Source organism: Heptranchias perlo, chromosome 23, assembly GCF_035084215.1.
Source record: "Heptranchias perlo isolate sHepPer1 chromosome 23, sHepPer1.hap1, whole genome shotgun sequence".
Classification (NCBI taxonomy): Eukaryota; Metazoa; Chordata; class Chondrichthyes; order Hexanchiformes; family Hexanchidae; genus Heptranchias; species Heptranchias perlo.
The window spans coordinates 47,329,496-47,390,443 of record NC_090347.1 but is presented as its reverse complement, the minus strand read 5'-3'; the positions used below and the strand labels follow the sequence as shown (position 1 = coordinate 47,390,443).

General features: G+C 48.5%; 2 protein-coding genes across 2 annotated transcripts; one reads left to right on the top strand and one right to left on the bottom strand.

Annotated features, from left to right (window-relative positions):
• Positions 1 to 1,552: 1,552 nt before the first annotated feature.
• On the bottom strand, positions 1,553 to 22,646 carry LOC137341336 (E3 ubiquitin/ISG15 ligase TRIM25-like). The gene is made up of 4 exons (XM_068004461.1): positions 22,198 to 22,646; positions 20,835 to 21,027; positions 14,924 to 15,157; positions 1,553 to 1,687 (listed from the first exon to the last, which is right to left on the bottom strand). The coding sequence occupies exons 1-4, from the start codon at positions 22,644 to 22,646 to the stop codon at positions 1,553 to 1,555; spliced, it is 1,011 nt and encodes a 336-aa protein (XP_067860562.1).
• A 1,061-nt stretch (positions 22,647 to 23,707) lies between these two features.
• LOC137341335 (tripartite motif-containing protein 16-like) lies at positions 23,708 to 49,656 on the top strand. Its single transcript, XM_068004460.1, has 6 exons — positions 23,708 to 24,292; positions 28,022 to 28,117; positions 28,210 to 28,443; positions 36,496 to 36,664; positions 41,379 to 41,468; positions 49,082 to 49,656. Exons 1-6 carry the CDS (start codon positions 23,708 to 23,710, stop codon positions 49,654 to 49,656), a joined length of 1,749 nt encoding a protein of 582 aa, XP_067860561.1.
• The last annotated feature ends 11,292 nt before the right edge of the window (positions 49,657 to 60,948 follow it).

Below are 60,948 nucleotides of genomic sequence, written 5' to 3'. Positions count from 1 at the left end.
AATGGGGTAATAGCACAACATGCTACCTGCGCCCAAAAACGGCCCCATCCAATTCTTTCCCCCCGTGTATTTAGAAAGGATAGGGAAGGCGGGGGGTAACTGTACTAATTAGAGACAACATAATGGCAATAGAAAAAAGGGACATAAATAACATTAAGATAGAAACAGAATCCATATGGATTGAGACAAAGGGTAAGAAGGGATCGATCACATTAATAGGGATATTCTACAGACCACCTAATAATGGGAGGGGAATGGAGGATGAAATATGGAGGGAAATGTATGAAATGAGTAAAAGACATAGAATAATAATCATGGGAGAATTCAACTACCCCCAAATAAACTGGCAAGAGGGAGGGAAAGGAGGAAAGGGAATGGAGTTTTTACAGTGTGAACAGGACTCCTTTCTTACCCAGTCTGTAATAAGCCCAATGAGAGGACTCACTGCTGGCAATATCAATATCAATCAAAAACAACCACAACAACTTGCATTTAACCTAGTAAAATATCCCAAGGTGCTTCACAGGAGCGATTACCAAACAAAATTTGACACCGAGTCACTTAAGGAGATTTTAGGACAGGTGACCAAAAGCTTGGTCAAAGAGGTAGGTTTTAAGGAGCGTCGTAAAGGAGGAGAGCGAGGTAGAGAGACGAAGAGGCTTAGAGAGGGAATTCCAGAGCTTGGGGTCAAGGCAGCTGAAGACACGGCCGCCAATGGTAGAACGTTGAAAATTGGTGCAAGAGGCCAGAATTGGAGGAGGGCAGAGATCTCGGAGGGTTGAAGAGCTGGAGGAGGTTGCAGAGATAGGGAGGGGGTGAGGCCATGGAGGGATTTGAAAACAAGGACGACAATTTTAAAATCGAGGTTTGCCAGACTGGGAGCCAATGTAGGTCAGTGAGCACAGGGGTGATGGGTAAACAGGACTTGGTGCGAGTTAGGAGACAGGCAGCAGAGTTTAGGATAAGCTCAAGTTTACGGAGGGTGGAAGATGGGAGGCCAAGAGGAGAGCATTGGAATAGTCAAGTCTGGAGGTAACAAAGGCATGGATGAGGGTTTCAGCAGCAGATGAGCTGAGGCAGGGGCGGAGATGGACGATGTTACGGAGGTGGAAGTAGGCGGTCATGGTGATGGAGAGGATATGAGATTGGAAGTTCATCTCAATTTAATAACATTTAAAATAATGATTGAGAAAGAAATAAGTAAGACTAAGATCAAGGTAAATGATGGCAAAAAAGCTAATTTTGAGGGGCTGACAATGGAACTCGGGAAGGTAAAGTGGAAAAGAAATATTGATGGGCAAAGAGATAGAAGAGCAGTGGGAAATATTTCAAACGGTGATCAATTGAGTTCAGGAGAAATATATTCTGTTAAAAGCAAGAACAATCTATCCAATAATGAAACACCATGGATGAATAAAGTGATAAGGGTAAAATTGAAATGTTTCATTGTCAATGGCCCGATTCTGTGCTGTCAATTCGCTGGAATTCTATGTAATAACTGAATGTGGCATTCATCCAACGGTTTATTTGCCTGTTACCTTTTGCTTGAAGATTACTTGCAGATGCTCTGTATTTGTGCGAACAGTTTTGCTGTAACTTTATTGGTGTATAGGAGCTTGGCATCAACTTCCAACCGGAAGGGCGGGATATCGCGAACCTGCAACGGTGCATTCAAAGAAAAAGATTCCTAACAGGAAATAAAACAGAAGAGAGCATTCAAAATACAGCAGAGTGTCTGAGACACACTGCCCATTCCTGGTGTCTGAGACACACTGCCCATTCCTGGTGTCTGAGACACACTGCCCATTCCTGGTGTCTGAGACACACTGCCCATTCCTGGTGTCTGAGACACACTGCCCATTCCTGGTGTCTGAGACACACTGCCCATTCCTGGTGTCTGAGACACACTGCCCATTCCTGGTGTCTGAGACACACTGCCCATTCTTGGTGTCTGAGACACACTGCCCATTCCTGGTGTCTGAGACACACTGCCCATTCTTGGTGTCTGAGACACACTGCCCATTCCTGGTGTCTGAGACACACTGCCCATTCCTGGTGTCTGGGACACACTGCCCATTCCTGGTGTCTGAGACACACTGCCCATTCCTGGTGTCTGAGACACACCGCCCATTCCTGGTGTCTGAGACACACTGCCCATTCCTGGTGTCTGAGACACACTGCCCATTCTCAGGGTCTGAGACACACTGCCCATTCCTGGTGTCTGAGACACACTGCCCATTCTCAGTGTCTGAGACACACTGCCCATTCTCAGGGTCTGAGACACACTGCCCATTCCTGGTGTCTGAGACACACTGCCCATTCCTGGTGTCTGAGATACACTGCCCATTCCTGGTGTCTGAGACACACTGCCCATTCCTGGTTACTGAGACACACTGCCCATTCCTGGTGTCTGAGACACACTGCCCATTCCGGGTGTCTGAGACACACCGCCCATTCCTGGTGTCTGAGACACACTGCCCATTCCTGGTGTCTGAGACACACTGCCCATTCCTGGTGTCTGAGATACACTGCCCATTCCTGGTGTCTGAGACACACTGCCCATTCCTGGTTACTGAGACACACTGCCCATTCCTGGTGTCTGAGACACACTGCCCATTCCGGGTGTCTGAGACACACCGCCCATTCCTGGTGTCTGAGACACACTGCCCATTCCTGGTGTCTGAGACACACTGCCCATTCCTGGTGTCTGAGATACAATGCCCATTCCTGGTGTCTGAGACACACTGCCCATTCCTGGTGTCTGAGACACACTGCCCATTCCTGGTGTCTGAGACACACTGCCCATTCCAGGTGTCTGAGACACACTGCCCATTCCTGGTGTCTGAGACACACTGCCCATTCCTGGTGTCTGAGATACAATGCCCATTCCTGGTGTCTGAGACACACTGCCCATTCCTGGTGTCTGAGACACACCGCCCATTCCTGGTGTCTGAGACACACTGCCCATTCCTGGTGTCTGAGACACACCGCCCATTCCTGGTGTCTGAGACACACCGCCCATTCCTGGTGTCTGAGATACACTGCCCATTCCTGGTGTCTGAGATACACTGCCCATTCCTGGTGTCTGAGATACACTGCCCATTCCTGGTGTCTGAGACACACCGCCCATTCCTGGTGTCTGAGACACACTGCCCATTCCTGGTGTCTGAGACACACTGCCCATTCCTGGTGTCTGGGACACACTGCCCATTCCTGGTGTCTGAGACACACCGCCCATTCCTGGTGTCTGAGATACACTGCCCATTCCTGGTGTCTGAGACACACTGCCCATTCCTGGTGTCTGGGACACACTGCCCATTCCTGGTGTCTGAGACACACCGCCCATTCCTGGTGTCTGAGATACACTGCCCATTCCTGGTGTCTGAGACACACTGCCCATTCCTGGTGTCTGGGACACACTGCCCATTCCTGGTGTCTGAGACACACTGCCCATTCCTGGTGTCTGAGACACACTGCCCATTCCTGGTGTCTGGGACACACTGCCCATTCCTGGTGTCTGGGACATCTTCACTCTCTATACTGGAGTCATGTTGAGAGAACACAGAGGGGGGAGTCCCAGCTCTTGAGTGATTTTAGTTTAACTGAGGCTGGGCAGGTGGAAGGAGTATCAGTGGGAGAGCATTTTGGTGGTAATGATCATAATTCAGTTAGTTTTAGCGTAGTTATGGAAAAGGACAAAGATAGAACAGGAATAAAAGTTCTAAATTGGGAAAAGGCCAATTTTACTAAGCTGAGAAGTGATTTAGCAAAAGTGGACTGGAAACAGCTACTTGAAGGTAAATCAGTGTCAGAGCAGTGGGAGACATTCAAGGGGGAGATTCAAGGGGTGCAGAGTAAACATGTTCCCACAAAGAGAAAGGGTGGGATTGCCAAATCTAGAGCCCCCTGGATGACAAGGAACATACAGGGTAAGATAAGGCAATAAGGGAAAGCTTATGTCAGACACCGAGAACTCAATACTACAGAAAGCCTAGAGGAGTATAGAAAGTGCAGGGGTGAAATTAAAAAGGAAATTAGGAAAGCCGAGAGAGCATGAAACAATATTGGCAAATAAAATCAAGGAAAACACAAAGACATTTTATAAATACACGAAGAGCAAGAGGATAACTAAGGAAAGAGTAGGGCCTATTAGAGACCAAAAAGGTAACCTGTGTGTGGAGGTGGAAGATGTGGGTGTGGTTCTTAATGAATACTTTGCGTCTGTCTTCACAAAAGAGAGGGACGATGCAGAGATTGTAGTTAAGTTGGAGGAGTGTGAAATATTGGATGGGATAAACATAGTGAGAGAGGAAGTATTAAGGGGATTAGCATCTTTGAAAGTAGATAAATCACCAGGCTTGGATGAGGAGAGATTGGATTGGCTGGGGTTCTTCTCCTTGGAACAGAGGAGGCTGAGGGGAGATTTAATTGAGGTGTATAAATTATGAGGGGCCGAGATAGAGTGAATAGGAAGGACCTATTTCCCACAGCAGAGAGGTCAATACCAGGGGGCATAGATTTAAAATGATTGGTAGAAGGATTAGAGGGGAGCTGAGGAATTTTTTTTTTCACCCAGAGGACAGTGGGGGTCTGGAACTCACTGCCTGAGAGGGTGGTAGAGGCAGAAACCCTCAACTCATTTAAAAAGTACCTGGATGTGCACCTGAAATGCCGTGATCTGCAGGGCTACGGACCAAGTGCTGGAAAGTGGGATTAGGCTGGGTGGCTCATTTTCAGAGGGCACGGACATGATGGGCCGAATGGCCTCCTTTTGTGTTATAAATTTCCTATGATTCGATGATTGGTGATGGGTGATGGGTGATGGGTGATTGGTGATGGGTGATGGGTGATGGGTGATTGGTGATGGGTGATGGGTGATGGGTGATTGGTGATTGGTGATGGGTGATGGGTGATGGGTGATGGATGATGGGTGATTGGTGATTGGTGATGGGTGATGGGTGATGGGTGATTGGTGATGGGTGATGGGTGATGGGTGATTGGTGATGGGTGATGGGTGATGGGTGATGGGTGATGGGTGATTGGTGATGGGTGATGGGTGATGGGTGATGGGTGATGGGTGATTGGTGATGGGTGATGGGTGATGGGTGATGGGTGATGGGTGATGGGTGATTGGGTGATGGGTGATGGGTGATGGGTGATTGGTGATGGGTGATTCGTGATGGGTGATTGGGTGATGGGTGATTGGTGATTGGGTGATGGGTGATGGGTGATGGGTGATTGGTGATGGGTGATGGGTGATTGGGTGATGGGTGATGGGTGATTGGTGATGGGTGATTGGGTGATGGGTGATGGGTGATGGGTGATTGGGTGATGGGTGATGGGTGATGGGTGATGGGTGATTGGTGATGGGTGATGGGTGATTGGTGATGGGTGATGGGTGATTGGTGATTGGTGATGGGTGATTGGGTGATTGGTGATTGGTGATGGGTGATGGGTGATTGGTGATGGGTGATGGGTGATTGGTGATGGGTGATGGGTGATGGGTGATGGGTGATTGGTGATGGGTGATGGGTGATGGGTGATTGGTGATGGGTGATGGGTGATGGGTGATGGGTGATGGGTGATTGGTGATGGGTGATGGGTGATTGGTGATGGGTGATGGGTGATGGGTGATGGGTGATTGGTGATGGGTGATGGGTGATGGGTGATTGGTGATGGGTGATTGGTGATGGGTGATGGGTGATGGGTGATTGGTGATGGGTGATTGGGTGATTGGTGATTGGTGATGGGTGATGGGTGATTGGTGATGGGTGATGGGTGATGGGTGATGGGTGATGGGTGATGGGTGATTGGTGATGGGTGATGGGTGATGGGTGATTGGTGATGGGTGATGGGTGATTGGTGATGGGTGATGGGTGATTGGGTGATGGGTGATGGGTGATTGGTGATTGGGTGATGGGTGATGGGTGATGGGTGATTGGTGATGGGTGATGGGTGATGGGTGATTGGTGATGGGTGATTGGGTGATGGGTGATGGGTGATGGGTGATGGGTGATTGGGTGATGGGTGATGGGTGATGGGTGATTGGTGATTGGTGATGGGTGATGGGTGATTGGTGATTGGTGATGGGTGATGGGTGATGGGTGATGGGTGATGGGTGATTGGTGATGGGTGATGGGTGATTGGTGATGGGTGATGGGTGATGGGTGATGGGTGATTGGTGATGGGTGATGGGTGATGGGTGATTGGTGATGGGTGATTGGTGATGGGTGATGGGTGATGGGTGATTGGTGATGGGTGATTGGGTGATTGGTGATTGGTGATGGGTGATGGGTGATTGGTGATGGGTGATGGGTGATTGGTGATGGGTGATGGGTGATGGGTGATTGGTGATGGGTGATGGGTGATGGGTGATGGGTGATTGGTGATGGGTGATGGGTGATTGGTGATGGGTGATGGGTGATGGGTGATTGGTGATGGGTGATGGGTGATGGGTGATTGGTGATGGGTGATTGGTGATGGGTGATGGGTGATGGGTGATTGGTGATGGGTGATGGGTGATGGGTGATGGGTGATTGGTGATGGGTGATGGGTGATGGGTGATGGATGATGGGTGATGGGTGATGGGTGATGGGTGATTGGTGATGGGTGATGGGTGATGGGTGATGGGTGATTGGTGATGGGTGATGGGTGATGGGTGATTGGTGATGGGTGATGGGTGATTGGTGATGGGTGATGGGTGATGGATGATGGGTGATGGGTGATGGGTGATGGATGATGGGTGATGGGTGATGGGTGATTGGGTGATGGGTGATTGGTGATGGGTGATGGGTGATTGGTGATGGGTGATTGGTGATGGGTGATTGGGTGATGGGTGATGGGTGATTGGTGATGGGTGATTCGTGATGGGTGATGGGTGATTGGGTGATGGGTGATGGGTGATTGGTGATTGGGTGATGGGTGATGGGTGATGGGTGATTGGTGATGGGTGATTGGTGATGGGTGATTGGTGATGGGTGATGGGTGATTGGGTGATGGGTGATGGGTGATTGGTGATGGGTGATTGGGTGATGGGTGATGGGTGATGGGTGATTGGGTGATGGGTGATGGGTGATGGGTGATTGGTGATGGGTGATGGGTGATGGGTGATGGGTGATTGGTGATGGGTGATTGGTGATGGGTGATTGGTGATGGGTGATTGGTGATTGGTGATGGGTGATGGATGATTGGTGATTGGTGATGGGTGATTTGGTGATTGGTGATGGGTGATGGGTGATGGGTGATTGGTGATGGGTGATGGGTGATGGGTGATTGGTGATTGGTGATGGGTGATGGGTGATTGGTGATTGGTGATGGGTGATGGGTGATGGGTGATTGGGTGATTGGTGATTGGTGATGGGTGATGGGTGATGGGTGATTGGTGATGGGTGATGGGTGATGGGTGATTGGTGATGGGTGATGGGTGATGGGTGATGGGTGATTGGTGATGGGTGATGGGCGATGGACGATGGACGATGGGTGATGGGTGATGGGTGATGGGTGATTGGTGATGGGTGATGGGTGATGGGTGATTGGGTGATGGGTGATGGGTGATGGGTGATTGGTGATGGGTGATTGGTGATGGGTGATTGGGTGATGGGTGATGGGTGATTGGTGATGGGTGATTGGTGATGGGTGATGGGTGATTGGGTGATGGGTGATGGGTGATTGGTGATTGGGTGATGGGTGATGGGTGATGGGTGATGGGTGATTGGTGATGGGTGATGGGTGATTGGTGATGGGTGATTGGTGATGGGTGATGGGTGATTGGGTGATGGGTGATGGGTGATGGGTGATTGGGTGATGGGTGATGGGTGATTGGTGATGGGTGATTGGGTGATGGGTGATGGGTGATGGGTGATGGGTGATTGGGTCATTGGTGATGGGTGATGGGTGATGGGTGATGGGTGATTGGTGATGGGTGATTGGTGATGGGTGATTGGTGACGGGTGATTGGTGATTGGTGATGGGTGATGGATGATTGGTGATTGGTGATGGGTGATTGGGTGATTGGTGATTGGTGATGGGTGATGGGTGATGGGTGATTGGTGATGGGTGATGGGTGATGGGTGATTGGTGATTGGTGATGGGTGATGGGTGATTGGTGATTGGTGATGGGTGATGGGTGATGGGTGATTGGGTGATTGGTGATTGGTGATGGGTGATGGGTGATGGGTGATTGGTGATGGGTGATGGGTGATGGGTGATTGGTGATGGGTGATGGGTGATTGGTGATGGGTGATGGGTGATGGGTGATTGGTGATGGGTGATTGGTGATGGGTGATGGGTGATGGGTGATTGGTGATGGGTGATGGGTGATGGGTGATTGGTGATGGGTGATGGGTGATGGGTGATGGGTGATTGGTGATGGGTGATGGGTGATGGGTGATTGGTGATGGGTGATTGGTGATGGGTGATGGGTGATGGGTGATTGGTGATGGGTGATTGGTGATGGGTGATTGGTGATGGGTGATTGGTGATTGGTGATTGGTGATGGGTGATGGGTGATGGGTGATTGGTGATGGGTGATTGGTGATGGGTGATGGGTGATTGGTGATTGGTGATGGGTGATGGGTGATGGGTGATTGGTGATGGGTGATTGGTGATGGGTGATGGGTGATGGGTGATGGGTGATTGGTGATGGGTGATGGGTGATGGGTGATGGGTGATTGGTGATGGGTGATGGGTGATTGGTGATGGGTGATTGGTGATGGGTGATGGGTGATGGGTGATTGGTGATGGGTGATTGGTGATTGGTGATGGGTGATTTGTGATGGGTGATTGGTGATGGGTGATTGGTGATGGGTGATGGGTGATTGGTGATGGGTGATTGGTGATGGGTGATGGGTGATGGGTGATTGGTGATGGGTGATGGGTGATGGGTGATTGGTGATGGGTGATGGGTGATGGGTGATGGGTGATTGGTGATTGGTGATGGGTGATGGGTGATTGGTGATTGGTGATGGGTGATGGGTGATTGGTGATGGGTGATTGGTGATGGGTGATGGGTGATGGGTGATTGGTGATTGGTGATGGGTGATGGGTGATTGGTGATTGGTGATGGGTGATGGGTGATGGGTGATTGGTGATGGGTGATGGGTGATTGGTGATGGGTGATGGGTGATTGGTGATGGGTGATGGGTGATGGGTGATTGGTGATTGGTGATGGGTGATTGGTGATGGGTGATTGGTGATTGGTGATTGGTGATGGGTGATGGGTGATGGGTGATTGGTGATGGGTGATGGGTGATTGGTGATGGGTGATGGGTGATGGGTGATTGGTGATGGGTGATTGGTGATGGGTGATTGGTGATGGGTGATGGGTGATTGGTGATGGGTGATTGGTGATGGGTGATGGGTGATTGGTGATTGGTGATGGGTGATGGGTGATGGGTGATTGGTGATGGGTGATGGGTGATGGGTGATTGGTGATGGGTGATGGGTGATGGGTGATTGGTGATGGGTGATGGGTGATGGGTGATTGGTGATGGGTGATGGGTGATTGGTGATGGGTGATTGGTGATGGGTGATGGGTGATGGGTGATTGGTGATTGGTGATGGGTGATGGGTGATGGGTGATTGGTGATGGGTGATGGGTGATTGGTGATGGGTGATGGGTGATGGGTGATTGGTGATGGGTGATTGGTGATGGGTGATGGGTGATGGGTGATGGGTGATTGGTGATTGGTGATGGGTGATGGGTGATTGGTGATTGGTGATGGGTGATGGGTGATGGGTGATTGGTGATGGGTGATGGGTGATTGGTGATGGGTGATGGGTGATTGGTGATGGGTGATGGGTGATTGGTGATTGGTGATGGGTGATTGGTGATGGGTGATTGGTGATTGGTGATTGGTGATGGGTGATGGGTGATGGGTGATGGGTGATGGGTGATTGGTGATGGGTGATGGGTGATGGGTGATGGGTGATTGGTGATGGGTGATGGGTGATTGGTGATTGGTGATGGGTGATGGGTGATGGGTGATTGGTGATGGGTGATGGGTGATTGGTGATGGGTGATGGGTGATGGGTGATTGGTGATGGGTGATGGGTGATTGGTGATGGGTGATGGGTGATTGGTGATGGGTGATGGGTGATGGGCGGAACTTCCTCCGAGTTACTGAAACTCATGGCCATAAGTTACCTTTAGTTTTTTGCTGCTTTCCAATGGCAGTTCAGGACTCAGTACTTAACAACCTCTCACCTTATTGGCGTTCGTGTGTGGTGAGCTAATAATTTCTGATGGGTAATTTTGGCATCTGGTCCCATTGTGGTTTGGTGGAGGTCACTGATGGTGGATCCAGGGATGGTGTTTGCACTAGGAGAAAGGAGATTGAGAGGAGACATCATCCAAGTCTTTCATTGTCGTTGGGTCAGAATCCTGGAACTCCCTTCCTAACAGCACTGTGGGAGAACCTTCACCACACGGACTGCAGCGGTTCAAGAAGGCGGCTCACCACCACCTTCTCAAGGGCAATTAGGGATGGGCAATAAATGCCGGCCTCGCCAGCGACACCCACATCCCATGAATGAATAATTTTTTTAAAGTATTTTAAGTGCTGAGTAATGCCGTTGAATGTCAAGGGGAGGTGGTTAGACTCTCTCTTGTTGGAGATGGTCATTGCCTGGCACTTGTCTGGCGCGAATGTTACTTGCCACTTATCAGCCCAAGCCTGGATGTTGTCCAGGTCTTGCTGCATGCAGGCTCGGACTGCTTCATTATCTGAGGGGTTACGAATGGAACTGAACACTGTGCAGTCATCAGCGAACATCCCTATTTCTGACCTTATGATGGAGGGAAGGTCATTGATGAAGCAGCTGAAGATGGTTGGGCCTAGGACACTGCCCTGAGGAACTCCTGCAGCAATGTCCTGGGGCTGAGATGATTGGCCTCCAACAACCACTACCATCTTCCTTTGTACTAGGTATGACTCCAGCCACTGGAGAGTTTTCCTTGGATTTTAACTTTGATTTATATAGCACCTTTTACAACCTCTGGACGTCCTAAAGCGCTTCATAGCCAATGAAGTACTTTTGAAGTATAGTCATTGTTGTTATGTAGGGAAAGGTGGCATCCAATTTCCGCACAGCAAGATCCCACAAACAGCAATGAGACAATCAATAAATAAGCTGTCTTTTTTGGTGCTGTTGGTTGAGGGATAAATGTTGACCAGGAGAACTCCCCTATTTCAAAAAGGGCCGGGGACCTTTTATATTCACCTAAACAGGAAGTTAGTGCTTTGGTTTAATGTCTCTCCCTCGTACTGCACTCAAATATCAGCCTAGATTATGTGTTAAATTCTGGAGTGGGGCTTGAACTCAGAGGCTGACTCAGAGGCTAGAGTGCCACCAACTGGACCAATGGATGGCCATTAAAATACTGCTAGCTGTTTCATCCAACATTGCTCCAACAGAATGAACTGTCAGGGCTCTAAATTGGGCCGTGTAGCGCCCGTTGTTTCACGGCCTCTCCAACATCCAAGATGGCGTCTTAGATGCGCACACACGTTTCCAGCGTGACGTGCTCCTGACGCCATCTTGGTATAGGAGTTAGCGCAGGCGCAGATAATGAACGCTGGAATCATATAAAGTTGGGAGAAAATGGCTTCAATCAGTGTGTAATGCTGATTTAAAGTGATAGACACCATTTTGGGACTTAACGCTCAACTCAACGCACAGTCTTAACCCTGACCATCTGAATATGTCTTAGAGTGCCTGGAGGACCCCCCACCGGTGCTATTTAAAGGGACCATGCAGGATTTACAGGTTAGTGGCTGGATTATTGCCTCTGGCTGTGCAGACATTCGTAACAGTTTTTGGAGGTCTCCTATACTTGAATACTAGGACGCGGGGACATTTAGAGCCGGGACGTGCAGGAGTGAAGTTACGAAATGCTTCTGCATGCAAAGGGTGGGAGACATTTTGGAACGCTAGTCTACAGACAGCAGTTGATGATAGCTCACTTGTGAATGTTAAATCTGAGATGGATAGATTTCTGTGAACCAAGGGTGTTAAGGGATATGGGGCTAAGGCGGGTATATGGAGTTAGGTCACAGGTCCACCATGATCTCACTGAATGGTGGAACAGGCTCGAGGGGATAAATGCCACGGCCACTTGTTGCCTCTTGATATGCGCCACCTTCTCCTGCAAGAAAGCGGGACGTGAGTCTGGGTTGTGTGCCTGTCATGGTTGAATAGCTGCCAGTGTGTGTGGCCTGTGAGTTGTGGGTGGGAGGCTTGAAACAGTGGTAATGTGTAAGGGTGAGAGGAAGCATCTGATTGGAAGAGTTTGTTGGTATGTGGGTGATGGGGGTGTAGTGCATGGTGCAGTTGGTCGGAGACACCACTTGACAGTTGACCTCACTCACCTTGACCACTCATGTCAAAGCATTGAACTTCTTCCTGCACTGCATCCATGTTCATGATGCTGTGCGCCTGGCATTAACTTCGTCCCCCGGGGCCTCCCACTGCCTTTTGGATATATATCTGGAGGGCCTCATGCCCCTCCCTCCGTGGATGTAGGATGTCCCTCCTTCTGTCCACCTCTTGCACCAAAGTCTCTAGTGCATCTGCAGAGAACCTTGGTGCTCGCACCCTCGCAGGCCTGGTACCAACTCAGATCGGCAGATTGGTGAGGTCTGGTGTGCAGATTGGAGGATGTGGGATTTAGTAGTGCGCAACCTTTATTCAATGTTTTAACATAACTCATCAGTGTGTAAACATAGGGGTGGGATCTGCATCTGTGTTTTACGTGTGCGATGTCTGATCTCTGTTCAGACTCGGTGCAGACAGTAGACTGTTATTTTCAGCAAATAACAGGTACCAGCTACCTTTAAGAGAGTTCTAAGAAACATCCTCCCTTTAAGAGATTGAGCTCCCCCTGGTGGTAGAAAGTGTGAATTGCATTGATTCCAGGTGCAAGGCCTGGGATGGAACACTGATTGCAGGTCAGTGCTCCCTGGGGACCAAACCTGCGTCCTGCCTGCCCAGGGTCCATCGGGCGCGGGGTGTTTACTAACATCGCCCAGAACGGATCCTTATCCAATTTCCCCCCCTCAGTCTCCTATCTAATTCTGAGCTGGATTTCAATACCAAGTCTGATCTTATTAAAATGATCAATTTATACTCAGGGTGAGAGGGTTAAAATGTTAAACTTTGGGTTAAAATGTTAAACTGAGGCCTCATCTCTCTGCTCAGGTGGATGTTCAAGATTCCATGGCATTATCCAAGGATGAGAAGAGAGTTCTCCTGGTGTCCTGGTCACAAGGAGTAGTTGAGGCAAATATCATGGATACATTTAAGGAGAAGCTAGAGATACACATGAGGGAGATAGGAATAGAAGGTTATGGTGATTGGGTTAGATGAAGAGGGGAGGGAGGAGGCTCTTGAGGAGTGTAAACACCAGCATAGACCTGTTGGGCCGAATGGCCTGTTTCTGTGCTGTACATTCTATATGATTCTATGTAACATTCTTCCCCCAACCAACAACAGTCATTTATCCCATTACTGTTTGTGGAATCTTGCTATGTAAATTGACTGTTGTGTTTGCCTATGAAACAACAGCGACTGAGCTTCAAAGGAATCCATTAAATGTGGAGTGCTCGGACATGTTTCTGAGATATGATAAACCACTACATGAATAAAAGTCTTCCTAATTTTTCTGTGATGGAGAGGATATGGGGTTGGAAGCTCAGCTCAGCTCAAATAGAATCATAGAATAGTTATAGCATGGAAGGGGCCATTCGGCCCATCGACCCATACTGGCTCTTTGTAAGAGCTATCCAATTTGTCCCATTCCCCCACTCTTTCCCCGTAGCCCTGCAAATTTTTTCCCTTCAATTAATTATCCAATTCCTTTTTGAAAGCCATGATTGAATCTGCCTCCACCACCCTTTCATGCAGCACATTCCAGATCATAACCACTCGCTGCAGAAAAAAGTTTTTCCTCAAGTCGCCTCTGGTTCTTTTGCCAATCACCTTAAATCTGTGCCCTCTGGTTCTCAACCCTTCCGCCAATGGGAACAGTTTCTCTTTATTTACTTTATCTAAACCCTAAATAGGACACTGAGATTGTGAACAGTCTGGAACACCCTGAGACAGTGGCCAGGGAGGGGGATAGAACTTGTGTCTGGGGAACGGAGTTAGTGATTGGGGCCAAAGACAATGGCTTCATTCTTCCAAATATTAAATTGGAGGAAATTGCGGCTCATCCAAGACGGGAAATTGGACAAACAGCCTGACAAATCAGGGGCAGTGGAGGGGTCAAGAGTGGTAGTGGTGAGGTAGAGCTGGGTGTCAACAGGACACCTGTGGAAGCTCTGCAGGTGACGTTGTCAAGAGGCAGCATGTAGATGAGGAAGAGGAGGGGGTCAAGGACAGATCCTTCGGGGACTCCGGAGGTAACGGTGCAGGGGCAGGAAGAGAATCCATTGATGCAGATTCTCTGGCTACGATTGGATAGGTAAGAGTGGAACCAGGCGAGGGCAGTCCCAATGAGATGGACAAATGAGGAGAGGCGTTGGAGGAGGATGGTGAGGTCGACTGTGTGAAACACAGACACCTGTAGAAGGGATGAGGTGCAGGAGCCCTGACTGGGGTGGCCCTCCCTCTGGAGCATCCTGGACTATTGAAGCCCCGAACAGCTGCCCAGCTGAGGTTAGCCAACTCAGCACTGACAGGGGAGCAGAGTCTGTGTGTCCTGGTCAGTATGACTCAGGTTCCCTCTGATAAACTCACTGAACCAACAGGGAGTTTACTCACTCAGTGTGTTTATCTCTTGTTATTGGGCACGTACACAATGGGCTTCATCACGATGCTCTGTTACCATGTTTAACCTGTGAGATATGAATCAAGACATTTGATTGTTGGATGGATGAATGAATCGGAATGGATCCAGTATTTATCACTCAGGTGTATTCATTACCTGCACCAACGTCACATGATCACTGCTCTTTGACAGGGTTTTCAGTCGCTGCTCTTTCTCTCTCAGTTCACCACATTTCTGTTCCAGTCGGCTCCGGATGCCGTCGGCCTGGCTCAGTGCTGTTCGCCCCGCACTCTCTATCAATCCAATCACTTCTCTCTCAGCTTCCCCAACAGCTTCAGTCATTTCAACAAATGTGCCGGTGATTTCAGATCGTACTTTGAGTGAAGAGCTCTAACAGGGAATGGGAAACAGGGCCAATGACTTTCTAACCACATGTCTCCAGGACAAGTCTTGAATCTCTGGTGATGGCCCATCCTGTGAAGCCAGTGAGTAGCTGAGCCATCGAGACCAGGACAGACTTGTGAACGTTCCTAACTCTGTGCTGAGATAGATGATCTCAGCCAGGCTGGCAGTTGGAACCCTCCAACTCTGGGTTAGAGAGAGGGAACCTCCTGATCATTATCCAGTGACCCTCGCTGCAAGTGTGTGCACCAGGGTCGCCAACTCTGTTTGGATGTTTTCCTGGCGGTTTCATCACATGATCTCCTGCCTCTCACCGCCCTGCCCCCACAGTCCTGCCCAACATGGCCTTCCCACGGCCAATCAGAAAACAATCAGGATCTTAATTACCTGATTGGATGATGCTTGACTATCAGTCAAACTGCCTTTTTATCCCCTCTCCAACATTTTTATAACTAATGAAAAAAATCACACACAATTTTTTTGAATGTCCTCCATGATTTGTCTCCTGAGTTTGCTCGCAGCAGTGTCCTGGAGACATATCTTTAATTCCTGGAGACTCCAGGACAGTCCTGGAGAGTTGGTAATCCTCGTGTGCACATCAAATGATGACAGGGCTGACCTCGCCCATGGTGTGTCCTTTGCTGCCACTCACTGCCAAGGCTCAGGCAGGAAGGATACACATTGGGCTGATGTACTGGAGGAAGACCGATCTGTGGAGATATCCCCAGCACGGAGCAGAGGAGTGAGGGTAGGGATTGGGAGGAAAAAAAGGAGCAAGAGATGACCTCCGGGCACACAAGCAAACAAGGACCCACTCACTTCCCATCACCGAGTCAACAGTTTGCTGTGGCAGTCTGATCTCGGTCAGCGTTCTCTAAGTCTGTGTTTCCACTTCAGATTCCTCCTTGACAAGCTTTTTCTTGAAATTAGAAAAACGCATTCAGTCTAGAACGAGGAGAGGCAATATAAAGTAAAGAATACAATTCTAAAGGGGATGCAGGAAGAGGGAGATCTGGGGGTATATGTGCACAAATCGTTGAAGGTGGCAGGGCAGGTTGAGAAAGTGGTTAAAAAGCATACGGGATCCTGGGCTTTATAAATAGAGGCACAGAGTACAAAAGCAAGGTGGTTATGATGAACCTTTATAAAACACTGGTTCGGCCCCAACTGGAAGATTGTTTCCAGTTCTGGGCACTGCACTTCAGGAAGGATGTGAAGGCCTTAGAGAGGGTGCAGAAAAGATTTATTAGAATGGTTCCAGGGATGAGGGACTTCAGTTATGCAGATAGACTGGAGAAGCTGGGGTTGTTCTCCTTAGAGCAGAGAAGGTTGAGAGGAGATTTGATAGAAGTGTTCAAAATCATGAAGAGTTTAGACAAAGTAGATAGAGAGAAACTGTTCCCATTGGCAGAAGGGTCAAGAACCAGAGGACAGATGTTGTCATTTAAGTTAATTGGACCCATCATTCCCTCTCCATCCGGAGTGACTGGACCCATCATTCCCTCTCCATCCGGAGTGACTGGACCCATCATTCCCTCTCCATCCGGAGTGACTGGACCCATCATTCCCTCTCCATCCGGAGTGACTGGACCCATCATTCCCTCTCCATCCAGAGTGACTGGACCCATCATTCCCTCTCCATCCGGAGTGACTGGACCCATCATTCCCTCTCCATCCGGAGTGACTGGACCCATCATTCCCTCTCCATCCGGAGTGACTGGACCCATCATTCCCTCCCCATCCGGAGTGACTGGACCCATCATTCCCTCTCCATCCGGAGTGACTGGACCCATCATTCCCTCTCCATCCGGAGTGACTGGACCCATCATTCCCTCTCCATCCGGAGTGACTGGACCCATCTGTCCCTCTCCATCCGGAGTTGTTGTCAGATTACCCCCTCCCACCCCACCCCCGTTGATCCCCTATTCTCGGGACAGTAACCTCCTCCCCTGATAAAACTCAAGCAGCGCAATAATTGACTTTGAGTAAACTCCCTCCTTTGGGGGGATGGTCTTCTCCACATACCCTATTTTGTAGGGGAAGAGGAGAGTTGCTAACCTCTGACCTTGCTCGGGGTTGTGAACTTTGCCCTCATGCCCTCCAGTCTAGGGCTCTCTGAGCAGGTTAAACAGCTGGGTTACTCCCACCTCATCGACACCTTTCATTATTTTCAGGCTCTGGACCACCTCTCCTCTCAATCTTTATTCCAACAAAAGTAAGTTTAGTCGCTCGAGTCTTTCTTCATAACTCAGTGCTCGAACGCCTGGACCCACCCTGGTCACTCCTCCCTTCGCCCTGTCTCCCAGATTGGCCAAATATTGCCACATTTTCAACTCAATGACAATGACAAGGATTTGCTTCCTCTTTTCTGGCCCATTCATCCCGACATTCCCAAATGGCGCTTTGCTTTTGCTTGCTGAGAGTTTTCGCTGCACTGTGTACAGCGGGTATTGGACACTGGGCCCGATATTAGCACCCGCTATCGGGTGCGTTCCTGGCGGGGGGCCTCCGAAAATCAGGGAATCCCGGGGTGGGTCGGGAGCCCGGCTCCAACCCGCCCACTTCCGGGTTCTCCACAGACGCGCTGACGTGCGAGCACAGCCCCCGCTGGTGGGACTCCCAGTGGGGTGCCACTTGACAGTATTAATGTAGGTGTTTCAGGTCGTTAACTGACCTGATTAAGGAGATATTTCAGGAGGGGTGGGATTTTACAAACAACTGGGACTGTTTCCTGTACTGGGGGAAACACTCCCAGTTCAAATGGACGTGTTGCAGCCGTCAGCCTGTGGCAGCTGCAAAGGTCCATTTGACAGGTGGCGGGGGGAGACCCTCACTCATTGCAGGAGGCCACTCTGTCACTTTGGACAAAGTTTGGTCTCCACCACCCTCCTCCTAACAATCAAATTCACCAACTTGCACACTTACCCCGGGGTCCGGAGACATGTACCTACCTTGCGGACCCCCTCAGATGGACATCTTCCGGATGGGGGCCGCCGTAGCTGCAGTCATGACCTCATCGGAGGGCGAACAGCATCACCAGCCTCGCCAGCCTCGCCGTCCACCTCTGACAAGTGGAGCCCCACAACACAGTGCTGTGACACATCCACCTGTACAGCAGGAGGGAGGGCAACTGCAGAGAGAGATGCGTCGCAGAGGGCACTACCCTCGCCACAGGGTCTACAGACCGAGGCGCAGCTTCCTGGACCTCTCTGAGCAGCAGTGCACACGGAGGCTCAGAGTCACTCGACATGTAGTCGTGGACATCTGCAGCCTCCTTCATGCCGAGCTGCTCCTGGCTGGCCCGAGCACCATCTTCTTACCTGTCGCTCTCAAAGTCACCACTGCCCTCAACAACTTCTCCTCCGCATCCTTCCAGGGTGCAACCGGGGACATCGCCGACGTCTCTCAGTCGTCAGCGCAAAACAGCCCTGCAAATACACCTACACCCACTCTGCAGTGACACAATGGGTGGCATCAGGTGTGGGTCCTCATTGTGATCCTCAGGAAAGGGCATTATTGCACAAACCAGACAAGATTCGCAAAGACATGGCAGTAGTGGTGCCAATATAATATGTAATGTGAGTTGGTCAGAAATTAAATATAAGTAAAAACCATGAGCATGAAGGGGATGCACCGTGAAAGAGATGCACGAGAGGGTGAGTATGGGATAGAGCCATGAGATTGTATGAGGATTGGGTTGAGTGGTAGTGGCGGGATGAGTACTGGCGAGGTGAGTGAGTGCAGGTAAGGTGAGGATGAGGTTTGAGTGGGTGTGAGGGGTAATGTGACAGAGTAGTGTTGGCGGTGCAGAAGGAGATGTGGGGTGGGGGCGGTGATGTGGCAGATGGAGTGTAGGGGAATGAGTAAGTGTACTCACTTTGGCTGACCTACTGAGGTCATTGCAGCGCCTCCTGCACTGTATGCAGGTGGGCGATATGTTGGTGGTGCTGGTGACCTCCTCTGCCACCTCGAGCCAGGCCTTCTTGGTGGCAGAGGCAGGCTGCTTCCTCCCGCCCGCCGGGGGGAGATCTCTGTCCTCCCCCTCCTCCTCACCCCATCTAATGATACCTGGAGTGAGGCATCATTAAACTGGGAGCAGCCTTCCCCCTGGGCTGCTCCAGCCTGTAATTTTTGCTGTTTGTGGCAGCATCTGTCAGTGGAGGACTGCCCCTTTAAATAGAGCTCCTCCAGCTGACAGACCTTACTGCGCATGCCCAGCCCGCCCGACGCGCAGATCAGCTGCGGGGAACCCGGAAGACCAGGTAAGTGGATCCAATTAGGCTGCGATCGCGCGGGGGACAGACTGATTTCACCGGGCGCGTTCCGCACGCGCCCAATAGCCCCCCTGCCGCGAACCCGCAGCCCTGGTAATATCGGGCCCAATAACCCAAATCTTACTGAAACTATAACAGTGTGTTAACGACGCACACCGTTATTAATGTGCAAATCGGCCAGCAAGTTCAGGGGATTAAGAGATACGCTGTGAGTTGCTAATCACCAGAACTTGCTGGTCCATTCACGCCACTCCTCCGTTTGCCTCGTACAAACACCATCTTAGCTTCCCTGTTATTATTAAGAACTTGCTGGATTTGCACATTAATTGCACATTGCAGAATGTTAGGGCTTGTGGTTAATACTGTAAGTATCCTTTTAACAACATGATCATTGTTAATGACTGACAATCAACCTCCCCGGTCCAGAAAGGGAACAGTTTAAACTGGGAATCTCATTCCTTCAGATAGTGAATTGTTCGAGATTTTAAAATGTCAAATTTCAATTTTTTAATTTTGTTCTTATTTTTCCTTTCTGCCCCTTTTTCTTTCTCTCTCAATCCAATCTTTCTTTCCCTCTCTTTATTTCTGTACCTGATTTGACTCTTGATCGGGTGGATGCAGTAAGGATGTTCCCAAAGATGGGTGAAACTAGAACTAGGGGGCATAATCTTAGAATAAGGGGCTGCTCTTTCAAAACTGAGATGAGGAGAAACTTCTTCACTCAGAGGGTGGTCGGTCTGTGGAATTTGCTGCCCCAGGAAGCTGTGGAAGCTACATCATTAAATAAATTTAAAACCGAAATAGACAGTTTCCTAGAAGTAAAGGGAATTAGGGGTTATGGGGAGCGGGCAGGAAATTGGACATGAAGCTGAGTTCGGATCGGTCAATGCCCTGTGGGTGGCGGAGAGGGCCCAGGGGCTATGTGGCCGGGTCCTGCTCCGACTTCTTGTGTTCTTTAGATTTGTGGTTGGGATCAGATCAGCCATGATCTTATTGAATGGCGGAGCAGGCTCGAGGGGCCGATTGGCCTACTCCTGCTCCAATTTCTTATGTTCTTATGTTCTTATGTTCTTACCCTATTTCCTTCTCCACCTTCCCCGGATTATTTCTCAATCGTTAAATCTTATTGTTTATGGAGATAGACAGTTGGTCCTGTTGTTCACTAAGGTTCCAGAAGCCCCATTGCCGTTATCAGCTCGCTGTTCCTGCAAGTTACAGGACAAAAAAATTTGAGCTGAAGTGTGCATGAAAAAAGTCTAACTAACGCCGCACGCCCCAAAATGTCCCGTTCCTCCAAGATTTCGGCCATCACACGCAACGAGATCTTTTTGCCACTCAAGCACACATTGAGTCACTGCACTGAGGGATTCGCTGAGATATAAAACCCTTACCTGTCTGTCTGCCCCCTCCTCCTCCACCGTGACTGTCTCATGGTCCCTGTGTTCCTTGGTCGTACACACCGAGCAGATAAAGGCCTGGTTTGTTCTGCAGAACAAGTCGAGAGGTTTCCCAATGGACCGTGTCCGCAGGAACCCGATGTACAAATCTCTGGAGAAAGGGGGGAAAGGCGTGCCCAACGTGGCCCTCATCCTGATGGCCATCTTTGTGTGCGGCTGCATCAAGCTGTGCATAGACCCTCAGTACGCAAACACAAAGTGTCACTACGTGCTGAGGTTCTACCTGTCCCCGGTGTTGAGAAGGATGGGCCTGGCCACGCTGCCACGGAACGCTCCGTCCAGTTGGACCGTTCCGCCCCACCTGTCCTTCGTTGAAAAGTTTATGAAAGAAAACACTTTCGACCACAAGGCGATCAGCAAGTGGTCCGCACGAAACGTCCTCGAGACCCTGCGGGAAAAGGAGATGGTGGATCCTGTCGGTTGGTTCCCCGAGCAGACTGTCAATGTCATTTGGCAGAACGCCTCATCGCCAGAGCTTTCAAACAAGCACCAAGACCTAGCTTGGCTGGTGGTGAGAAGGGCCCTTCCCGTCAGATCCTTCATGTACTCCCGGACTCTCAGCGCCACCGCGCGCTGTCCCAGAGGAGGCTGCGGTGGAGACGAGACCGTCACCCATCTCCTTCTGGAATGTGCCTTTGCAAAGAAGGTCTGGAGAGAGATGCAGTGGTATCTGTCTAGGTTCGTCCCGAGCAGTTCCGTAACACAGGACTCTGTGCTCTACGGGCTGTTCCCGGGGACGCACACTGAGACGGACATCAGCTGCTGCTGGAAGACCATCAACTCGGTGAAAGACGCCCTTTGGTCTGCCCGAAACTTGCTGGTCTTCCAGTACAAGGAGCTGTCCTCGACCGAGTGTTGCAGACTGGCACATTCCAAGGTCCAGGACTACGTGCTGAGGGACGCACTGAGGATGGGTGCGGCCACCGCAAAGGCTCTGTGGGGAAAGGCAACTGTTTAGAGCCTTCCCACCATTGTATACCGAGGGGCTGCAATCAGGGAAAAACCCCCTCGGGCAGAATGTAAAATTCAAAATTGATGTAATGTACCCGCAATAAATCTGTAATGAATCTGTAATGAATCTGTAAGCAATAATCTGTGTTGAGTGTAATGCAATGAGACACCCTAGAGTGTGATGAACAGTAATTATGTCCAATGTGTTCACTGAACTGTACTTGATGTAACCTGCAAATTGTATAATCTGTATTGTGTATGTTTGGACAACTGTATTGAATGTTTTTTGCTACAAATTTTATGAATAAAGTATATTTTTTGAAAAAAATAATGAGCTGGGCACCACCTCTGGTTCAGGTTGTTGACTGGCCCGGTCAGGCTGTGGTGCTGGAATGCTGCATTCTCCAGGTGAGGCTTCAGATGGAATCCACAGTAAGAAGCCAGACACACCAGGCAGGACTGTGCTGCCTGTAGCTTGGTGTCAGTACAGAAATCACAGGCCACTTCGCCTGGGCCAGCAACAGGGCCGTCAGCAACCCTCCCCCTGGATGAGGCAAAGCGTTCGACGAGTCTACACAGGACGAGGGTCCTGAGAAGCCGAGGTCTCGGAGTGAATCCCTGTCGACACTGAGGGCAGCTGTGGGCTCCGGCATCCGTGTCCTGATCCCAGGAGCCCTGAATGCATCCCAGACAGAAACTGTGTCCGCACGGGATTGTGACGGGATCCTTGAACACTTCCAAACACATCCCACAGACCAGGCTGTTCTCTGAGAGAAGCACATCAAGAGCCGCCATGATGAGGCAAATACGGCAAAGGGCAGGAGGGAGTGACACTGGGAGTTAAACAGATTTACAGGCAGTTAAATACACCCATGGGGAGGGGGTGGGATTACACTGTCAGCCACCATCTCCGAGATGTGTCACCAGAGTGTAGCAGCTGGTCAGTGACACTGAATGTTAAATAGATTTCATTAACAAGTGATGGCAGACATCAGAATGTCCCCATTCATATTCAAATAAGGCGATAATGGTGACGTGACATCACGTGTGACTGTATGCCAGCGGTGGCTCAGTGGGTCCCCCTCTCACCCCTGACTCAGAAGGCCACGGGTTCAAGGCCCACTCCAGAGACCTGAGCCCATAATCCAGGCTGACACTCCCAGCGCAATACTGAGGGAGTGCTGCACTGTCGGAGGTGCCGTCTTTCAGATGGGATGTTAAACCGAGGCTCCGTCCTCAGGAGGATGTAAAAGATCCCATGGCCACTATTCAAAGAAGAGCAGGGGAGTTCTCCCCGGTGTCCTGGTCAATATTTATCCCTCAACCAACATCACTAAAAAGCAGATTCTCTGCTCATTATCACATTGCTGTTTGTGGGATCTTGCTGTGCGCAAATTGGCTGCCGCGTTTCCTACATAACAGTGACTACACTTCAAAAAGTACTTCATTGGCTGTGAAGCATTTTGGAACGTGCTTTCTTTCAATGCCGATGTTCAGTGTTGCACAGGGGGAGTCTGAATGTCAGGAACAACCCAAAAACCCAACAAGGAAGAGCTAGTGTAGAGTGAGGCAATGAATTAACAGTTCCTAAACCTGCTTGCCTCTTCCAACATCAACCATTGCCCCTCACAGTGACCAACTCCCGGGGGCAAGAGGGAATATCACGGGGGGCCATCACCCAACAGACAAATTAGACCAAGAGAGAAATCGAGGCTGTACATTTCTGATGTTGAAACGATCTGATTGGTGGCTGACAGTGTAATCCCACCCCCTCCCCATGGGTGTATTTAACTGCCTGTAAATCTGTTTAACTCCCAGTGTCACTCCCTCCTGCCCTTTGCCGTATTTGCCTCATCATGGCGGCTCTTGATGTGCTTCTCTCAGAGAACAGCCTGGTCTGTGGGATGTGTTTGGAAGTGTTCAAGGATCCCGTCACAATCCCGTGCGGACACAGTTTCTGTCTGGGATGCATTCAGGGCTCCTGGGATCAGGACACGGATGCCGGAGCCCACAGCTGCCCTCAGTGTCGACAGGGATTCACTCCGAGACCTCGGCTTCTCAGGACCCTCGTCCTGTGTAGACTCGTCGAACGCTTTGCCTCATCCAGGGGGAGGGTTGCTGACGGCCCTGTTGCTGGCCCAGGCGAAGTGGCCTGTGATTTCTGTACTGACACCAAGCTACAGGCAGCACAGTCCTGCCTGGTGTGTCTGGCTTCTTACTGTGGATTCCATCTGAAGCCTCACCTGGAGAATGCAGCATTCCAGCACCACAGCCTGACCGGGCCAGTCAACAACCTGAACCAGAGGTGGTGCCCAGCTCATGGGAAACCTCTCGACTTGTTCTGTAGAACAAACCAGGCCTTTATCTGCTCGGTGTGTACGACCAAGGAACACAGGGACCATGAGACAGTCACGGTGCAGGAGGAGGGGGCAGACAGACAGGTAAGCTCACTGCTGGGGGCTTCTTCCATCGTGCGTCACTTCACAGAAAGGAAATGGTCCACAGGAACATAGAAACAGGAGGAGGCCATTCAGCCCCTCGAGTCTGTTCCACCATTCAACTAGATCATGGTGTTCTTTATCTTAACTCTATTTACCTGCCTTTGTTCCATATCCCTTAATACCCTTACCCAACAAAAACCTATCAATCTCAGTTTTGAAATGTCCAATTGATCCCCAGCCTCAACAGGATTTTGGGGAGAGAGTTCCAGATTTCCACCACCCTTTGTGTGAAGAAGTGCTTCCTGACATCACCCCTGAACGGCCTTGCTCTAATTTTAAAGTTATGTCCCCTTGTTCTGGACTCTCCCACCAGAGGAAATAGTTTCTCTCTATCTACCCTATCAAATCCTTTAATCATCTTAAACAACACAATTAGATCACCCCTTAATCTTTAAAAACTCAAGGGAATACAAGCCCAGTCTATGCAACCTGCCCTCATAATTTAACCCTTTTATCCCTGGTATCATTCTGGCCCACTCCAAGGCCAATATCTCCCTCCTGAGGTGCGGTCCCCAGAACTGAACGCAGTTTCCAGATGGGGTCTGACCAGAGCTTTATATAATTTATCATAACTTCCACCCCTTTGTATTCCAGCCCTCTTCCATTAGCTTTTTAATTATTTTTTGTACCTGTCCACCAGCTTTTAGTGATTTCTGTGCTTGGACCCCTAAATTTCTCTGCTCATCCACAGTTCATAACTTCTCACTATTCAGAAAATACTCCGATCTATCTTTCTGGCTCTCTCTGATCAGTTCATGTTTGTCCAAGTGCACAGTCACTCTGTCCCTAATAACAGATTGGAGTGACTTCCCCACAACAGACGTTAGGCCTATCATTTCCTAGTTGATCTCTGCTGGAGGCTTCCTGACTACAGATTGGATGAGGACAGGTGTCAATCGGCTGTGATGCTGCCCACAGCGCAATAGCCGCCCATCATTTCTGTACGAGCTCACGCATGAAGACAGGCCCATTGGATGAAAGTGCCCGGTGCCCTGTGGGACCTGTACCCAACAATCAGTCAGTGCCATCAGCAGAGAGGGGATTATTAGTGAGAAAGGATCTCAGCTCGGAGGAGCAGGAAGTAGAAACAGTATGGGAGTAATTTATACCGGTGGGAGTAGTTTATACCAGTGGGAGTACTTTATACCGGTGGGAGTACTTTATACCGGTGGGAGTAATTTATACCGGTGGGAGTAGTTTAGACTGGTGGGAGTAATTTATACCGGTGGGAGTACTTTATACCGGTGGGAGTAGTTTATACCGGTGGGAGTACTTTATACCGGTGGGAGTAATTTATACCGGTGGGAGTAGTTTAGACTGCTGGGAGTAATTTATACCGGTGGGAGTAGTTTTTACCGGTGGGAGTAGTTTAGACTGCTGGGAGTAATTTATACCGGTGGGAGTAGTTTATACCGGTGGGAGTAGTTTATACCGGTGGGAGTAATTTATACCGGTGGGAGTAATTTATACCGGTGGGAGTAGTTTATACCGGTGGGAGTAGTTTAGACTGCTGGGAGTAATTTATACCGGTGGGAGTAATTTATACCGGTGGGAGTAGTTTATAGTGGTGGCAGTAGTTTAGACTGCTGGGAGTAATTTATACCGGTGGGAGTACTTTATACCGGTGGGAGTAGTTTATACCGGTGGGAGTACTTTATACCGGTGGGAGTAATTTATACCGGTGGGAGTAGTTTAGACTGCTGGGAGTAATTTATACCGGTGGGAGTAGTTTATACCGGTGGGAGTAGTTTAGACTGCTGGGAGTAATTTATACCGGTGGGAGTAGTTTATACCGGTGGGAGTAATTTATACCGGTGGGAGTAGTTTATACCGGTGGGAGTAGTTTAGACTGCTGGGAGTAATTTATACCGGTGGGAGTAATTTATACCGGTGGGAGTAATTTATAGTGGTGGCAGTAGTTTAGACTGCTGGGAGTAATTTATACCGGTGGGAGTAGTTTATACCGGTGGGAGTAATTTATACCGGTGGGAGTAGTTTATACCGGTGGGAGTAATTTATACCGGTGGGAGTAGTTTATACCGGTGGGAGTAATTTATACCGGTGGGAGTAGTTTAGACTGCTGGGAGTAATTTATACCGGTGGGAGTAATTTATACCGGTGGGAGTAATTTATACCGGTGGCAGTAGTTTATACCGGTGGGAGTAATTTATACTGGTGGGAGTAGTTTATACCGGTGGGAGTAGTTTATACTGGTGGGAGTAATTTATAGTGGTGGGAGTAATTTATACCGGTGGGAGTAGTTTAGACCGGTGGGAGTAATTTATACCGGTGGGAGTAGTTTATACCGGTGGGAGTAGTTTATACCGGTGGGAGTAATTTATAGTGGTGGGAGTAATTTATACCGGTGGGAGTAGTTTAGACCGGTGGGAGTAATTTATACCGGTGGGAGTAATTTATCGGCCCCCAACAGTAGTTATACAGTTGGACAGAGTATTAATCTAGAAATAATTGGAGCTTGTAACAAGGGTAATCATGGAGACTTTAATCTTAATATAGACTGGGCAAATCAAATTGGCAAAAGTAGTCTGGAGGACGAGTTCATGAAATGCATCCGAGACAGTTTCCTCGAGAAACACGACATGGAACCAACCAGGGAACAGGCTATTTTAGACCTTATATTGTGTAATGAGACAGGGTTAATTCGTAATCTCACAGTAAAGAATCCTCCGGGACAGAATGATCATAATATGGTAGAATTTCACATTGAATTCGAGAGTGATGTACTTAAGTCTGAAACTGCAGTCTTAAACTTAAACAAAGCCAATTACATAGATATGAGGGGTGAGTTGGCCTAGGTTGATTGGAAATTAAATCAAAAGATGTGACAGTAGATAAGCAATGGTGAATATTGAAAGAAATATTTCATAATTCCTCATTGAGGAATAAAATCTCCACAGGAAAAGTGATCCATCTGGAGCAAACTAAAGAAGTTAGTATTAGATTAAAAAAAGAGGCTTATAATGTTGCCAATAGTAACAGTAATAGCAAGCCTGAGGATTGGGAGAGTTTTAGAAACCAGCAAAGGATGACCAAAAAATTAATGAAGAGGGAGAAAATAGAATGTGAGAGTAAACTAGCAAGAAATATAAAAACAGATTGTAAGAGTTTCTACAAGTATTGAAAAAGGGAGAGATTAGCGATAGTAAACTTTGGTCCCTTAGAGGCAGAGAAATTATAATGAGGAATAAGGAAATGGCAGAGACGTTAAACAAATATTTTATATCTGTCTTCACAGTAGAAGACACAAAAAACACACTTGAAAAAGTGGGGAACGAAGGGTCCAGTGAGAGTGAGGAACTTAAAGTAATTAATATTGGTAAAGAGAAAGTATCGGTTGTGGGATGCCCACCATGGAGCTCCTCACTGCAGACCAACCCTCTACACAACAGCCCCCATAACAGCAGAGACACGAGAAAAACTGCAAATGTTGGACCTACAAAACAGGTCAGTCAGCATCTGATAGAAAGGAAAGGTTTGGGTGAATGCTCTCCACCCAAAATATCAACCAGTATTTTCTCTTTCAGATGCTGACTGACCCATTGTGTGTCCGGGAGACTTGGGAACTGGGACCTTGGAATGGGAGGGGGTGAATTTTTTGTATCGTGTTAATGATTCACCGTTAATTTAATTTACTTTTCTACCTTCAAGAAACAACTTCTTGAAAAACAATGTGAAGTAGAAACAGAGACACAGAGAACCCTGGCCAAGATCAGACTCCTGCAGCAAACTGTTGACTCGCTCATGGTGAGTGGGACCTTGAACGGTTGGAGGTACAAGACTTGTTTGTGGTGCGTGTGGTTAGAAAGTCATTGGCCCTGTTTCCCATTCCCTGTTAGAGCTCTTCACTCAAAGTACGATCTGAAATCACCGGCACATTTGTTGAAATGACTGAAGCTGTTGGGGAAGCTGAGAGAGAAGTGATTGGATTGATAGAGAGTGCGGGGCGAACAGCACTGAGCCAGGCCGACGGCATCCGGAGCCGACTGGAACAGAAATGTGGTGAACTGAGAGAGAAAGAGCAGCGACTGAAAACCCTGTCAAAGAGCAGTGATCATGTGACGTTGGTGCAGGTAATGAATACACCTGAGTGATAAATACTGGATCCATTCCTATTCATTCATCCATCCAACAATCAAATGTCTTGATTCATATCTCACAGGTTAAACATGGTAACAGAGCATCGTGATGAAGCCCATTGTGTATGTGCCCAATAACAAGAGATAAACACACTGAGTGAGTAAACTCCCTGTTGTCTCAGTGAGTTTATCAGAGGGAACCTGAGTCATACTGACCAGGACACACAGACTCTGCTCCCCTGTCAGTGCTGAGTTGGCTAACCTCAGCTGGGCAGCTGTTCGGGGCTTCAATAGTCCAGGATGCTCCAGAGGGAGGGCCACCCCAGTCAGGGCTCCTGCACCTCATCCCTTCTACAAGTGTCTGTGTTTCACACAGTCGACCTCACCATCCTCCTCCAACGCCTCTCCTCATTTGTCCATCTCATTGGGACTGCCCTCGCCTGGTTCCACGAATCTGCATCAATGGATTCTCTTCCTGCCCCTGCACCGTTACCTCCGGAGTCCCTGAAGGATCTGTCCTTGACCCCCTCCTCTTCCTCATCTACATGCTGCCCCTCGCCAACATCTCCTGAAGACACGGGGTCAGATTCCACATGCACACTGACGACACCCAGCTCTACCTGGGTAGTTATAGGCCAGTCAGCCTAACCTTGGTGGTGGGCAAATTATTGGAAAAAATTCTGAGGGACAATATTAATCATCACTTAGAAAGGACAGTCAACATGGATTTGTTAAGGGAAGGTCGTGTCTGACTAACTTGATTGAATTTTTTGAGGAGGTAACAAGGAGGGTCGATGAGGGTAGTGCATTTGATGTGGTCTACATGGATTTCATCAAGGCTTTTGACCGGTCAAAAAAGTACAAGCCCACGGGATCCAAGGGAGAGTGGCAATTTGGATCCAAAATTGGTTCAGTGGCAGGAAGCAAAGGGTAATGGTCGACGGGGGTTTTTGTGACTGGTAGGTTGTTTTCAGTAGGGCTCCGCAGGGCTCAGTACTTGGTCCCTTGCTTGTAGTACATATCAATGATTTAGACTTAAATATAGGAGGCATGATTAAGAAGTTTGCAGATGATATAAAAATTGGCCGTGTGGTTGATAGTGAGGAGGAAAGCTGTAGACTGCAGGAAGATATCAATGGACTGGTCAGGTGGGCAGAAAAATGGCAAATGGAATTCAATCCAGAGAAGTGTGAGGTAATGCATTTGGGGAGAGCAAACAAGGCAAGGGAATACACAATAAATGGGAGGATACTGAGAGGTGTAGAGGAAGTGAGGGACCTTGGAGTGCATGTCCACAGATCCCTGAAGGTAGCAGGACAGGTAGATAAGGTGGTTAAGAAGGCATATGGGATACTTTCCTTTATTAGCCGAGGCATAGAATATAAAAGCAGGGAGATTATGCTAGAACTGTATAAAACTCTAGTTAGGCCACAGCTAGAGTACTGCGTACAGTTCCGGTCACTACACAGAATCATAGAAAAGTTGCGGTACAGAAGGAGGCCATTCGGCCCATCGTGTCCGTGGCGGCTGAAAATGAGCCACCCAGCCTAATCCCACTTTCCAGCACTTGGTCCGTAGCCCTGCAGATCACGGCACGTCAGGTGCACATCCAGGTACTTTTTAAATGAGTTGAGGGTTTCTGCCTCTACCACCCTCTCAGGCAGTGAGTTCCAGACCCCCACCACCCTCTGGGTGAAAAAAATTCTCCTCAAATCCCCCCTAACCCTTCTACCAATTACTTTAAATCTATGCCCCCTGGTTATTGACCCCTCTGCTAAGGGAAATAGGTCCTCCCTATCCACTCTATCTGGGCCCCTCATAATTTTATACACCTCAATTAAATCTCCCCTCAGCATCCTCTGTTCCAAATAAAATAACCCCAGCCAATCCAATCTTTTCACTTAGCTAAAATTCTCCAGCCCTGGCAACATCCCCGTAAATCTCCTCTGCACCCTCTCTAATGCAATCACATCTTTCCTGTAATGTGGTGACCAGAACTGTACACAGTACTCAAGCTGTGGCCTAACCAATGTTTTATACAGTTCCAGCATAACCTCCCTGCTCTTATATTCTATGCCTCGGATAATAAAGGAAAGTATCCCGTATGCCTTCTTAACCACCTTATCTACCTGCTACCTTCAGGGATCTGTGGACATGCACTCCAAGGTCCCTCACTTCCTCTACACCTCTCAGTATCCTCCCATTTATTGTGTATTCCCTTGCCTTGTTTGCTCTCCCCAAATGCATTACCTCACACTTCTCCGGATTGAATTCCATTTGCCACTTTTCTGCCGACCTGACCAGTCCATTGATATCTTCCTGCAGTCTACAGCTTTCCTCCTCACTATCAACCACACGGCCAATTTTTGCACCTGCAAGCTTCTTAATCATGCCCCCTACATTTAAGTCCAAATCATTAATATATATCACAAAAAGCAAGGGACCAAGTACCGAGCCCTGCGGAACCCCACTGGAAACAGCCTTCCAGTCGCAAAAACACCCGTCGACCATTACCCTTTGCTTCCTGCCACTGAACCAATTTTGGATCCAACTTGCCACTTTCCCTTGGATCCCATGGGCTTGTACTTTTTTGACCGATCTGCCATGTGGGACCTTGTCAAAAGCCTTGCTAAAATCCATGTAGACTACATCAAATGCACAACCTTCATCGACCCTCCTTGTTACCTCCTCAAAAAATTCAATCAAGTTAGTCAGACACAACGTTCCCTTAACAAATCCATGCTGACTGTCCTTGATTAACCCGTGCCTTTCTAAATGGCGATATATCCTGTCCCTCAGAATTGATTCCAATAATTTGCCCACCACCGAGGTTAGACTGACTGGCCTGTAATTACTCAGTCTATCCCTCTCTCTCTTTTTAAACAAAGGTACAACGTTAGCAGTCCTCCAATCCTCCGGCACCACATTGTGGGAAAGATGTGATTGCACGATAGAGGGTACAGAGATTTACCAGGACGTTGCCAGGACTGGAGAATTTTAGCTCTGCGGAAAGATTGGATGGGCTGGGGTTGTTTTCTTTGGAACAGAGGAGGCTGAAGGGAGATTTGATTGAAGTGTTTAAAATTATGAGGGGCCTGGATAGAGTGGATAGGAAGGACCTATTTCCCGTGGTAGAGAAGTCAATAACCAGGGGGCATAGATATAAAGTAATCGGTAGAAGGATTAGAGGGGAGTTGAGAAGAAATTTTTTCATCCAGAGGATGATGGGGGGTCTGGAACTCCGCCTGTCAGGGGTGGTAGAGGCAGAAACCCGCATCGCATTGAGCAGTGTCCCAGGCACCAGCAGTAGGTAATGTGGCCCAGATACCAGGGGCTCGATTTTAGGGTCGGGTTACCTGCGGGTTTCCAGCGGGGGGGCCCCGAAAATCCCGATCTCCGATCACGTGACCGGATTTGGACGAAATCCCGGCCACTTCCGGGTACCGCGCTGACGTGCGGGGCTGCGCGCGAAAGCCCCGCTGGTGGGAATCCCGCAGGCAATTAAAGCCAGTGGGGTTCCACTTGAGAGTACTTAACTTGCTCGTTGTGGTCAGTTAATGAGCTGAAGCAGCTGTCAAAAGAGGAAGTGTGGGATTTTAGGTTCAAGGCAGTGAGTTTCCCACACTGGGGGAAACAGGACCCTTCAAACCAGGCGTGTTGCAGCCAGCAGCCTGTGGCAGGTGCCAAGGTGCGCTCCACGGGGGAGAGTCCTCACCCACGCAGGAGGCCACCACGTCACATAGGGCAACCCCTGCCCCCCACCACCCCCCGGCCAAGCCAGAGGACAGACCGACACGAAACCGCAGCCCCAGTCCGAGGACCCACACACCTACCCTGCACAAACCCTCAGACCAACACCTGCCAGTTGGGTGGTGTGTGGACACCCTCGGAGGACGAAGAGCATGACCAGCACCAGCAGCCTCGCAGTCCACGCCGTCCGCCGCAGAGACGTGGATCCCCCCAACACGGTGTTGTTGCACGCCCACCTGCACAGCAGGAGGGAGGGCTACCGCAGAAAGAGACGCGTCGCAGAGGGCACTACCCTCGCCACAGGGTCCACAGACCGAGGCGCAGCTCCCCGGACCTCTCCGAGCAGCAGTGCACAGGGAGGCGCAGATTCGCTCGACATGTAGTCGTGGAGATCTGCAGCCTCTTTCATGCCGAGCTGCTCCTGGCTGGCCCCAGCACCAACTGCTTACCTGTCGCTGGCAAAGTCACCACTGCCCTCTACAACTTCTCCTCCGCATCCTTCCAGGGTGCAGCCGGCTACACCGCCGATGTCTCTCAGTCGTCTGCGCGGACGAGCCCTGCAAATACACCTGCACCTACTCTGCAGTAACACGATGGGTGGCATCAGTGGTGAGTCCTCATAGTGATACCCAGGAGCGGGCATTATTGGACACAACGGACAGGATTCGCAGAGACATGGCAGTGGTGGTGTCAATATAATGTGTGCTGTTTGTTGCTCTGAAATTCAATATGGGTAACACCCATGACAAACCCTCAGACACCCTTGTGCATCCCCTTCATGCTGACGAGACGTTTGCCTTACGCTGCCTACTGCACATATGCGATGCATGCCCTGTGGCTGCAGCACAGGTGGTGGCAGGTTGAGTGAGGCTGACCGTGAGGGAGATGCACGAGAGGGTGAGTATGAGATAGAGCCATGAGATTGTATGAGGATTGGGTTGAGTGGTAGTGGCGGGATGAGTACTGGCGAGGTGAGTAGGTGGAGGTAAGATGAGGATGGGGTTTGAGTGGGTGTGAGGGGTGATGTGACAGAGTAGTGTTGGCGGTGCCGAAGGAGATGTGGGGTGGGGGCAGTGTTGTGGCAGACGGAGTGTAGGGGAAAGACTTCGTGTTCTCACTGTGGCTGACCTACTTAGGTCATTGCAGCGCCTCCTGCACTGTATGCAGGTGGGCGATATGTTGGTGGTGCAGGTGACCTCCTCTGCCACCTCGAGCCAGGCCTTCTTGGTGGCAGAGGCAGGCCGCTTCCTCCCGCCCGCCGGGGGGAAGATCTCTGTCCTCCCCCTCCTCCTCACCCCATCTAGTGATACCTGGGGTGAGGCATCATTAAACTGGGAGCAGCCTTCCCCCTGGGCTGCTCCATGCTGTAATGTGTCCCATTGGTTGCAGCATCTGTCAGTGGAGGACTGCCCCTTTAACTAGAGAGCCTCCAGCTGACAGATCGTACTGCGCATGCGCAGCCCGCCCGACGCGCAGGCCAGCGCCGTGGACCCCGGAGGAGCAGGTAATTGGATCCTATTAGTGGGTTGCCTGCTACGATCGCGTGGGCAACCCACTAATTTCGCCGTTCGCGTTTTCGACGCTCCCGGAGGACCACCCGCTGGGAACCCGCAGGCCTGCTAAATTCGAGCCCCTGGTGTCTGAGACACTGCCCACTCCTGGGGCTCGATTTTACTGGCGGGTTTCCTGTGCGTTTCCAGTGGGGGGGGCCCCGAAAATCCCGATATCCAGGCACGTGACTGGATCGCGCCACGATCCCGCCCACTTCCGGGTTCCCCGATGACGTGCGGGGGTGCGTGCGTGGCCCCCGCTGGTGGGAATCCCGCAGGCAATTAAAGCCAGCGGGATGCCACTTGAGTGTATTTATTTCGCTTGTTCAGGTCATTAACTGACCTGATTAAGGGACTGTGTGCGATTTTGGAGAAACATGGAACTGTTTCACACACTGGGGGAAACAGTCCGAGTTGAACTGGACGTGTTGCAGCCATCAGCCTGTGGCAGCTGCAAAGGTCCATTTGACAGGTGGGGGGGGGGAGACCCTCACTCATTGCAGGAGGCCGCTCTGTCACTTGGGACAAAGTTTGGCCTCCACCAGCCCCCTCCGGACGGTCAAAGTCACCAACCTGCACACTTACCCCGGGGTCCGGAGACATGTACCTACCTTGCGGACCCCCTCAGATGTACATATTGCGGATGGGGGCCGCCGTAGCTGCAGTCATGACCTCCTCGGAGGGTGAACAGCATCACCAGCCTCACCAGCCTCACCAGCCTCGCCATCCACGCCGTCCACCTCTGACACGTGGAGCTCCACAACACAGTGCTGTGACACATCCACCTGTACAGCAGGAGGGAGGGCTACCGCAGAGAGAGATGCGTCGCAGAGGGCACTACCCTCGCCACAGGGTCCACAGACCGAGGCTCAGCTTCCTGGACCTCTCTGAGCAGCAGTGCACACGGAGGCTCAGAGTCACTCGACATGTAGTCGTGGACATCTGCAGCCTCCTTCATGCTGAGCTGCTCCCGGCTGGCCTGGGCATCATCTTCTTACCTTTCGCTGTCAAAGTCACCACTGCCCTCAACAACATCTCCTCCGCATCTTTCCAGGGTGCCACCGGGGACATCGCCGACGTCTCTCAGTCCTCTGCACAGAAGAGCCCTGAAAATACACCTACACCCACTCTGCAGTGACACAATGGGTGGCATCAGGTGTGGGTCCTCAGTGATCCTCAGGAAAGGGCATTATTGCACAAACCAGACAAGATTCACAAAGACATGGCAGTAGTGGTGCCAATATAATATGTGATGTGAGTTGGTCAGAAATTCAATATAAGTAACAACCATGACAAACCCTCAAACACCCTTGTGCATCCCCTTCATGCTCACGACACGTTTGCCTTATGCTTCCTACTGCACATATGTGATGCATGCCCTGTGGCTGCAGCACAGGTAGTGGCAGGTTGAGTGAGGCTGGCCGTGAGAGAGATGCACGAGAGGGTGAGTATGAGATAGAGCCATGAGTTTGTATGAGGATTGGGTTAAGTGGTAGTGGCGGGATGAGTACTGGTGAGGTGAGTAGGTGCAGGTAAGATGAGGATGAGGTTTGAGTGGGTGTGAGGGGTGATGTGACAGAGTAGTGTTGGCGGTGCCGAAGGAGATGTGGGGTGGGGGCGGTGATGTGGCAGACGGAGTGTAGGGGAAAGACTACGTGTTCTCACTGTGGCTGACCTACTGAGGTCATTGCAGCGCCTCCTGCACTGTATGCAGGTGGGCGATATGTTGGTGGTGCAGGTGACCTCCTCTGCCACCTCGAGCCAGGCCTTCTTGGTGGCAGAGGCAGGCCGCTTCCTCCCGCCCGCCGGGGGGAAGATCTCTGTCCTCCCCCTCCTCCTCACCCCATCTAGTGATACCTGGGGTGAGGCATCATTAAACTGGGAGCAGCCTTCCCCCTGGGCTGCTCCATGCTGTAATGTGTTCCATTGGTTGCAGCATCTGTCAGTGGAGGACTGCCCCTTTAACTAGAGAGCCTCCAGCTGACAGATCGTACTGCGCATGCACAGCCCGCCCGACGCGCAGACCAGCAGCGCGGAACCCGGAGGAGCAGGTAATTGGATCCCATTAGTGGTTTGCCTGCTACGATCGTGCGGGAAACCCACTAATTTCACCGGGCGCGTTACCCACGCTCCCGAAACCCAACCCGCCAGAAACCCGCAGGCCTGGTAAAATCGGACCCCAGGAGTGGGCAGTGTGTCAGACACCAGGAGTGGACAGTGTGTCAGACACCAGGAGTGGGCAGTGTGTCAGACACCAGGAGTGGGCAGTGTGTCAGACACCAGGAGTGGACAGTGTGTCAGACACCAGGAGTGGACAGTGTGTCAGACACCAGGAGTGGACAGTGTATCAGACACCAGGAGTGGACAGTGTATCAGACACCAGGAGTGGACAGTGTATCAGACACCAGGAGTGGACAGTGTGTCAGACACCAGGAGTGGACAGTGTATCAGACACCAGGAGTGGGCAGTGTATCAGACACCAGGAGTGGACAGTGAGTCAGACACCAGGAGTGGACAGTGTATCAGACACCAGGAGTGGGCAGTGTATCAGACACCAGGAGTGGACAGTGTGTCAGACACCAGGAGTGGACAGTGTATCAGACACCAGGAGTGGGCAGTGTATCAGACACCAGGAGTGGGCAGTGTATCAGACACCAGGAGTGGGCAGTGTGTATCTCAGTGTTGGACTCTGTGATTCTTGCTCGACCATATTTTGATTTCTGTGTTGTTTTTTTTTGCTTGTCAGGAATCATTTTCTTTGAACGCACCGTTGCAGTCTCGTGATATCCCGATGTTCCGGTCAGATGTCGGTGCCATGCTCACCCAGGCCAGTAAAGCAGTAACCGACCTCTCAGTGCTGATTACAGGGTATCTGAAAGCGGCTGTCAGACAACTGAAAAACAACAAAATACGGGGTCAGTTGGTTATTCGGCTGTCAGCCATGTGACAGGAAACCTGATATTCATTTTATTAATTTTGTTCAAATCGTCGTACGTTTTTGGTAATAATCCACTGACATGTCACAGCTTTACAAGCCTAGAAATTGCTGATTGTCATCTTAAAAATCTTTAACATTTGTCATTTACCCCCATTATCTCTGTAACTGTGACCATCATGCATTACCCCTCCTGGTTCTCACTGCAGGCTTTCCACAGTCAACTATCTTTCTCCAACACTTCTCCTCAGTGGAACTGCCCTCACCTGGTTCCACTCTTACCTTTCTGATCATAGCCAGAGAATCTCCTGCAATGAGTTTTCTTCCCACCCTCACTCCAATACCTCTGGAGTCCCCCATGGATCCATCCTTGGCCCCCTCCTCTTCCTCTACATGCTGCCCCTCGGCAACATCATCCGAACACAGGTCAGGTTCCACCTGTATACCGATGACACCCAGCTCTACCTCACCGCCGCCTCCCTCGACCCCCCACTGTCTCTGTGTTGTCAGACTGCTTCTTCGACATCCAGTCCAAGGATTCATCAACAGCACCTCCCAAACCCGCGACCTCTACCACCTAGAAGGACAAGGGCAGCAGGCGCATGGTCACACCTGCACGTTCCCCTCCAAGTCACACACCATCCCGACTTGGAAATATATCGCCGTTCCTTCATCGTCGCTGGGTCAAAATCCTGGAACTCCCTTCCTAACAGCACTGTGGGAGAACCTTCACCACACGGACTGCAGCGGTTCAAGAAGGCGGCTCACCACCACCAGATGGGCAGTAAATGCCGGCCTCGCCAGCGATGCCCACATCCCATGAACGAATAAAAAAAAAAGTCATGGATGAGCAGCAATTTCCTCCCGTTAATCATTGGGAAGGCCATTGTCTTCGGCCTGCAATAAACTCCATTCCCTCGCCACCAATTCCTTTTTCCAGGCACTGTCTTAGGCTGAATCAGACTCTTCACAACCTCAGTTGACCTTCCGACCCCCATCCTCTCCATCACCAAGACTGCCTACTTCCATCTCCGTAACATCGCCCGTCTCCGCCCCTGCCTCAGCCCATCTGCTGTAACTCTCATCCGTGCCTTGTTACCTCCAGACGCGACTATTCCAACGCTCTCCTGGCCGGCCTCCCATCTTCCACCCTCCATAAACTTCAGCTCATCCAAAACTCTGCTGCCCGTATCCCAACTCGCTCCAAGTCCCGTTTACCCATCACTCCTGTCCTCGCTGACCGACATTGTCTCCTGTTCCCCCAACACCTCAAATTTAAATTCTCATCCTTGTCTCTTCTGCTTCTCCCACTCCCTTCGCCGCACCATTGGTGGCTGTGCCTTCAGGCCTCTAGAGCCCAAGCTCTAGGATTCCCTGCCTAGTGTTGAATGATCAGTCTGTGCTGGGTTAGCTGATCTCAGACAGGGTGGTGATGGGTTGGTATAATTGACCTCAGAGGTCCTGGTTTAGAGAGGGAAAAAAACCAGCAATTATCCCTGCTCCTGCCCAGTATCCACAGACTCCTGCTGCCAAGTGAGCAGTGTGGATGTGGGCAATTACCCTCCCCTGTCAGCTCGCACCTGTAGACAGGCCAGGGGTGGGGCAGCCAATGCCCCCTAATAGTGATCTAGTGAGTTACTGCATTCAGCTGTACAGGGGAGAGGGGAAAGGTCAGGAGAGCAATAGTGATTGGGGATTCTATATTTAGGGGGACAGACAGGCGTTTCTGTGGCCATAGACATGATTCCAGGATGGTATGTTGCCTCCCTGGTGCCAGGGCCAAAGATGTCACTGAGCGGCTGCAGAACATTTTGGAGGGGGAGGGTGAACAGCCAGAGGTCGTGGTCAATATCTATACCAATGACATAGGTAGAAAGAGGGATGAGGTCCTGCAGGCAGATTTTAAGGAGTTAGGAAAGAGATTAATAAGCAGGACCTCAAGGGTAGTAATCTCCGGATTACTCCCAGTGCCACGTGCTGGTGAGTATAGAAATAGGAGGATAGAGCAGATGAATGCGTGGCTGGAGAGATGGTGCAGGAGGGAGGGCTTTAGATTCCTGGGACATTGGGACCGGTTCTGGGGGAGGAGGGACCTGTACAGGCCGGATGGGTTGCACCTCAACAGGGCCGGGACCAATGTTCGTTGGGGGAAGGTTCAAGTGCTGTGGGGGGGGGTTTAAATTAATTTGGCAGGGGGGTGAGCACCAGGATGTAGCATTGGAAAGGAGAAACAAGGTGCACAAAGGATTGGGAGAGACAGATAGCACGAGAGTAAGAAATAGTACAGTATTAGGTGGGATCAAACTAAGAGAGAGTACAAGAAAGTCTAAGACTGGTTTGCGGTGCATGAAGTGTGGTAAATAAGGTTGGTGAGCTGCAGGCACAAATGGCCACATGGGAATATGATGTTGTGGTGATAATGGAGGCCTGGCTCAAAAAAGGGCAGGATTGGGTACTAAATATTCCTGGATACAAGATGTTCAGGAAAGATAGGGAAGGAAAGAAAGGAGGGGGGGAATGGCAGAATTGATTAAGGGGAATATTCCCACGAGGGGGAAAGGTAGGGCAACTAAAGTCAGAGCTCCCTGGATGACAAAAGAGGTGGAGAGTAAGATGAAGCAGGAAAAGGGGGCGGACGACAGATGTCAGGTTGATAACACAAGTGAGAACCAGGCAGAATATAGAAAGTTCAGAGGGGAAGTGAAAAAGGAAATAAGAGGAGCAAAGGGAGAGTATGAGAATAGACTGGTGGTCAATATAAAAGGGAATCCAAAAGTCTTCCACAGGCATATAAATAGTAAACGGGTAGTAAGAGGAGGGGTGGGGCCGATTAGGGACCATGAAGGAGATCTATTCATGGAGGCAGAGGGGATGGCCAAGGTACTAAGTGAATACTTTGCATCTGTCTTTACCAAGGAAGAAGATGCTGCCAGAGCCTCAGATACTGGATGGGCTAAAAATTGATAAAGTGGAGGTACTAGAAAGGCTGGCTGTACTTAAAGTAGATAAGTCACCCGGTCCGGATGGGATGCATCCGAGGTTGCTGAGGGAAGTAAGGGTGGAAATTGCAGAGGTGCTGGTCATAATCTTCCAAACATCCATAGATATGGGGGTGGTGCCAGAGGACTGGAGAATTGCAAATGTTACACCCTTGTTCAAAAAAGGGTGTAAGGATAAACCCAGCAATTACAGGCCAATCAGTTTAACCTCAGTGGTGGGGAAACTTTTAGAAATGATAATCCGGGACAGAATTAACAGTCACTTGGACGAGTGTGGATTGATTAGGGAAAGCTAGCACGGATTTGTTAAAGGCAAATCGTGTTTAACTAACCTGATAGAGTTTTTTGATGAGGTAACAGAGAGGGTCGATGAGGGCAATGGGGTTGATGTGATGTATATGGACTTTCAAAAGGTGTTTGATAAAGTGCCACATAATAAACTTGTCAGCAAGGTTGAAGCCCATGGAATAAAAGCTGCAGTGGCAGCACGGATACACAATTGGCTAAATAACAGGAAGCAGAGAGTAGTGGTGAACGGTTGTTTTTCAGACTGGAGGGAGGTGTACAGTGGTGTTCCCCAGGGGTCGGTACTAGGACCACTGCTTTTCTTGATATATATTAATGACTTGGACTTGGGTGTACAGGGCACAATTTCAAAATTTGCAGATGACACAAAACTTGGACGGGTAACAAACAATGAGGAGGATAGTGATAGACTTTCAAGAGGATATAGACAGGCTGGTGGAATGGGCAGACACGTGGCAAATGAAATTTAACGCAGAAAAATGCGAAGCGATACCTTTCGGTAGGAAGAACAAGGAGAGGCAATATAAACTAGAGGGCACAATTCTAAAAGGGTACAGGAACAAAGAGATCTGGGGGTATATGTGCACAAATCGTTGAAGGTGGCAGGGCAGGTTGAGAAAGTGGTTAAAAAAGCATACGGGATCCTGGGCTTTATAAATAGAGGCACAGAGTACAAAAGTATGGAAGTCATGATGAACCTTTTATAAAACACTGGTTCGGCCACAACTGGAGTATTGTGTCAAGTTCTGGGCACCGCACTTTAGGAAAGATGTGAAGGCCTTAGAGAGGGTGCAGAAAAGATTTACTAGAATGATTCCAGGGATGACGGGCTTTAGTTACGTGGATAGACTGGAGAAGCTGGGGTTGTTCTTCTTAGAACAGAGAAAATTGAGAGGAGATTTGATCGAGGTATTCAAAATCATGAAGGGTCTAGGCAGAGTAGATAGAGAGAAACTTCCCATTGGCGGAAGGGTCAAGAACTAGAGGACATCGATTTAAGGTGATTGGCAAAAGAACCAAAGGTGAGATGAGGAAAAACTTTTTTACACAGCGAGTGGTTAGGATCTGGAATGCACTGCCCGAGGGGGTGGTGGAGACAGATTCAATCATGGCCTTCAAAAGGGAACTGGATAAATACTTGAAAGGAAAAAATTTGCAGGGCTGTGGGGAAAGGGCGGGGACTAGCTGGAATTCTTTTGCATAGAGCCAGCATGGACTCGATGGGCCGAATGGTCTCCTTCTGTGCTGCAACCTTTCTACGATTCTATGATTCCGGAGTGTCAGTGAGAAGGAGGGATAATTAGGGGTAAAATGAATAAGGAAAGTAATAAGACACGAACGACACAAAGTGAGGTTATTAAATGTTCCCTGTGTTTTTCCTACACACAGAACCGGAGCCAGATCTCCCCACACCGACTCCCTCTCCCCACATTCCCCAGCTTCACCTGGGCCTGGAGACCAGAGAGGATTTGTTACCCTGTGAGTGTTCGTCACTAATTTATCAGACGGGTTATTTACTGCCTTTCTGTTTAAACATTCACCATTGAGGGGATGGGCAGAGGGTGAGGGATACATGGGTCTCCAAGTAAGGTCTCACCACTCAGCCTGATAATGAGGACTCTGCGATTCCCATTTCTACACCACGATTTCTCCCCGGGCCACTTGTTCGTTTCACGATTTCTCACGTTCGATGTTGGTATCTCACGATCCTCCGAGGGAACCGCCATTCTCTGACCTGGGTGTGAACTGACAAAGCGGCTTCTCACATCCCGGCTACCGGCCGGACACTCAAATACTGACAGCGTCCTGACCTAATCATCGGGATTTTACTATCATCACACTCACACACTGAGAGTGAATATTGATCACACTCACACACTGAGAGAGAATATTGATCACACTCACACACTGAGAGTGAATATTGATCACACTCACACACTGAGAGAGAATATTGATCACACTCACACACTGAGAGAGAATATTGATCACACTCACACACTGAGAGAGAATATCGATCACACTCACACACTGAGAGAGAATATTGATCACACTCACACACTGAGAGAGAATATTGATCACACTCACACACTGAGAGTGAATATTGATCACACTCACACACTGAGAGAGAATATTGATCACACTCACACACTGAGAGAGAATATTGATCACACTCACACACTGAGAGTGAATATTGATCACACTCACACACTGAGAGAGAATATTGATCACACTCACACACTGAGAGAGAATATTGATCACACTCACACACTGAGAGTGAATATTGATCACACTCACACACTGAGAGAGAATATTGATCACACTCACACACAGAGAGAATATTGATCACACTTACACACTGAGAGAGAATATTGATCACACTCACACACTGAGAGAGAATATTGATCACACTCACACACTGAGAGAATATTGATCACACTCACACACTGAGAGTGAATATTGATCACACTTACACACTGAGAGAGAATATTGATCACACTCACACACTGAGAGAGAATATTGATCACACTCACACACTGAGAGAGACTTTTGATCACACTCGCTCACTGAGAGTGAATGTTGATCACACTCACACACTGAGAGTGAATATTGATCACACTCACACTGAGAGTGAATATTGATCACACTCACACAGTGAGAGTGAATATTGATCACACTCACACACTCAGAGAGACTTTTGATCACACTCGCACACTGAGAGTGAATATTGATCACACTCACACACTGAGAGTGAATACAGATCACAATCACACACTGAGAGTAAAAATTGATCACACTCACACACTGAGAGAGAATATTGATCACACTCACACACTGAGAGAGAATATTGATCACACTCACACACTGAGAGTGAATATTGATCACACTCACACACTGAGAGTGAATATTGATCACACTCACACACTGAGAGGGAATATTGATCACACTCACACACTGAGAGAGAATATTGATCACACTCACACACTGAGAGAGAATATTGATAACACTCACACGCTGAGAGAGAATATTGATCACACTCACACACTGAGAGAGAATATTGATCACACTCACACACTGAGAGAGAATATTGATCACACTCACATACTGAGAGTGAATATTGATCACACTCACACACTGAGAGAGAATATTGATCACACTCACACACTGAGAGTGAATATTGATCACACTCACACACTGAGAGAGAATATTGATCACACTCACACACAGAGAGAATATTGATCACACTTACACACTGAGAGAGAATATTGATCACACTCACACACTGAGAGAGAATATTGATCACACTCACACACTGAGAGAATATTGATCACACTCACACACTGAGAGTGAATATTGATCACACTTACACACTGAGAGAGAATATTGATCACACTCACACACTGAGAGAGAATATTGATCACACTCACACACTGAGAGAGACTTTTGATCACACTCGCTCACTGAGAGTGAATATTGATCACACTCACACAGTGAGAGTGAATATTGATCACACTCACACTGAGAGTGAATATTGATCACACTCACACAGTGAGAGTGAATATTGATCACACTCACACACTGAGAGAGACTTTTGATCACACTCGCACACTGAGAGTGAATATTGATCACACTCACACACTGAGAGTGAATACAGATCACAATCACACACTGAGAGTAAAAATTGATCACACTCACACACTGAGAGAGAATATTGATCACACTCACACACTGAGAGAGAATATTGATCACACTCACACACAGAGAGAATATTGATCACACTCACACACTGAGAGAGAATATTGATCACACTCACACACTGAGAGTGAATATTGATCACACTCACACACTGAGAGAGAATATTGATCACACACACACTGAGAGTGAATATTGATCACACTCACACACTGAGAGAGAATATTGATCACACGCACACACTGAGAGTGAATATTGATCACACTCACACACTGAGAGAGAATATTGATCACACTCACACACTGAGAGAGAATATTGATCACACTTACACACTGAGAGAGAATATTGATCACACTGACACACTGAGAGAGAATATTGATCACACTCACACACTGAGAGAATATTGATCACACTCACACACTGAGAGTGAATATTGATCACACTTACACACTGAGAGAGAATATTGATCACACTCACACACTGAGAGAGAATATTGATCACACTCACACACTGAGAGAGACTTTTGATCACACTCGCTCACTGAGAGTGAATATTGATCACACTCACACAGTGAGAGTGAATACTGATCACACTCACACACCAAGGGTGAATATTGATCACACTCACACTGAGAGTGAATATTGATCACACTCACACAGTGAGAGTGAATATTGATCACATTCACACACTGAGAGAGACTTTTGATCACACTCGCACACTGAGAGTGAATATTGATCACAATCACACATTGGGAGTGAATACTGATCAGACTCACACACTGAGAGTGAATAATGATTACACTCACACTCTGAGTGTAAATATTGATCACAATCACACACTGGGAGTGAATAATGATCACATTCATACACTGAGAGTGAATACTAATCACACTCACACACTGAGAGTGAATACTGATCACACTCACATACTGGGAGTTAATTCTGATCACACTCACACTGAGAGTGAATATTGATCACAATCACACACTAGGAGTTAATTCTGATCACACTCACATGCTGAGAGTGAACACTGATCACACTCACACACTGAGAGTGAATACTGATCACACTCACACACTGAGAGTCAATATTGATCACAATCTCACACTGAGAGTCAATATTGATCACAATCACACACTGAGAGAGAATATTGATCACACTCACACACTGAGAGTCAGTATTGATCACACTCACACACTGAGAGTGAATATTGATCACACTCACACACTGAGAGAGAATACTGATCACACTCACACACTGAGAGTCAGTATTGATCACACTCACACACTGAGAGAGAATATTGATCACACTCACACACTGAGAGTGAATATTGATCACACTCACACACTGAGAGTGAATATTGATCACACTCACACACTGAGAGTGAATACTGATCACACTCATACACTGAGAGAGAATACTGATCACACTCATACACTGAGAGTGAATATTGATCACACTCACACACTGAGAGTGAATACTGATCACACTCAAACACTGAGGGAGAATATTGATCACACTCACATACTGAGAGTGAATATTGATCACACTCAAACACTGAGGGAGAATATTGATCACACTCACATACTGAGAGTGAATATTGATCACACTCACACACTATCAGCATCAAAGTTACGCAGGGCAGGTACAGCGTGGGTTAGATACAGAGTAAAGCTCCCTCTACACTGTCCCATCAAACACTCCCAGGGCAGGTACAGCACGGGTTAGATACAGAGTAAAGCTCCCTCTGCACTGTCCCATCAAACACTCCCAGGGCAGGTACAGCACGGGTTAGATACAGAGTAAAGCTCCCTCTACACTGTCCCATCAAACACTCCCAGGGCAGGTACAGCACGGGTTAGATACAGAGTAAAGCTCCCTCTACACTGTCCCATCAAACACTCCCAGGGCAGGTACAGCACGGGTTAGATACAGAGTAAAGCTCCCTCTACACTGTCCCATCAAACACTCCCAGGGCAGGTACAGCATGGGTTAGATACAGAGTAAAGCTCCCTCTACACTGTCCCATCAAACACTCCCAGGGCAGGTACAGCATGGGTTAGATACAGAGTAAAGCTCCCTCTACACTGTCCCATCAAACACTCCCAGGACAGGTACAGCCCGGGTTAGATACAGACAGGAAACAGAGAGTGGGAATAAATGGGTCTTTTTCGGGGTGGCAGGCAGTGACTAGTGGGGTACCGCAGGGATCAGTGCTTGGGCCTCTGCTATTCACAATACATATCAATGATTTGGATGAGGGAACCAAATGTAATATTTCCAAGTTTGCTGATGACACAAAACTAGGTGGGATTGTGAGTTGTGAGGAGGATGCAAAGAGGCTTCAAGGCGATTGAGACAAGTTGAGTGAGTGGGCAAATACATGGCAGATGCAGTATAATGTGGATAAATGTGAAGTTATCCACTTTGGAAGGAAAAACAGAAAGGCAGAGTATTATTTAAATGGTGATAGATTGGGAAATGTTGATGTACAAAGGGACCTGGGTGTCCTTGTACACCAGTCACTGAAAGCAAATATGCAGGTGCAGCAAGCAGTTAGGAAGGCAAATGGTATGTTGGCCTTCAGTGCAAGAGGATTTGAGTACAGGAGCAAGAATGTCTTACTGCAGTTATACAGGGCCTGGGTGAGACCACACCTGGAGTATTGTCATAGAGAGTCATAGAGTCATAGAGTTATACAGCACGGATAGAGGCCCTTCGGCCCATCGTGTCCGCGCCGGCCATCAAGCCCTGTCTACTCTAATCCCATATTCCAGCATTTGGTCCGTAGCCTTGTATGCTATGGCATTTCAAGTGCTCATCCAAATGCTTCTTGAATGTTGAGGGTTCCTGCCTCCACAACCCTTTCAGGCAGTGAGTTCCAGACTCCAACCACCCTCTGGGTGAAAAAGTTCTTTCTCAAATCCCCTCTAAACCTCCCGCCTTTTACCTTGAATCTATGTCCCCTTGTTATAGAACCCTCAACGAAGGGAAAAAGCTCCTTAGTATCCATCCTATCTGTGCCCCTCATAATTTTGTACACCTCAATCATGTCCCCCCTCAGCCTCCTCTGCTCCAAGGAAAACAAACCCAATCTTCCCAGTCTCTCTTCATAGCTGAAGCGCTCCAGCCCTGGTAACATCCTGGTGAATCTCCTCTGCACCCTCTCCAAAGCGATCACATCCTTCCTGTAGTGTGGCGACCAGAACTGCACACAGTACTCCAGCTGTGGCCTAACCAGTGTTTTATACAGCTCCATCATAACCTCCTTGCTCTTATATTCTATGCCTCGGCTAATAAAGGCAAGTATCCCATATGCCTTCTTTACCACCTTATCTACCTGTTCCGCCGCCTTCAGGGATCTGTGAACTTGCACACCATTGTGTGCAGTTTTGGTCTCCTTACCTAAGAAAGGATATACTTGCCGTAGAGGGAGTGCAGCGAAGGTTCACCAGACTGATTCCTGGGATGGCAGGACTGTCGTATGAGGAGAGATTGGGTCGACTCGGCCTGTATTCACTCGAGTTTCGAAGAATGAGAGGGGATCTCATTGAAACATATAAAATTCTGACAGGACTAGACAGATTGGATGCAGGGAGGATGTTTCCCCTGGCTGGGGGGTCCAGAACGAGGGGTCACAGTCTCAGGATTCGGGGTAGGACATTTAGGGCTGAGATGAGGAGAAATTTCTTCACTCAGAGGGTGGTGAACCTGTGGAATTCTCGACCACAGAAGGCTGTGGAGGCCAAGTCACTGAATATATTTAAGAAGGAGATAGATAGATTTCTAGACACAAAAGGCATCAAGGGGTATGGGGAGAGCGCGGGAATATGGTATTGAGATAGAGGATCAGCCATGGTCATATTGAATGGCGGAGCAGGCTCGAAGGGCTGAATGGCCTACTCCTGCTCCTATTTTCTATGTTTCTATGTTACAGACAGAGAGAGACAGAGAGAGAGGCAGACTGAGAAAGAGAGAAAGACAGATAGACAGAGAGAGAGAGAGAGAGAGCAAAAGAGAGAAAGAGACAGACAGACAGACAGAGACAAAGACAGAGAGAGTGACAGACATAGAGAGTCAGAGATAGAGAGAGAGAGACAGAGAGAGACCAAAACAGAGAGAAAGACAGAAGCAGGGAGACAGAGAGAGAGAGAGAGAGAGAGAAAAACAGAGAGAGAGATTATCTTTGTCACCTGTAACCTTGTGAATCCTGCGTATCCCCTGACTGTAAGTGCTGGCTGATGGTCTCAGTCTCTACTGGTTATTTATCTCTAACGTCCTCCCTTCCCCTCTCTCCCTGAAGGTCCCGACCTCCTCAGTGGGAGATATTTTCATGGGCTCTGTGACTCCCTGGTACCCACAAGGCCGTTATTCACAGCAGGTCACACAGCCTGGTCCTATTCCCCAGCGATCAGACCCTCGGTGTCCAGGACTGTGAATCTCTCTGCCCTTTGCCTGCGGACTGTGTCTGATTACAGAGCCCCCCAGAGCTGGGTGTTAGCGTTCCCTTGTCCTCATCGCCGGGAGTTTCAAGCTCTCGATATTTAGTGAAATTCCTCGTGTGCCACATTCACTGTTCCATTGTGGACAATCTATCCAGACTGACTCCATTGGTCATGAACACAGTGACCAACAGGTGAATTCACACAACTAGATCTCTCTCCACAAACCCAAATCATTGGCCGTCACAGAGAACATGACCGAGGAAAGTCCCCCAGGGTCCCCACTCCTGATCATTACCTGGGGACTCGTGCTGGAGAGTGTGGACACAGAGTGAGTGTGGACAGGACTGGTCAGTCAATATCGAGCCCACAGGTTCACCATCAAACCCCAGCCCCTTGGCCAATGTACCAGTGAGCAAATGGTGTCTGTGGGGCTGATGCCCAGTCGGGAGTCAGGAGAGGAGGGGAGACAATTAGCAAGAAACAGTTGGGGGGTGTGTGGGCAGGAGATGGGTGATAAACTGAATCTAAATGTAAACATGTGTCAGCTGACCTTAGAGAATGCTGTAGTAACTTTTCTACACACACACTGTCAGCCTGGATCATAGAATCATAGAATCTTACAGCACAGAACGAGGCCATTTGGCCCATCGTACCAGTGCTGGCTCTTTGAAAGAGTTATCCAATTGGTCCCATTCCTCCGCTCTTTCCCCAAAGACCTGCAAATTTCTCCTTTTCAAGAATTTATCCGATTCCCTTTTGAAAGTTATTGAATCTGCTTTCACCACCCTTTCAGGCAGCGCGTTCCATTTTACAGTCTTTCAATTTTAGGTTTTTTAATTACAGGAATAATCTAAAATGGAATATAATGTGAGAATATAAGTCATTTTTTCATGTAAAATGGATTTCTTAACTATTTCTCAATCGGAGAGTCTGACAGCCCGATTCTCTCTCTCTGCAGACTCTGTAAAGTTGACCTTTGATCCCAATACGGTGAATAATTACCTCAGTTTATCGGATGCGAATCAAACAGTGACAGAATGCTACCCGGAGTCACAGGCCCGCCCTCAACACCCCGAGCGATTCGACAGCTTGTGGCAGGTGGTGTGCAGAGAGAGCCTGGCCCACGGTAAATATTACTGGGAGGTTCAAGGCAGGGCCTACCCACACAGCTTCATGGCCAAAGTGGGGGTGGCGTACAGGAGAATGAGCAGGAAGGGGGCCGAGCGGGCCTGTTGTATCGGAGAGAACGCTGTGTCCTGGTGCCTGAGCGTTTACCCGGACGGAGGAAGCTGGCACCGATTTGCCTCACGGCACAGAAGTAAAGGGGTTAACATCCCGGCAACAAGGTGTGAGCGGATGGGGATTTACCTGGACACTGCCGCAGGCACCCTCTCATTTTATGCGCTCAGTGACAGAATAATCCTTCTGCACACATTCCAGGCTGAATTCACCGAGCCTCTGTATCCAGCCTTCGGCCTATACTCCAAATCCTCTCTCACCATTCAGCAGTTTGATCGGGTACAGCAGGAGTAGGGCATTAGTTATCACTTTAATATCCTGTCCTAATCCTGGGCCTCATTCTCCCAGTAACATCTGAATTCCTTTTGGGAATGTTCTCCCTGAGATCAGTCTGAACGGTCTCACTGGACGGGCCCTGTGAGGTGGAGCAGAGACTGGGGGGGGCCTTCATACAAGGGTGGGTCACAGAGGAACAGGAGAGAGGGAATGAGTGGGGGCTGGAGAGAGACAGCGGGAGAGGGGGGAGAGGGGGAGAGCGAGAGAGGGAGGGGGAGAGAGAGAGGGAGAGAGACAGAGAGAGAGAGGACAGAGAGAGAGAAAGGGGGAGAGAGAGAGAGAGAGAGAGAAGTCAGAGAGAAAGAGAGAGAGAGGGGGAGAGAGAGGGGGAGAGAGAGACAAAGAAAGTCAGAAACAGAGAGAGAGAGAAAGAGAGGGGGAGAGAGACAGAGAGAGAGACAGAGGCAGAGACAGAGAGAGAGAAGGGAGAGAGAGAAGGGAGAGAGAGAAAGAGACGGAGAGAGGGGGAGAGAGAGGAATCTCTATATCACTATGTGATTAATAGTGAATCAAAGAATAATAATATCAGTGAGCAGACAATGGCAGATGTTTTATGTAGGAGACGGCTGTCATTGAGTAAATGCTCTGCCTGTGTGGGACTGAGATGGAGAGGGTGCTGAGTTTGCTGATTGCCCCTGGGGTAATGGTTAGGTAGGAGCAGGGAGGGGCTAATAGCCTCGACACCACTGGGCGAGGGAGGGGAAACCAGCCAGGCTCCCCACTCCTGATTGTAATGGAGTGACCCCCCCCCCCCCCACCCCGTGTGGGTGTCGGGTGAGGACAGAATCAGGCTTGGCAGTGAGGACCTCCATTGTTGAATAGCTCGCCTGGGCTGACACAGGACGAGTGGATGCTTCAGTGAGGAACCAGTGGGAAGCTGCACCCCAGGTGGAGTCAGCAGCTTTAGAAAGGGAGGGGGGGGGAAAGAGGAAAGGAAAGGGGAGAGAAGGTGGAGAGTTTGCTTTGCTCGCACTACGTCCACACTCACAGCTGCACAGGGAGTGAGTGGACGCAGGTCCAATTGATGGAGTGAGAATGCAGCATAACCACTGCCCCTGCCAGTCAGGAGAGATACATCAGTGAACACTGATAGAAAGGCAGGCAGTGCTGAGAATCTGACAGGTTATTACATAGAATGTACCAAACAGAAACAGGCCATTCGGCCCAACAGGTCCATGCTGGTGTTTATGCTCCACACCCCACCCCTTCCCACCCCTCTTCATCTCACCCTATCAGCATATCCTTCTATTCCTTCCCCCCTCATGTGATTATGTAGCTCCCTTTTAAATCTATCTACACTATTCACCTCAACTACTCCTTGTGGGAGCGAGTTCCACATTCTCACCACTCTCTGGGTGAAGAAGTTTCTCCTGAATTCCCTATTGGATTTATTATTGACTATCTTATATTTATGGCCCCTAGTTCTGGTCTCCCCCACAAGTGGAAACATCTCTACATCTGCCCTATCAAACCCCTTCAATAATATTAAAGACCTCTATCAGGTCACCCCTCAGTCTTCTCTTTTCTAGAGAAAAGAGCCCCAGCCTGCTCCATCTTTCCCATGGGTATAACGGGCACTATGCTGACATATAATATCTCGAACATCCAAGATGGGGTCTTGGCTGCGCACGCACGTTTCCAGCGAGACATGCGCCAGACGCCATCTTGGTATAGGAGTTAGCGCATGCGCAAATACCGAACACTGGAGGCATGTAAAGTAGGGAGAGAACGCGTGCAATCAGTGTGCAACGCTGATTTAAAGTGACAGACACCATTTTGGACCTTAACGCTCAACTCAACACAGTCTTAGTCATGCGTACCTGGCTGCACGGAGATATCATGGTAAGTATCAGGCAGCTCGATATTCACGTGCTGCCTGCGCAGGGGGCCATCGGGTGCGGGGTAATAGTGGGTCACGCTACCCGCGCCTGAAAATGGGCCCGATCGAATTTTTCCCCCAACCTCTCAGTTCTGGTATCATCCTAGTAAATCTTTTTTGCACCTTCTCCAGTCCCTCTATATCCTTTTTATAATATGGAGACCAGAACTGTTCACAGTATTCCAAGTGTAGTTTAACCAAGGCTCTATACAAGTTTAACATAACTTCTGTGCTTTTTAATTCTATCCCTCTAGAAATGAACCCCAGAGCCTGGTTTACTTTTCTATGGCCTCACTCACCTGCGTCGCTACTTTTATTGATTTGTGTATCTGTACCCCCAAATCCCTCTACCCCATTTAGACTCTTACTATCCAAGCAGTGTGTGACCCTCCATATTCTTCCTACTAAAATGTACCACCTCACACTTCTCTATATTGAAATTCATTTGCCAATTACACACCCATTCTGCAAGTTTCTTACTTCCTGTATTTTGTCACAGTCCTCCTCAGTATTAACTATATCCCCATTTTGTTATCGTCCGCAAATTTTGAAATTGTACTTCCGGTTCCCGAGTGCTAAATCATTTATGTAAATTGTGAACAACAGTGGTCCCAGCACCGATCCCTGTGGAACACCACTTCCCACCTTTTACCAGTCTGAGTAACTACCTTTAACCCCTACTCTCTGTTTTGTAGCCAGCTTGATATCCATTCTGTTACTTGTCCCTGACTCCACATGCTCTGATCTTAGTCATGAATCTATTATGTGGTATCTTATCCAAGGCCTGTTGAAAATCCAAATATATTACATCTACTATGATACCCTTGTCTAACCTCTCTGTTACTTCTTCAAAGATTTGAATAAGGTTGGTCAAACATGATCTTCCCTTTTGAAATCCATACTGACTATTGTTTATTATATTTTTCGTTTCTAGATATTTTCCTATTACATTCTTGAGTGAAGATTCCATTATCTTTCCTACCACCAGCATTAAGCTAATTGGTCTATAGTTTCCTGGTCTGGTTCTAGATCCCTTTTTAAATATAGGAATCGCATTGGTTGTCCGCCAGTCTTCTGGCACTATTCCCTTTTCTAATGAATTTAATATGCGCGGATGCAATCAATCTGGACCAGGGGTTTTAACTTTGATTAGTTTAAGAATATAAGAACATAAGAAATAGGAGGAGTAGGCCATACGGCCCCTCGAGCCTGCTTCGCCATTCAATCAGATCATGGCTGATCTTCGACCTCAACTCCACTTTCCCGCCCTATCCCCATATCCCATGATTCCCCTAGAATCCAAAATCCATCGATCTCAGTCTTGAATATACTCAACGACTGAGCATCCACAGCCCTCTGGGGTAGAGAATTCCAAAGATTCACAACCCTCTGAGTGAAGAAATTCCTCCTCATCTCATATCTAAATGGCCGATCCCTTATCCTGAGACTATGCCCCCTGATCCTAGACTCTCCAGCCTGAGGAAACAGCCTCTCAGCATCTATCCTGTTAAGCCCCCTCAGAATCTTATATGTTTCAATGAGATAACCTCTCGTTCTTCTAAATTCCAGAGAGTATCGGCCCATTCTACTCAAACTCTCCTCATAGGACAACCCCATCAACCAGGAATCAATCTAGTGAACCTTTGGTGCACTGCCTCTAAGACAAGTATATCCTTCCTTAGATAAGGAGACCAAAACTGTACACAGTACTCCAGGTGTGGTCTCACCAAAACCCTGTACAATTGCAGTAGATTTCCTTACTCTTGTACTCTAAGTCCCTTGCAACAAAGGCCAACATGCCATTTGCCTTCCTAATTGCTTGCTGTACCTGCATGTTAACTTCCTGTGCTTCGTGTACGAGGACACTCAAATGTCTCTGAACACCAACATTTAATAGTTTCTCACCATTTAAAAATTCTTTTATTCTTCCTACCAAAGTGAATAACCTCACATTTCCCCACATTATACTCCATCTGCCACCTTCTCGCCCACTCACTTAACCTGTCAATATCCCTTTGCAGACTCACTGGGGGATATTTTGGATAACGGTCCGTTTCGGGCGGGGGTAGCGCAGTGCGCTTGTAACCCGCGCCCGATGGACCCAAGCAGGCAGGATGCAAATTTGGACGCACCCGAGGACTGACCTGCAATCAGTGTTCCATCCCAGGCCTTGCACATGGAATCAATGCAATTCGCACTTTCCACCACCAGGGGGAGCTCAATCTCTTAAAGGGAGGATGTTTCTTAGAAATCTCTTAAAGGTAGCTGGTACCTGTTATTTGCTTAAAGTAACAGTCTACTGTCTGCACGGAATCTGAACAGAGATCAGACATCGCACACGTAAAACACAGATGCAGGTCCCATCCCTATGTTTACACACTGATGAGTTATGTTAAAACATTGAATAAAGGTTGTGCACTACTAAATCCCACATCCTCCAATCTGCACACCAGACCTCACCAATGTCCGATCTGAGTTGGTACCAGGCCTGCGAGAGTGCGTGCACCAAGGTTCTCTGCTGATGCACTAGAGACTTTGGTGCAAGAGGTGGACAGAAGGAGGGACATCCTACATCCACGGAGGGAGGGGCATGAGGCCCTCCAGATATATATCCAAAAGGCAGTGGGAGGCAGCGGGGGACGAAGTCAATGCCAGGCGCACAGCATCATGAACATGGATGCAGTTGTAGCGGGTGGTGGTGTGGGTCAGCTTCACCTCTGACTTCTGAGCGGTCCGAATCGCTCCCACTCCCTGGGTTCTAGACCTTGGACTTATTTGGGACAAAGTGCAGCAGACAAACTGGTTTTGGTGCAAGAAAAGGAACTGGGTTTATTGAAGTCACAAATGAACTTATAACATTAGGATTACACTGAGATTATACAGACATACCAAGCACACTTAGTTAAGAATGGGGAACACACGGCATAACGAGGGAAAATCACCCTACTAATCCCCTTACCCTTGTCCCACCCCCAAAACCTAACTAAATTGAACTAGGAGAGGTCAGGGATCATGCTCACCAAACCAGGGTTCCTTGACAGTTTGAAATCCAGCCAGGTAAGCCGGTTGCAGTTTTGGGGTACGCTCTTTGTGTCCTCTGGGCCCTGCCGTCCCCACGTGGTCCTGGGTCTGTGGAATCTGCGAAGGTTCTTCAGTTGGATAGAGTCTGTTGGTACGGTAAGGCGCAGTTGTGGGTGGGCGATCTTCGTGGAGGGCTGCGGTTGCCTTGTTGCTGCTCCAAAACTGCTGTTTAAATACCTCCTCTTTATCTAATATAATTGATAAACCAGGATCCAGAAGGCAGTCACACCCCTTAGGTTAGGTAGTGGTTTAGATTTGGTCAGTGGTCAAGGACATGAGGCTGTGAGTGCGAGTGAGGCAGGTATGGGGCCCTAGGATACAGTGCTTGAGGAGCCTCAGCCCTTGACCTTGTCCAACAAGTATGAGGTACTTGCTACCTGTGTGGATGAGAACAAGGACTGCAGGGAAGATGGGCAAATTGACCACGGCACCGGGGTACAGGGGGCCATTCACGTGGGGGGAGTAAAAAGGAATGTGGTAGTGATAGGGGACAGTATAGTCAGGGGGATAGACACTGTTGTCTGCAGCCATGACCTGAAGTCCCGAAGGCTGTGTTGCCTGCCCGATGCCAGGGTTAAGGACATCTCCTCGTGGCTGCAAAAGAACTTGGAGTGTGAGGGGGAGGATCCAGTAGTCGTGGTCCACGTAGGAACCAATGACATAGGTGGAACTCGGAACGAGGTTCTGCTGAGGGAGTTTGAGGAGCTAGGGTTCAAATTAATAAGCAGAACTTCAAAGGAAATAATCTCTGGATTACTACCTGAGCAACATGCAAATTGGCATAAGGACAAACAGGTCAGAGAGTTAAATGTGTGACTGAAAGGTTGATGTGGGAAGCAGGAGTTTCAGTTCATGGGGCACTGGTACCCGTACTGGGGAAAGAGGGAGCTGTTCCAATGGGACGGGGTCCACTTAAACCGGGCTGGGAGCAGTGTCGTGGTGAATCGAATAACTGGGGCTGTAAACAGGGCTTGAAACTAAAAAGGGTGGGGGGGTGTTTCAGGTGAGGGTAAATTTATAAACCTAAAGAGAAAAGTCAAGGCCATAGAGCGGTGTAGTGATTTGGGTAAAGATAAACAGAGTGTAACAGGAAGGGAGAGAGAGTTTAACGGTAACAGTGCATCAGTGAATAAGGTCAAATCAGGGAAAAATAGTAAAAAGTTAAAATTAAAGGTGCTTTATTGGAATGCACAAAACATTTGGAACAAGATAGACGAATTAATGGCACAAATAGAGATAAATGGGTTTGATCTTGTAGTCATTACTGAGACGTGGTTGCTGGGTGACCAAGGTTGGGAACTAAATATTCCAGGGTACTTGACTTTTAGAAAAGACAGACAGAATGGAAAAGGAGGGGGAGGGGGGAGCCCTGGTAATAAATGACAGTAGTAATAAGGACAGCGGTGAGAAAGGATCTTGGCTCGGAAGATCAGGAAGTAGAATCAGTGTGGATGGAGATAAGAAATAACAAGGGGCAGAAAACACTGGTGGGAGTAGTTTATAGGCCCCCTAATAGTACCTATATTGTTGGACAGAGTATTAATCTAGAAATAAGAGGAGCTTGTAACAAGGGTAATGCAGTAATCATGGGGGGGACTTTAATCTTGATATAGACTGGGCAAATCAAATTGGCAAAAGTAGTTTGGAGGACGAGTTCATGGAATGCATTCGAGACAGTTTCCTAGAACAATACGTCATGGAACCAACCAGGGAACAAGCTATTTTAGATCTTGTCTTGTGTAATGTGGCAGGGTTAATTAGTAATTTCATAGTAAAGAATCCTCTGGGGAAGAGTGATCATAATATGGTAGAATTTCACATTGAGTTTGAGAGTGACGTACTTAAGCCTGAAACTAGAATCTTAAACTCAAACAAAGCCAATTACATAGATATGAGGGGCGAGTTGGCTAAGGTTGATTGGGAAATTAGATTAAAAGATATGATGGTAGATAAGCAATGGTGAACATTTAAAGAAATATTTCATAATTCTCAATGAATATACATTCCATTGAGAAATAGAAACTCCACGGAAAAGTGATCCAACCGTGGCTAACCAGAGAAGTTAACGATAGTGTTAGATTAAAAGAGGCTTGTAATGATGCCAAGAAGAGTAGTAAGCCTGAGGATTGGGAGAGTTTTAGAAATCAGCAAAAGATGACCAAAAAATTGATAAAGAGGGAGGAAACAGGATGAGAGTAAACCAGCAGGAAATATAAAAACAGATTGTAAGAGCTTCTACAAGTATATAAAAAGGGAGAGATTAGCGAAAGTAAATGTGGGTCCCTTAGAGGCAGAGATAGGAGAAATTATAATGGGGAATAAGGAAATGGCAGAGACGTTAAACAAATATTTTGTATCTGTCTTCACAGTAGAAGACACAAAAAACATACCAGAAATAGTGGGGAACCAAGGGTCTAATGAGAGGGAGGAACTTAAAGTAATTAAGATTTGTAAAGAAAAAGTACTGGAGAAATTAATGGGACTAAAAACCAACAAATCCCCTGAACCTGATGACCTACATCCGAGGGTTCTAAAAGAGGTGGCTGCAGAGATAGTGGATGCATTGGTTTTGATCTTTCAGAATTCCCTAGATTCTAGAACGATCCCAGTGGAAGGTAGCAAATGTAATCCCGCTATTCAAGAAAGGAGGGAGAGAGAAAACAGGGAACTATAGACCAGTTAGCCTGACATCAGTCATTGGGAAAATGCTGGAATCCATTATTAAGAAAGTGGTAACAGGGCACTTAGAAAATTATAATATGATTAGGCAGAGTCAACATGGTTTTATGAAAGGGAAATCGTGTTTGACAAATCTATTAGAGTTTTTTGAGGGTGTAACTAGCAGGGAAGATAAAGGGGAACCAGTGGATGTAGTGTATTTGGATTTTCAAAAGGCATTCGATAAGGTGCCACACAAAAGGTTGTTACACAAGATATGAGCTCATTGGGTTGGGGGTAATATATTAGCATGGATTGAGGATTGGTTAACGGACAGAAAACTGAGAGCAGGAATAAACAGGTCATTTTCAGGTCGCAGGCTGTAACTAGTGGGGTGCCGCAAGGATCAGTGCTTGGACATCAGCTATTTACAATCTATATTAATGACTTAGATGAAGGGACAGAGTGTAATGTATCCAAGTTTGCTGACGATACAGAGCTAGGGGGGAAAGTAAGCTGTGAGGAGGACGCAAAGGGCGCTAAATTGTTTTGGCGCTACACGGCCTCTTCAACATCCAAGATGGCGTCTTGGATGCGCATGCACGTTTCCAGTGTGACGTGTGCCAGACGCCATCTTGTTATAGGAGTTAGCGCAGGCGCAGATAATGAACGCTGGAATCATGTAAAGTTGGGAGAAAATGGCTTCAATCAGTGTGTAACGCTGATTTAAAGTGATAGACACCATTTTGGGACTTAACGCTCAACTCAACGCACAATCTTAACCCCAACCATCTGAATATGTCTTAGAGTGCCTGGAGGACCCCCCACCGGGGCTATTTAAAGGGACCATGCAGGATTTACAGGTTAGTGGCAGGATTATTTGCTTCTGGCTGCCAAGACATTTGTAACTGTTTTTGGTGGTCTCCTACACTTGAATACTAGGACGCGGGGACATTTAGAGCCAGGATGTGCAGGAGTGAAATTAGGAAATGCTTCTACACTCAAAGGGTGGGAGACATTTGGAACGCTCTTCTGCAGACAGCAGTTGATGCTCGCTCAATTGTGAAAGTTAAATCTGAGATTGATAGATTTCTGTGAACCAAGGGTATTAAGGGATATGGGGCTAAGGCGGGTATATGGAGTTAGGTCACAGGTCCACCATGATCTCACTGAATGGTGGAACAGGCTCGAGGGGCTAAATGCCACGGCCACTTGCTGCCTCTTGATATGCGCCACCTTCTCCTGCAAGAAAGCAGGACATGTGCCTGTCATGGTTGAATAGCTGCCAGTGTGTGTGGCCTGAGAGTTGTGGGTGGGTGGCTTGAAACAGTGGTAATGTGTAAGGGTAATAGGGAGCATCTGATTGGAAGAGTTGAGTACTGATGGAAAGAGTTTGTTGGTATGTGGGTGATGGGGGTGTAGTCCGTGGTGTAGTTGGTCGGAGACACCACTCGACAGTTGACCTCACTCACCTTGACCACTCGTGTCAAAGCATTGAACTTCTTCCTGCACTGCATCCATGTTCATGATGCTGTGCGCCTGGCATTGACTTCGTCCCCCGCTGCCTCCCACTGCCTCTTGACCATATGTCTGGAGGGTCTCTTGCCCCCCCCCCCCCCCCTCTGTGGATATAGGATGCCCCTCCTTCTGTCCACCTCTTGCACCAAGGCCTCTAATGCATCATCAGAGAACCTTGGTGCTCGCTGTCTCACAGGACCGGTACAAACTCTAATCAGGCAGCACGAATCTCACAACCCCCGCGCCCAGGTTCGGGGTTATCGAATCTAACCCGATATGTTCCAGGCACCGAGCCAAGGTGGTCAGGAGATGAATTTAATACAAAGAATGTTATTAAGGCTATCAGAAAAAGATGAGATAGTATCACAGTATCATAGTAGGTACATGAGGGGCCACCATGCCTGAGCTTGCTCTTTCCCCATAGCCCTGTAAATTTATTCCCTTCAAGTATTTATCTAATTCCCTTTTGAAAGTTATTATTGAATCTGCTTCCACCCCCCTTTCAGGCAGTGATTTCCAGATCACAACAACGTAAAAAAATGTTTCCTCATGTCGCCTCTGGCTCTTTTGCCGATCACCTTAAATCTGTGTCCTCTGGTTACCGACCCTTCTGCCACTGGAAACAGTTTCTCCTTATTTACTCTGTCAAAACCGTTCATGATTTTGAACACCTCTATCAAATCTCCCCTTAATCTTCTCTGTTCTAAGGAGAACAAGCCCAGCTTCTCCATTCTATCCACATAACTGAAATCCCTCATCCCTGGGACCATTCTAGTAAATCTCTTCTGCACCCTCTTTCAGGCCTTCACATCCTTCCTAAAGTGCAGTGCCCAGAATTGGACACAATACTCCAGCTGAGGCCTAACCAGTGTTTTATAAAGCTTTAGCATAACTTCCTTGCCTTTATACTCTACGCCTCTATTAATTAAGCCCAGGATCCCATATGCTTTTTTAACGGCCTTCTCAACTTGTCCTGACACCTTCAAATTTTGTATATGTGCACCCCCAGGTCTCTCTGTTCCTGACCCCCCTTTAAAATTGTACCATTTAGTTTATATTGTCTCTCCTCGTCCTTCCTACCAAAATGCATCACTTCACACTTCTGTGATAAATTTCATCTGCCATGTGTCTGCCCATTCCACCAGTCTATGTCCTCCTGAAGTCTATTACTGTCTTTTTTTATTCGTTCATGGGATGTGGGCATCGCTGGCGAGGCCGGCATTTATTGCCCATCCCTAATTGCCCTTGAGAAGGTGGTGGTGAGCCGCCTTCTTGAACCGCTGCAGTCCGTGTGGTGACGGTTCTCCCACAGTGCTGTTAGGAAGGGAGTTCCAGGATTTTGACCCAGCGACAATGAAGGAACGGCGATATATTTCCAAGTCCTCCACATTGTTTACTATATTTCCGAGTTTCGTGTCATCTGCAAACTTTGAAATTATACCCTCTATACCCAAGACCAGGTCATTAATATATATCAAAAAGAGCAGCGGTCCTGGTACTGATCCCTGGGGAACACCACTGTATACTTCCCTCCAGTCTGAAAAACAACCATTCACCACTACTCTCTGCACTTTGTAAGATAAAAGCTGAGAAAAGCAAAGGTAGTGTCGCTCAGACGCACTAAAGGGGATTACAGCATTTACAAGATGACTTAATGGGTTAATGTGTTACGTATTAGTTAGAAATAACGAGAACATATTGACAAGTTACCATCACATTAGCAAGATGTTACTAACACTATAAATGGTACAACATACAAAAGCTTAGGAGGACTTGAATTTCTAGCATCGACCAGTATAAACAAATTAGAACTAAGCACTTACAACTCTTCCTGACTGAGTCCGCCCTGAGCATCTGTGTGTACAGTAATCTCATCGTCACTGTATGATCTGTGTGTACAGTAATCTCATCGTCACTGTATGATCTGTGTGTACAGTAATCTCATCGTCACTGTATGATCTGTGTGTACAGTAATCTCATGGTCACTGTATGATCAGTGTGTACAGTAATCTCATGGTCACTGTATGATCTGTGTGTACAGTAATCTCATGGTCACGGTATGATCTGTGTGTACAGTAATCTCATGGTCAACGTATGATCAGTGTGTACAGTAA

Coding starts and splice junctions, on each gene's coding strand:
- LOC137341336 (XM_068004461.1), bottom strand. CDS start 22,646: ATGGCGGCTCTTGATGTGCTTCTCTCAGAGAACAGCCTGGTCTGTGGG. Junction 21,028..22,197: donor GTCAACAACCTGAACCAGAG/GTGGTGCCCAGC, acceptor CATCAGGATGAG/GGCCACGTTGGGCACGCCTT. Junction 15,158..20,834: donor AGGAGGGGGCAGACAGACAG/GTAAGGGTTTTA, acceptor ATTCCCTGTTAG/AGCTCTTCACTCAAAGTACG.
- LOC137341335 (XM_068004460.1), top strand. CDS start 23,708: ATGGCGGCTCTTGATGTGCTTCTCTCAGAGAACAGCCTGGTCTGTGGG. Junction 28,118..28,209: donor AAACTGTTGACTCGCTCATG/GTGAGTGGGACC, acceptor ATTCCCTGTTAG/AGCTCTTCACTCAAAGTACG. Junction 41,469..49,081: donor CAGAGAGGATTTGTTACCCT/GTGAGTGTTCGT, acceptor CTCTCTCTGCAG/ACTCTGTAAAGTTGACCTTT.